Raw genomic sequence first — 72,089 nt, forward strand, 5'->3', positions numbered from 1 at the left:
TCTGTTAAAGCTTTTGTTAGTTGTTCAACTTCTGTTAGTTTTGTTAGAAGGTGTCCAGAAGCTTCTAACCACCTATAAATACCATGTAAATAAGCAGTTGAAGGCATGAATAAAATACGTTACGTTCTTCTTCTTTCTACCAAGTATAACACAATAATTCCTCGAAGAAAAACTCTCAACCTTCACATGATTCAGCACCAAAATCTATGTACCATAATGCGTAAATAAGTTTTTACAAGAGAAACAACGAGTAAGATTTCTTCTTTAGCATTTCTAAAGTTGTTAACTTTTTTACTTTCTTAAAATTCAAGGAAAACCTTTATTGTTGAAATTCTTGAATATGTATTTTATTTTTTCTTAGAAAAATTGATACATCAGACTGTGAATTTTTTATTCATTTATTTATTTTTATAAGCATAAAAAGTTATTTATTTCTATTGTTGAAGTTGTCTTGGTTGAGAAGTCATGTATATTGAGGCTTTAACTTTTGTCTGTGTGATTAGTGCTTCCCCCTATAATTTATTGAGTGATGAAAGTGTATCGACCGATGGTGGATGAGAAACTAAGTTTGGATTCAGACCAAAAGTCATCTAGGATTTTAGTTTTTAGGGGAAGTCAACTATGAAGCCAAAAATCAATTTGTCATATTGATGAGATACGAGACAAAGAGGAAACATTTCAAAACACTATGAACGCCACTATCATAGAGGAACGAATGCCTATGTTCTTTTCCAATTAGTGTGTTATCAATGTTGATGCCTGATATTCTGTTTTTGTAGATACAGTGATGAATTTATTTATTTGTTAAAATTATAGTCCATGAAAAACTATTCTCTAAAGTCGGTATATAGTTTAATAAATTGCTATTTTTGAAAATGTGATCCTTCTAAAGTCTGTATTTTTTTTAACTTAACTTAAATTAAATAATCTATTAATTTGTTAATTAAACAGTGCTTTTTTTAACTAAAAATTTACCAATTTTTAAAAATCTACCGAGGCTTCTTAATTTTTTTACTGTTGTTTTTTTTAAATCGCGCCTGTGTGTTTTGAAACACCAACAACAATGTCCTTTATTGAAATTTTTTCAGTTTTTTAAACAAGAATGATTGCTTTTTTATTTTTCTCTTTTAGTATCTTATAATTTTTATTTCAAACTTTTATGCATGTGTGCGATTTGAGATATTAATGGTAATATACTTGAGTGTAATTTCTTTTGACTTCTTTCTTAAACTTACACTTGAATTAGGTTCTAGTAGCAAAGACAAAAATTTAGTTCTCAAATTAAGTTTTTGTTTTATTTTGCTTTCTTAAATATGAGCCTCTTACATTTTTTCTATCACATGCTTAATTTTTCTTTTCTTTCTGCGGTTTTATGATTCAAGTTGCGAGGAATAGAGATAGAAAACAATATCAAATACTATTTTTTAATTATAAGTGTCATGTAATTTAGTTTGAGTACAATAAAAGAATCATGTATAGAATTTTTATGTCATATAAATTATTATAATTTGTCTTAATTAAAAAATAGGAGGACAAAAATTATATTTTAGACTAAAAAATTTAATGTCTTAATTATTTGTGTATTTTTCTCTTCCAATAAGGTGATGATCAAATAATACAAAACACAAATAATATACTAGGATCTAGCATTTATGACACTCTAATTGGTGAGATATATAAAAGCCCTTGACTAGAAAATATTTTATGACACTGATTTTTTTCTTTCAAATTTTGAATTTGCAATTTTAATTTTGAAAACCTAACTCCCCAATATTCATTACCTTTTTTTGGCATTATTATTATTATGGTTTAAACACCATAATTAGGATCTTAATTTAACTTTTTAATAGGATCTCGATAAATCCTGCAAGCTTTGATCATTTAGATCGATTATAATATGACTATTTGTAAATCATATAGAAGGCCATGTTTCATCTGTCTTTCTCAAAATTAAAAATACTAGCTATTTCAATAACTTTCAAATATTGGATTGTATGTAACAACCATAGTAGAAGCATTACTAATTTATTATTGGATTATACATTCTCATTACTATTTGTTATTAGATTTCAGAACTTAAAACTAAAAGTTGTTTAATAAATATATAAATTACATTCTAAAAATTGAGATGTGAGATTTTTTAACATTTATTACCTTGCACACATTTCCAACTCTGACAAATCTTTAAAAGTTGGATTTAATTAAATACCTTGACTGTGCAATCTAGACCTATATATCAAGATAAATGATACCTAAATGTGTAATCTAGACCTAAATGTGTAAATGATACCTAAAAATGCTCACGTAAGAACACTTTTTATTTTTATTCTTGATAACCCGCGTAAGAACGCTTTTGTAGAACAAAAAGTTTTGGAAAGTAAGTAGAAAGTGTCCTATTTCAAGATCAATGAGGTATGCCATAAGTATTAATAAATAAAAAGTGATAACGTCGTCCGTGAATGTGTTTTTCCAGATCAGTGGATGTTTTTTTTGAATATTTTTTAAAAATAAAAAATAATAATAACATTCATATAAAAATAATTTTTAAGTTATTAATTTCTTAGTAATTAAATATTTTTTTTAGCTTTTAAAAACAGGTACTTACGGAACCGAACAAGCAGAAGTGCTAATAACAAATTTCTTCTAACACTTCTTTATGACACATTCCTTGTTTATTATTTTTAATTATTCAGTTAACAATAAAAAGTATGCGTAATACATATGTATCAAAGAGTAAAAAAAACTTCCATAAAAATTCTATAGGTGTTGTACTTGTATGTGTTATTCTCTAATTAAAATTAAATTTTCATATTGGTAGTACACAAAAAACTATTTGCATTAAAGAATTATGTATACTATTGATGTGAAACACTAATTCTAATTGAACAATAGCTCATAAAACACCTATATGTGTAAGACAAAAATTTTATGTAACCAATTAAACTTTTATATGGAGACAACTAAAATCAATTAAATATTCATTAATATTAAGAAGATTAATTAATAGATATATATGTGAGTTATTGTAAATTTTTTGGATTTTTATCTTTATAAATAAAAAATATTCATTAATAACATGGATGACAAATATCCTTAAAAAAAGAAAAGGAAAAAAATATTCATTAATAACTTAGACGACTTTTAATGAAACACTTACCTACCTAAACCAACCAATTGAACCTTTTTTTGGACCCATATCTAAAAACAACACTTACCATGATATCAACCGTCCTCATGCTGAGATACATGTGAAAAGTTTACTACAAAGACACTATTTACTTAGGTGGAAATCACAAACATTAACATGCATTATCCACTAATATCTATTTATATGGTCTCTTGTGGACAAACGTTTGTTTCATTATTACAATATGGAAGGATCCAAGTTAGAGATCATCAGCGAGGTGAGAGTGGAGGATAATATTGATCATAAGTATGTTCGTATTCCAATCCACAGGTTAAGAGCCAGAAGACTTAACCTTGCGCTAAGGGTTAAGCCAAAGAAAACCTCAAGGTTAGACTACACTTGCATGTACTTCAGCCATTTTTCTTGTACGTACGCTTTAATTTTTTTTATCATTGAAAAAAAAAAGCCATCTTACTCTGGATAAATATTACTAATAACTTTTGTGGCTTTCACATTGTATCTTTTGATTTGCCCTAGCTAGCTATATTTGTCATCATCCACTGATGAAAATTTATTTTATGAATACATTCTTGAGAAAAAAGAACATAGAAGCATCAATAAACAAATTAATCGCTTAAGTAATGAGTATTAAACAATTTAAAAATGCTTTTATTAAGGTTTAAGTTGTGCTATAAGCACTACAGACATTTGTATTCAGGAAAAAAACTAGTCATTTGTAAAACATAAATAAGAATGTCAGCAACATATATATATATATATATATATATCTTTGGATATATTATTATTATTTTTATTGTTGATTGAAATTCATACAAAATCTACTAATTTATCACAAGAATCTGTACGGAATTCATGAAATGAATTGAGTCTTATTATTATATCGTCTCATTTACCTAGAATTTCTCATAAATTCTTACAAATAAAATAATACTACGTTGCATAATATCTTGTTATAGCATTTTTTCAGTTCAGTACTGGAACATCATTATGTCTTTTTAACTATTTTTTGTAGCACATCAACTAAAAAGAAGGACCAAGAGCTGGTTATTGCTGCATTCCCATGGCATGAATTGTTCGTGTTTCTGAATCAACAATTCCTTGGAGCCCTTCAAGTTGAGTATCAAAACAAGACCAAATCGCCCTTCGAGACACACCCAATTCACATGTGGACTTTCCTAACTTCCATATGCTTTTACAGTGTGATCCTTGCATTCAAAATCAACATTAAGGCTTGCAGTAATGACCACTTTGCTTTTATCCTCAAACATGTTCTTCTTGTCTTGGGTTCACTTTCCTCAGCCTCCTTATTGTGTATCTTCCAACCAGGCCAGCATTTTTGGTTTCTCTATGTCATAGGGATATATATGCCACTAATGCTGGCTCATCACTTGCTCCAAAATCAAGTGTTGAAGGTTTTGGGAACTATAATGACTTCAGCTTCCCAACTTCGAGACTATCTAAATATGTTTTGTGGATGCATAGGGCAGTGACGGTACTCGTACTTCCTCAATATTAGAAATGCTCTTTTTGATTGTTGATAAAAAATTTATTAGAATTTAAGAAGTTACATGTGGATGTAGCATGAGAAATTATTAGGTGGTTTTTTTTTTTAATTAGCATTATTAGGTAGTGTTGAGTCACACTACTTGATTCATGATATGGACCAATTTATATATGACATGTAATAAAATGTTATTAATTATTTTACATATAAAAACTTAATCATGTGTCACATACAAATTGATAGGAATCATGAATAGGTGATAACCCAAAATCACCTGTTAGTTTATTGTTATGCGCTGGTCGTGGGGAAGGGAGAAAGGAGAGGGGGACTGAAGCTCTTAAGCTTGTGAAATCCTTGATTCGAGGTCAAGGGCCTCCTCACTAAATTAATAGTTTCTGGAAATATCACTCTGCATTTTATTCATGTATCCTCAAGCTTTTATACAACATGTCTATAACAAGCTAATGATGCTAACGGTCTTAACGGTTTTCTAACTGCCTAACTAACAGTTCAACAAACTCGTAACCGTGCATGCAAGCACGTGCTTATTCTTCATATGCAGTCTTCTAAGTATCGTGGTCGCGTGGTACTTCGTTTGGGCCGTTCATATGACGCAAGTGGTGAAGGTGCTTCGTCCCTGTGCGTGTTGCCGCTGCTAACACTATCCACCCCTGGGAAAACCACCTTGTCCTCAAGGTGGTGGGCGCTTCGAATATCGTCCCATTGTTCCCAAGTTGAATCTTCTGGAGGTACTCCCTGCCATTGCACCAACACCCATCGTGTGGGAGGGTCTGTGGATGAATCTTCGCGAGAGTCCAGGATGGTAAGAGGTTCCAAGATGGGTCTGTTGTGTGACGCGTCGGGGGGAAGAAGGGCTTGTGGTAAATCCAAGGGGCCATGGTGTGGGCGAAGTTGGAGGAGGCTTACCATAGATCACCTCGTATGGAGTGAGCCCAGTACCGGCGTGTTGAGAGGTATTGTATGACCACTCTACGAGGGCGAGGAACTTGAACCAAGATGCAGGTTGGTGATGCACGAACGAACGCAAATATTGTTCCAGTGTTCGATTCATTACTTCTGTCTGACCATCCGTTTGAGGATGGTAGGCAGTACTCATTCTCAATGAGGTACCACTCATCTTAAAGAGCTCCTTCCAAAAATGAGCTGACGAAAATTGGGTCACGGTCAGAGATAATGCTTCGAGGGAATCCATGGAGTTTGCATATGGTATCCATGAACAAAGTGGCTACTCTGAAGGCTGTGAACTGCGTTGGAAGGGCACCGAAGTGGACGCCCTTGGAGAATCTATCGACCACGACCATGATCACCGTGAAGCCGTGGGAGTTGGGGAGGTGAGTTATGAAATCCATAGAAAGATCCTCCCAAACTCCGGCCGAGATGGGAATTGGTTGTAACAAGCCTGCGTTTTTACGCGTGATGTGTTTGATTTGTTGACACACTGCGCATTCACGAACAAATCGTTTGACGTCTGTGCGCATGTTGGGCCATTGGAAATTAGACTGGAGTCGGTGCAAGGTCTTCTTGACTCCGAAGTGACCACCCACAGGTGTTGCGTGATATTCATAGAGTAAGGAGGGAATAAACGGGTTTCGCGAGTCTAACCATATAGCCCCTTTGAAGATGATAAAATCATCTGAAATGGAGAATCCACGGTGAGCTGATGGTTGGGATTGAATGGCATCACGCTGCTTCTGGAATTCCAAGCTTGTGGTGAGGGTTGCTTTTAGTTGAGTGAGGAATTCTGGGTGAGGAATAGAGAGGATCAAATACTGTCCTGAGGATGGTTCATCTCGACGAGATAATGAATCCGCGACAATGTTAGAAGTACCCGCTTTATATTGGATATCATAGTCGTACCCAAGAAGCTTGGCTAAGTAAAATTGCTGCTCCGGCGTTTGAACCACCTGAGACATAAGTTCGCGAAGGCTCCGGTGATCGGTGAAGATGGTGAACCTATGGCCCAGTAAATACTGCCGCCACTTTCGAACCGCGACGACGATGGCATGTAATTCTCTCACGTACGCAGAAGCATGTTGGAGACGTTGGCAGAAGGGCTTGCTAAAGTAGGCTATAGGGTGGCCATGTTGGTGAAGCATAACTCCCATAGCAACGTTTGATGCATCTGTTTCAACGACAAAGGGAAGAGTGAAGTCTGGTAGGGCTAATACCGGTGCAGCTGTCATAACCTTCTTCAAAGTATCGAAGGCGGTTTGAGATTCCGACGTCCAATGAAAGGAATTTTTACAAAGGAGTTTGGTCAACGGTGCAGCAAGAGCAACGTAGCATTTCACGAACTTCCTGTAGAAGCCTGTGAGGCCTAAGAATGCCCTAAGGTCTCTTGCAGATCGCGGGGTATGCTAATCCATGATAGCTTGGATTTTTGCTGGGTCAAGTTTGACACCATTGCCGGAGACAACGTGACCGAGGTAGTCCAGTTGGCGTTGGCCAAATGAGCATTTAGATTGCTTGAGGAAGTAACGAGCCTGCAATAGTGAGTTGAAGACACAGTCTAGGTGTTGAAGATGGTCATCGAGAATGGCGCTATATATCAAAATGTCTTCGAAGAAGACTGCGGCAAATTTCCTCAGAAAGGGGCTGAGTAGGGTATTCATGGCGGATTGAAAGGTAGATGGCGCGTTGCAAAGACCAAAGGGCATCACCCGATATTCATAGTGACCGCGGTGAGTCCTGAAGGCAGTTTTCTCGATGTCCTCTTCTGCCATGAGGTTTTGATGAAAGCCCTGCCATAGATCAAGCTTTGAGAACCATGAGGCATGCCCTAATTCGTCAAGTAACTCATCGATAGTTGGAAGGGGAAAGTGGTCACGAATCGTTATCGCGTTTAAGGCCCTATAATCAATACACATTCGGTAGGTACCATCTTTCTTCTTCATCAGAAGTACCGGAGAAGAAAATGGGTTGCGGCTTGGGCGTATGAGACCTAAATCTAATAGTGCTGAGACTTGTCGCTCAATTTCCGTTTTCTGGAAATGAGGATACCTATATGGGCGCACGTTAATGGGGGTGGCCGTGGGAAGAATGTTGATGTGATGATCGTGGTATCGGGATGGGGGAAGAGATGTAGGTTGCTGGAAGAGTGTCTGATATTTTTGTAAAATGGTGTTAATGGTGGGAATGGTATGGGGAGTGTGTGGGGGTTGATCTGTTTGAGAAGTTGGCAGAAGGGCAAGGTGGAAAAGGCCCAAAGTGGAACTGGTAGACAACATTTGTCTAACCTGGGTGGTCGAGGCGAGGGGAGAGTCTGACTTGACATCAGCGTGAAGGGTGATAGGTGTGCCCTCGTGGGAAAATTGCATGGTGAAGGAAGTGCAGTTGGTGATGATGGGACCCAAGGTGCGAAGCCATTCGACACCAAGTACTACCTCAGCTCCACTCACCGGAAGTACCCGCAAGGTGACTGTGAATTCGTGCTCCTGGACCATAAGCATGGTATCAGCACACAACTGCCGACAATCCATCACTGATCCGTTCCCTACCATTACTCGCAGAGGCATCGTATCTTCCAGGGGGAGGTTCAAAAATCTTGCAAGTCACGGTTGAATGAAATTATGTGTGCTCCCGCTGTCTATCAAGATGGTGACGCGTGTGTTATTAGTGGAGCCATAAAGACGAAAGGTGTCTGTGGTAGGAACTCTTGCCATAGCATGGAGGCTGATGTGAGGTTGAAGTGGGGTTGGGTCGAAATGTGGGTGGGGTTCAAGTGTGTCTGGTTGGGCCTCGTGAGGGGTAGTGGTGGTGTGTTCATCAAAGGATGATATTTCCGGGGAAGTCTCGCCAGAATCTGCTATAAGCAGTAGGATGCGTCCTTTGCACCTGTGTGATGAGTTCCATTTCTCATCACAGTTATAACATAGAACCTTCTCGCGTCTGTAGGCCATGTCCTCTTGTGATCTTTGAATGAAATGGGTTTTAGGCTTAGTGTGGGGGTTACTGGTTGGGTAGGTTGAGGGTGGTTGAGATGGTGGGAATGAGGATGAAGGAGAGGGCCGGGAGTAATGTTTCTTGTGGTCGTTGATTTTGTCTTCCTGAAGATGAGCTAATGAGGTGGCTTGCGGTAGTGAGATAGGCTGGAAAGCTTGTACTTCGCGTCTGATCTCTGGACTTAACCTAGAGACAAAGCAACTAAGCAACACTGAAGGAGAAAGTCTGGTGATTCGATTGGCTAACCTCTCAAATTCATTGAGGTACTCCGTGACTGAACTTCTCTGAGTCAACTTGAACAAGGTTCCTCGCGGGTCATCGTAGAACGACGGAGCGAATCGTGCTTCGATTGCCTGGAGTAGTGCCGGCCAAGAGGTGATGAATCCGTTCTGGAACATCCATTGGAACCAGCTGAGGGCTGGACCATCGAGGTAGAAGGAGGCTACTGTAATGTGTTCTTCCTCTGGGGTTCCTTGGTACTAAAAAAACTACGAGATTTTGAAGATCCAACCCAGTGGGTCGTGACCGTCAAACTTGGGAACATCGAGCTTGATGGGAGGTCTGGAGGAGAAAGAAGGATGAGTGGATGGTGGAGTGGGGTGGGAAAGGTGCGAGAGACGTTCGCACATGGCTTCAACTTTGTTGGCAAGGTCGGAATGTCTCTCAGAGAGGGCGATAATGGCCTCTTCTAGGCGGTCTGTGGTCGTCCGGCGAGTCCCGTGCTCCGCCATGGGTGGCAGGTCGGATCAGTTGTTATGCGCTGGTCGTGGGGAAGGGAGAAAGGAGAGGGGGACTGAAGCTCTTAAGCTTGTGAAATCCTTGATTCGAGGTCAAGGGCCTCTTCACTAAACTAATAGTTTCTGGAAATATCACTCTACATTTTATTCATGTATCCTCAAGCTTTTATACAACATGTCTATAACAAGCTAATGATGCTAACGGTCTTAACGGTCTTCTAACTGCCTAACTAACAGTTCAACGAACTCGTAACTGTGCATGCAAGCACGTGCTTATTCTTCATATGCAGTCTTCTAAGTATCGTGGTCGCGTGGTACTTCGTTTGGGCCGTTCATATGACGCAGGTGGTGAAGGTGCTTCGTCCCTGTGCGTGTTGCTGCTGCTAACATTTATCCTGATTGATGTCTTTGACACAAAATATAACCATTGTAGTAAAAAAGAACCAAGTGTTAAAGAAGTATTTGCCAAGGGTGTGTTTAAATTACGATTGGATATTTCGAAGCAACAAACAGAGGAAAACTCTTTTGTTGGATGGGAGAAAAGGCAACTTACATTCTTTGAATATCATGTTAATTATATTAGTATATAGTATTTATTGACTTTATCAATTAATTAAAGAATTTGACTGATTGTACTCTTTCAATTATATTTTTTGTAATATTTAAGATTCTAATTAAGAATTTATTTAAAGAAATCAAATCAAGTATTACTTGAATCAATTACTTGTTAGTTTACTTAATTAATTTATGTGTGCATGTATGCTCTCAATGAAATACGGTTTCGACGTGGTTATGAGCTATTGGCTCCATCAGGTATAAGTGAGAAGTGACAACTGCCTTCAAGATTTTGTTCGTAATACTATATTATTGCTCTATCACCTATATATGTTCGTCCTCTTTTGGGTCAAATATTAAAATAATGATATTAAGGGATTCAAAAAAGGAGTATGACACATTGGCTCCCACCAATTTGTATAGCCACAGCACACTATTTGTCCAATAAAAGTATATATATGCGGGATATGTAACTAATATTTGACGAGAATACAAAGCTACGCTAATCCATATATGATGAGATCATTATAAGTTATAATCTAGCAGTAGTGCTTGACATAATCAAATGGACTAATGCATCATTTCCTAAAAGCAAATGAACTAACTGAAAATTATGACTTCAGATATTATTTTAATCAAATCTAGCAACACTATATGCCATCAAAAGGCTTACTCCTAAATCGAATTCTATTATATATAAACAAATCAAAGAGAGCATGTGACCGCATAAAATTGTTTTAATTCTTTATATTTAAAAAGAGACCTCAGTGTGACTACAGATAATGGGTTGAAAAATTTGAAGGAAAAATTGAACTAAAAACGAGCCATACATAAAGTTTGGACCAAATCACTTACCCAAACCTGTAGGTTAAAAGCAAGTAAACAAAATAATCAGTTTCATTAATTACAGCAGAAAACACAAAGTTGATCATTGGGCTGGGATTGCCAACAATGTTCTTTTGGACAAAATTAATGATAGGGATTCAGTCTATTATTATCACCAGCTAAGAAAATGCCAACACTTTCAATTTCAAACAAGTAGGATTTCTCCATATATTTTTGCAACCGATTATGGAACCAAGTTTAACTAGACCTGGTTAAATATGTGCTAGAACTATTAAGGTCCTATTCAACTCATCCTCTTTCGAAATATTTAAAGAAATATAGGGTGGGAAGGTCAGAATTTTTTCTTTTTTATAGCTAGTAAGGTCTGAAATTTTTGCAACATATTTTTTGCCCCATTATTAATGAAGTTGTCTCCAACTATATGCGTGTTTGATTTGTTACTGAATCTATGAAAAAATGATTGGCATCTGGGAAAGGAAAATTTCTGTCATTAGGTGGAAGAATTTGTTCTTATAAATGTTGTCCTCTCAAGTTTACCATTAAACTTGTCATTTTTCAAATTAAGCCCCAAAGAAAGTTATAAATACTTTGATATAGGAATCCAAAGATATCCTTCTTAAGTTCTTATGGTCTGTTGGCAAAGATGCAAAATAGATCGCTTGGGTGGGGTTGGCTATTAAAAATATAGAGCTTTTTAATTTAAGTCTTCTTGCAAAGTGCAAGTGGTGATTCCTAGTTGATAGACAAGTTGTATGGTATAAATTGCTGCAACATAAATATGGCTCTTTTGATCTAATGACTTTTATTGGAAGAAGGGATTGGAATTCATGTATCAGCTTGACTCATGCATGGTACGGTAATGTTAATATCAAGGATTATTTAGGTTCTATCAGCTTTCCTTAGATAATTAAAAATGCTATGATAGCACATATGATGGAGTGGTGAAATGAAAGTTTGGACTTGGAGGAGGAGATTGTACGTGTGGGAAGAGGAACTCTTAATTAAGTCTTAACTTATAAACTGTCCAATTTGTAATGGTTTTCTTCAACTTAAAAGAAGTGGAGCTGGATTAGTGGATTTGGAAGGAAGACAACTCTCTATTTTTCTGTTAAGTCAGCTTATTCCTTCTTGCAGAATCAGGTAGATCTTGGAGACATATACTCATAGTCTAAGCACAACATAGTCTTCACACATATTTGGAAATGTTCCCTGCCTTTGAAGGTTTTGAGTAGGTAAAATGAGCTACAAGGGATTTCTTGCGTATTTACTACATGTGATGAAAACTGATCATTTGTTTTTTCATGTCCTTTGTCTTATTAGCTTTGGTGTGCTGTCTACTCATGGCTTAGATTCTCAATAGTTCTGGCACGCTGTAACTTGGTCAATTTGAAACCAAATTTTATTCCAAAGGGGATGTTTTGATTTGGTTGGTAAACTGGATCTTAAAAAAGTGACATCATGGTCTTGGTTTTTTGGCCAAACCACAAGGACATCACTACACTTTTTCAGATTGGTGTATATGTCCACTTGAATGTTTTAAAAGCTTATCTTGATGCACAAGGGTGTGGAATTAAAGTATTTTTAGGAAAGACTTGTGCACCGGAAGCAGCTGGTATCTCATTACACTAGCTTGCTTGGGGCTTATGTCATGCACTCATGCTATATGTACGGTGGTTAAGCATATATTGTATTGTGCATATTAAAGTAATTTTGTTATTTTACCACTAGTTTCTATGTCTGATTCTGTGAAAATTTTGAATAGCTCTAATAATGAGAATTGGAAGGAACCTCTAGGTTTGTACTTAGCCATTGTCAATATCAAATTAGCTTTGTGGGAAGAAGAGACCCTAGCTTATACAACTGAGATTATTGTTGCTCTTCATTAGAGAAGGGGGCAGTGTCATTAAATCCAACTCAGATTGGCTGGTCTGACTGAAAACCGGATCTATAACTGGTTCGAGTTACTTTTAAGATCAGATATGTAGTGGACTTGATATTGTCCTCATTAAACTAGTAAAGGAATGGGTTAAACTATTATAAACTACATGGCAAAGAAATCCGAACTTGTGGGTACCCACTTGAACTCGTCCTGACTTTGACGGAAAATAATCACTTTTATTGAATTTGGATATGAGTATGGATGAGTAGTACATGATTCTTTTAAAATAGGATGGGTATATAACTAGGGCCGGTCCTGACACTTTTCATGAATGGGTGGATAAATCGGTTAACTGATTTATTCGTTCTCTATTACTGATTTCATTGGTGTAAAAGGAACATGACAGTAAATACTCCAAATATTTTTCATTGTATATGTTTATTCCCGGAATGATGAGGGTAGGAGACAATTTTTGGAATGTGTTTTATTGGAAACTTTAATAGTACTGCCAGATGAATGGAAGGAAAGAGAGGTTCAGAGGAAATAGGGAGAATAAGAGAAATGGTAGAATTTAAAACATTTGAAGAAATCTCAATTGCTTCAATAATAACATACTCCCCATACTAGCAGTAAAGTTAGGAAAAGCTGTTAACTTTTTATATACACACATTTTTGGCATACAAAAGTTTGCTAAATTTCTATCAGGATGAAATGAGTTGCTTTTCCCTTTTGGTTGCTCTAGCATCAGCCATACGTTGTAACACCAAAAGATTATCTAGCCTGTGCAAGACATCCCTCATTGTTGGACGGTTTGCTGGAAAAAATTCTATGCATTGCAATGCCAATAAAGTTATTGAAACACCATCTTCAGCACAGTAACACCAATCTTCCTGCAAAGTTTCATGGACAAGAGAACAATTTGGCTTGTATTCTTTCTTGGCCCAAATATGAACCACACCGTCCAAGTTTATGCTTGCATGTTCTCTCTTCCCAATGACTGAAACTCTTTTGGTTATTAGTTCAAGCAAAACAATGCCAAATGAGAACACTTCACAGCTTCTATCCCATTCACCACCTGCCATTGAGTGAAAAGAGGATTGTGTGATGTGCATTACTGTATTAATTATAAATATAAGCTTAGGCTTCAATCTTTTACATCATAGAACGGATGAATGGTTTTTTTTATTTTTTACCCAAACAATTAGAATCTTTAGAGAACATCAAAGATTTTTCAAAAGGCAGGACTAGAAATATTGGTTTAAGCACTAATGCAGCACATATGCAGACACAGAAAGTCTTTTTGCTTTAATAATAGAAACTACAAAACTTAGAGACAGTTATTTAGTGCTCTTCTGGTACACCAAAAATATCCTATATTGCATAACATTGGAGAATTGGAGATGAAGGATAGTTTATGAACAATTTTGTTTCTTAACCCACTGAAATGATTTTTAAAGACAAAACCTTGAGGCTCATACGAGCATCAAAATGGACAATATATTGGATGCAGTAATTCTAACAATGAAGCAAAATTGAGGTGAAAACATTAGCAGGATCCCACATGAGCATCAAAATTTGGACAATAACTCGAATACAATGATCTTAACAATGCAGATGACTCGAGATCATAATATTAGCGCGAGAAGAAAGGCCTAGGTCACACACGTGGCCTGCAAGGTACTACAAAAAATGTTCCACACTTTATCCAATGAAGTGTATTTTAAAGACAGAACCGTGAGGCTCATACAAGAGACAATACAGGTAATATCCCAGATGTAGTGAGCTTAATAATGGACGTAAGAACAAGGTGTTTTCAATATTATTCTCCCACTGAAATTAGAGTTTCACCTTACTAATTAGCACCAATCTTTACTGAAGTAAAACTCTAATCTCTATTGAAGAACAGTACTGAATATAACTAAAATATTATACCTAAAGTTTATCCTAATAAATTAATACTAACATAATTTAGAGTATTATAGTAGGAAAACAAATTGAAAGAAAGCATTTTCGACGCAGATAAAAAAAATTAATACCCCTTAGAGAAAAATAAGGATTGATGTAGCTAGTTGACATTGTTAGTTGTTCCCTTAGCATTGTCACTTCACTAAGCAACACCAAATCAATAAAATTTGGCTTGTAATCCTGCGCCAGAAATGAGTGTTCATGTTGAGTGACAAAACAGAGAAAGTGCAAATGAAAAAGGAAACATCAATACATAAAATTTTCAGAAGCTGAGAAGAGGATTATTGTCATAATAATGTGCTAACCTTGTCGAGAAGAATATGAGATGCACTGATATTCAACACCATATTTTGCTTTTCCTGGTCATGAATGAATTTCAGGAGCTTTGCAAGTTCATGAATTACATTTATTCTCTGAAGCCAATTCAGGTTATCTGCCTCAGCAAAGAAATCACATCAGAAAACCAAAGTAAATCATTTATCTTTGATTCCTATTATATCTCAAGAATTCAAGGACCAAAAATAATTATTGAAATGACCCCACAACTTGGTTGATGATAAATTCTCAGGTACTAACATAGATTAAGGATTAGTACCCATACATATCATTCAACAACAATGAAAGGACAACAAAACGTTAGAGATTCTTTCATTTCTTCTCCAATTAAAACGAGTTTTGAATTTTTCCCTTAACCGTTGACATTTGAAGGTGATAAACATCAAAGCTTGTAATGAAGTAATTAATAGTTTAATACCTTTCATTATTACGTTATCCAAAGTATCAAGTGGATTGAGATCATAAACAAGTCCCTTTGCATCTCTCTCCCAAGTATAACCAATCAACTTCACCAAATTGGGGTAACCTCTTAATGTTGGATTAGTCCAAAATTTTACTTCCTCCTGCAAAACAGAATCATTGAGCTTCCAAAATCCGTGACAGATAAAATTAAATTTGGAAAAAATATAAGAAAAAAGGTTATACAAAAGTGCAAGAGATGGGGAGGGAACTTGCTTTGATAATCAAATTCTCATCATCATATTTGGAACTTAACTGTTCCATTCTTTCACCATCCCATATCTTCACTACTACATGTTGACCTTCAAGGATGCCTCTATACAATCTACCAAACTTTGTCAAGCCAATGAGATTGCTCTGACTGAAATTGTTGGTACATGCTTCCAAATTCTGAGATGAAAACTCAACAAGGTTTGTTGTTGGGTCCATTGTACCAAAGTCATAACAAAATGATATATGGGACCACTTTATATCTTGGAACTGGTGTCACGTACTCACGTTGTCAATGTCAACCTTTCTGCTCTAATAAATTTTCAAATCTTTGACTTTGTCAAGGGAATTGATATTTAAGCTTTAATTTTGTTCCGTACATAGTGGCCACCTATTCTATCCATGTCATAACCAATAAGGTCCAACATAATTGACAGATAACTGAATTCTTTAAATATATTAGGAGTTCGATTACTGATCATGTGCATACAGAAGATTTTGAGAAAGACAAAACTCACTTTAGTGATATCTATGTTTCGAAAGAAATTAATTTTCGACTACCCATTAGAAGATATCTTTGGTACAAACAAAAAAGAAGAAAAAAATTCTATCAATATCATAGATATTATACTCAAATTATAAGACTCATATATTCCACCATTCATCCACTTGCTTTTGTGATGCCCCTTGAAAAAGAGATTGGTTGCAATCTCTTATGTTGTTCTGATTCCTACTCGGAAGACGTCATGTGCTCCTCACGAGACTAAGAAAAGGTCATGAAGATAAAGGATCTATACTCTAAATTGCTAACCAATGTTGTGGTTGGTAAATTCTGTTCTTATATAATGTTAGATATTTCTGAAGAGTCATGGTTCAGAATCGGGGATCCATCACATGCCCCTATGCTAATAGGTTATATACAATGCTTTTCGTTGAGGATGCTTACAATATTTTACGTAAGAGCACAATTAAAATAAAAAAAGTAATTGTTAGAAGATGCATAGTTAAAGTATGAGGACAGACAACATGGATAAATACTCCTTCTGTGTCCGCACAAATGCAGAGCATCGAATATAGAACCTCGGTTGATATGACTAATGTATGTAGAACACATACTAAGTAATAATAGATTAGTCTAAGTTTGATGGATTTTTTTTTTATTCATAGGAAATAAAAATAGTGTCAGGAGATTTATAATATAATAGTTGATGTATTCTACTTAACCATTTAAATTAGATCTCTTGACAAGTTACAATAGTTAAGAGAACAAAACTCTCCTCATGTTTTTTTATTTTTTTATTTACATACAAGATTCGGACAAGACAACTTAAAGAAAAAGCCTTGGAATGGACATAAGAGAACTGTTTTTTATATTATTATTATTTCCTTTCTAATTCACAAAGAACCCAGTATGTTGACCATATCACCCTGAAATGAAATTTAAATACCCTAACCAATAATTACTAAAATAACCTTGAAATGGCTAAATTGCTAGCTACTCTTTTATATGTAACTGAGGTGTTACTTCATCAAAAGGATATATATTGAGATCACTCACTAATTACTAGTACATTGTAACATTGTAACACTATGGATGTGTTTGAATAAGTATTTTTCATCTAGTTTCACTTGACAATGGGAACAGCAGCATTGAGTTGTATTGATTGGATGAGATCAGAGTCTAGCAAGTTGAGTGGTGGCAAAGAGAAAGGGCTCTCTGTGGAACTACCTTTTCTGATTTCTTGCATTGTAAGCAAAGCCGCAACTGTGTTTCTGAAAATCCCTTCTCCTGCCACAGTTATTGCATCTTTTGCTTCCTTTGCTCTCTCAGCTTCTTCCTCTGCCGGGAACACTGCATCGATTATGCTCTCACACTCCTTCACCAGCTTTGAGATCAAATCTGTTGTGAAAAATGGCTGCTCCAACACTTTCTGGATGAATGGCAAACGCAGAAGCCCCCCTGTCCTCTTGTCGTATTTCTTCAGAATTTTTGCCAACCCTGCAAAATTCAGTGTTGTCACTTGTTCAAGGTAGCATCAAATTCTGTAGAGAAAGCTGCATCAAAGTCTATGGCAATGCATTTCCTAGCCTTTTTATCAATAGCAAACCATGTTTTAACATTGGAGTTTAATTTTCATGCACTATAATGAGTTTTTTAAGGGTGAAACACCAGAAATTATTAGATGATTTAAGACTGTTATATTCATGGTCCCCATTAGTTTCTACATTATATATATATATATTGTTTTTTCTGAAAACTCAATTATGTCTCGTGTAAAAATTATTAATTTGAGACTGTAATCTTATATTATGTAATAATTTCACGTCAATCAATTAGAAATTACCTTAAATATAGAGAAATTATTGTTTGATTAGAAAATATAAATAGTTTATAGTCTCAGCAAATCTTCATATGACAGGAAGTTGAATTTTTCAATTACCAAGAAAGTTAATAAGACTCAATTTAATGTCAAGTGGAAATTAAGTAATTAATCATGAACAGTACTAGTTGTCAACAATACAATATATTTTACTAGATAAAACTTTTAAATTAAATATTATAAAAATGAATTATTTTGTAATCTGTTTGTGTGATTAGAGTATAAACAGTGGATAGCTTAAGCATGTGAAAAAAAAAAAAAAACCTGTGTAATTGATGTTGCTGTAGTTGACTAAGAGAACCATTTCACCGTGGAAATCAACAATAGCTTTTCTGATTTTAGCCATCTCCTCTCTATAATCTTCTTCTGAAGGTTGACTTCCACTTGGTCCCCACACGTCAACTACTCTCTTGATTCTCTGTTGTACTTCCTGCACTAAACATCTAATTATAAAAATTTCATACTCACCATTTATTTCAAACATTAATTATGTCGAGTGGACGTGCTTCCATTCCTTGAAATCCCTATGCACACGTAGTTCAATAATAATAAAAATGATTTGCTACAACTACATTGAAACATGTTAAAAGAAACAGAAAACTGTTGCACTAATATAGAATTTGTGCACCTAACTTGGGGTAACAAATTAATGGGAAGTGTGGGACAAAACGTGCTTGTAAGGGACCCAAAAGTAATGCTCCTCCCTTGAATTGTTTGAACAATTGAAGTGCATTTTTAATGCATGATGTTTCCATTTTTCAAAATTGATAGGGAAATTCGAGAAATTTAAGGCTAAAACAAACACATGGTGACGGTGTTCCACATGAAAAACCATCATAGTCCCCTACTATTTTCTTCCTTCTGACCCATATACATATGTGTATTGTGTAGGATCCTCCTGTGGATGAGGGAAAACCACGATTCCCTTAAAACTTTTTTTTTTATTAAAATTAAAAAGAGTAAATATTTAAAATTCACTAATTAAGTTATATTAGTCCCTATAAGTAAAACGCATTATTTTTTTAAAAGGACTAATATGAGCTTCATTCACTAAAATAAAATTTAATATATTTTTAAAGATTGACATGCTCACCTTTTTTTACTGGATTGACGTGCTCACCTTAAAACGATTAAGGCATTGAATTGAATATTATCTTTCTTGAAAACTTTGTTTATTTAGTTTTCTTTCTTTTACGTTAGTCCCTCTTATGTATATATATATAAAAAACTATCTATAATATAAAATCTTTGTTCAAGTTCTATCAGTTTTTTTCTTTTTGTTGAATCAAGTTCTGTCAGTTATCCCACGTAAAATTGTGTTTAATTTTCTAAAACATCAAATGAAACTTATAACTAATGAAACCTCAAAATTAACGATACAAATTAAAATTTCAAAGCTCTTGCATACAAAACCCATTGCTTTTGGTAATTCAAAATATCCGATATTGACCTACTTATATAAATATGATTATTGTTAACCAGTGTCCTTGTGGTATTGATTAAAGAACTACAAGAGAAAAAATATTTATTGTAAAAATTATAAAAAAATATAAACAATACAATTTTACACATTTCAATAAAAATATTTCTTTTTTTAATTTTTTAACTAATATCTTAAGAACACCTATTAACATTTTTCTATAAATAATTTTGTACAAATAACAGTATCTTATTTGTCTTTACGTTTTCGCAGCTGGCCAACACTATCCTCACTCTAATCATAATTTCCAATGTAGTGCATAACTTTCAATCTTTTACACTTAACCTTTCAAAAGAATATTCGTAAGGAATAAACGACGTGATTATGAATTTATGATGAAGGATCGATGAAATGAATTTCTACACACAAAAATTCTAGTCCCTGTAATCCCCTCTAATAAAAAGAATAATTTTTTGTCTACTAAATTATGACATGAAATTACGTTATCGTTTAAAATAAGAATAAAGGTTAATGTACACCTTATATTATCTGACGCCATAAGAAAGAAAAAGAGAGAAGGGTTAGTGTAATAAATAATATAGTATGATAAAAAAAACAAAATAGATACAAAAATGGAAAATGTTAAATAAACATTTGTGATATACAAGCATCTACATCTTATTACTATTCACACATGAAATAACTTACACAAAATCAGCATTTTCAAATATTATTTAAATGTTACATACATTATTTTACACCACAAGATCCACCTTTACAATTATAATGTTCGAATCATCTCAATTTTTTAAACTATATATATATATATATATATATATATATATATATATATATATATATAAAACAAGGCTCTAAATCAGTATATATGGAGTTCTTGCAGTCAGTGACTACAAGACCCTACAATTACTTTCATGACCAAGACTTTGAGTGTAAAACTAAAAGTCAGACAAGATATGCAATAATAGTGAACTCTGAACTCTATTACTGTATCTTATCCTATAGTTTAAAAGTCTCTTTGTTCACTTTGGCTTGTATGCAAATCTTACTTCAAGTTTTATAACACCTTTCTAAAAAATACATAAAATTTTTAGACTCTTAATTTCTAAGCAATTAAATTTATTGAAACAAAAAATTTATTACAACAAAATAAAAATAAAATCATTGTTAATAAATATATTAAAAGAATGCAAAGATTTCCTTCGTAAGTGTAAGAAGTTTTAGTAACATGATCAAATTTAAAAGATAGAACAACATATATATAACAATTTCTAAAGTAAAAATGATTAGTGTGTCACTAAGAACATTACCATATGTCGAATAATGAAGTCCTCCTCTTTCTCCATGAAGAACCCATTGAACTTGTCTATTTCATTATTCAACAAATACACAAACTCAGTCTCCGTCTTGCCATATTCCAACGATCCATTCAACAACGTTGGCGGCGCCGCCGATATGAGCCGTACGAGCTTCTTCAATTCCTTGTACGACAAATACTTGTCCCTCCACTCCGGCAACGACTCCTGAATTTGTTGCTTGAGTCTCTTCCCAAACTTCATAACATCAAAAACAACCAAAATTTGGGGAAGAAAATAATAATAATATGATAGTGTGTATATGTCTATGAAGAAGATCAAATGCAAATTAAAATGGGTTGGTGTGATATGAAATATATGATGATGATGATGAAGGTACAAAAAAAAAAGGGGTTAAGAAGGGAATTTAGTAGCGAAGGTTTGCTAGAATATTAGAAGGCATATGCTTGCCGTGATGAAGTGGCGGTTAGAAAAGGGTATAAAAAGGGTCGTTGGAGGGAGCATGAGAATTCTTGGAAGCATATTCGGTTACTATATTACTTCATGGTCGTAATTAAGACCAAGACTTTGAAAAATAAAAACTTGCTTCTCTCTAATTTCCTTGGTGGTGGCAAAATGTGGTTGAGTTTAGTAACCAGGGAACAATAGGGAGTGGGGTTTGTCAAGTGGGTCTTGTAATTTTCATACCATTATTTTATGTAATATATGTAAATGAGCTGTTTCAATAAAGTTATCACATCACATTTTTTTTTCATAAAAAAAAATCACTTTTTGATTCATTTAAGCTACCTCTGTTTTATTTTATTTTTTGGGCTTTTATTTCTTCATATATAGTTTTTATTTTTTTCAATAACTTATAAAATATAAAAAAATTAAATTACATAGAATTTATAACAGATTAAAATTATATATTAATCTTAAACAGAATAAATGAAGATATAAGCAAGTAAAATATCCTTAAAATACTATCATTTTGCCTATTTATAAAGTCTATTAGGCTTTTACATAAAAAATATCTTTAACTTATTTTAATTTATTTTTATATTTCATCTACAATGTAAGTATTTTATTTATATTAATAATATTAACTAATGATACATGCTTTACAAAAAAAAAAAACTAATGGTACATGAAAGTTTTTAACAAAGTTTTTTAAATGTTTTTTTTTTAATAATATAGTATTTAAGTTTAAAATTCAAACTAAGATTTACTAAGATTATAATAATCATAAATTTTCATTTATCTAAAAAAATATCTTTGATTTAATATAAAGTCTCAATATTTAATTTTTAAATTAGAAATCAAATTGAAATAATTTAAATAATTATAATATTTTAAAAAATAACAAATAAAGTTACATAGTAAATACAAGAAAAGTCACATGGTTTAAAAAGGAGAAAATATCCCTAAAAATATTGCTATTTAAAAATTAATATTCAAGATTTGTGATATAAAGATATATATTTCACATGCCCGTGTTAATATGGGTGAAAATATTAGTAAGTTAAGAGAAAGAATATTGTCAGTTAAAGAAGAAAAAATATAAAATAACGTAAGATGGACAGAAAAAAAAAAGAAAAAAAAAAAAGTTGGATCCGTGATTGAGAAGGAAGAGATTGGCTTGCATATTTGTCAAGAATGAAAAGGTTGAAGTAGTAGAAAAAGTTGTCATGTGGGATGTGGGGGGATAGGATGATTCCTCGAAATCTACTAAGAATCGTCCATGGAATAGAAAAAGTGTGCATTCGTGAGTATTAATTAAAGTAGAAATATATGTTACTTTGGCAATTGTGGAAGTAAACAAATGAAGAATATCTTTTGAGCCACAAGGCATTTGAAACAAATGCTTTATTTATATTTCATGAAGTGGGTCATGACCATAAGAGACCACCCAAGTTCTTTGGGTCATGATGGTAGGTTTGTGTTTTGGGCTTGAGTGGCAAAATTATTATAAGACTTGGGCAATTCCTTCATGCACCTAGTATATTTTTGTATACACAACAAATTTTTGTAAATTCTGAAAATATCCTTGTTAATAAATATAAGGATTCATAATTCATAAGAATAAGCTTACGGATTTGTAATTTGTAATCCGTATATGGATTACAGATTTTTTTTTTAAATGTTTTACAAATTAATGGCACATGTAGGATTCAAACTTGTGGTTTTTGCATTATTAGCATGACACTCTAACCAACTGAAATAATAAGTCAATTATGTTATAAAATATTAATGTTGTTATATATAATACTAAAATTTCTAATGTATATTTAATGCTCATATAAATTTACATAATAAATTTTGTGAAAATTAATTTTAATCTAATAATTAATTTGTTTACATATATAAAATTTTATGAAACCTATGATTTTTTATTTAAAATTTATATATGCAAAAAAAATACATTATTAGATCAAAATTAATTGTAATAAGGACAAAAATAAAAATCTACTAATGTATTTTTTGGCCTTATTACAATTAATTTTGACCTAATAATGTATTTTTTTACATATATAAATTTTAAATAAAAATCATAGGTTTCATAAAAATTTATATATGTAAACAACAAATTAATTATTAGATCAAAATTAATTGTCATATAATTTATTATGTAAATTTACATGTGCATTAAATATATTTTAGAAATTTTAGTGTTATATATAGTAACATTAATTATTTTACAACATAATTGATTTATTAGCTCAGTTGATTAGAACGTCATACTAATAATGCAAAAGTTACATGTTCGAATCTTGCATGGGTCATTAATTTGTAAAACATTTTAAAAAAAAAACTTATAGATTATGATTCTGTAAGCTTACTCTTAAGGATTACGAATTTGTAATTCTCTTATGAATTACTAATCCGTTTATTTGTAGGGATAATTTTGGAAAAAATGAAAAAGTATTGGATGTAAGAAATATGCTGGGTGTGGGAAGAAATTCTCTAAAACTAGTCCTCTATTTATGGCTTAAGATTTGGCCCTTTTTATCGTATTGGGTTTGGTTTGTTTGGGGTTGGGATGCAATGAACAACATGATGACGCTGCAACACACTGAAATTAGAGCATCATTCGAAACAAGTACGCATGTTATTGGTCATGTTTTTAAGAAAACCTTATACAAGAGGCTTCTGGGAATGGTGTCAAGGTACGTTTTAAATGAAATTTCGGTTGAGTTTGAGCATCAAGGAAGAGATGGATAGAATATATAAAAGATTCGAGGAACTTGATGTTTGCGGGAAAGTTACTTTCAAGAGTAAACTCCGAGAATTCGCGTTTCTCGATGAGACCTCTATGTGTCCTCCTCCAACAAAGGTTAAGACGAAAGGTGCCCCGAAGAAAGTGATGAAAAGAAACGAAAGATCAACAAAGCGTGATCCATCTTATTGGGAGTATGTTGATGCTTATCATTCGGTTCAAAACAGCAACACCTCAGTCAGACCCAGTGCATCATCTTTTGAACCACCGAAGCCAACAAGGATGATCCCGATGTTGGATCAATTTGCGCCATTTATGCATGGTTTCATTGAGGACGTTGTTGATGTGAAAGCGGATGGTAATTGTGGATATCGGTCAGTTTCTGCTTTGTTAGGTATGGGAGAAGAGTGTTAGGCCGTGATGCGTAACGAATTGATTAAAGAACTTGGCAAATGGTTGCAAGACTACATAAAGATCTTTGGTGGCATGGAGAGATATGAACATCTGAGGTTGTCCCTACACGTGGATGGGTTATCCAAGGTATGTGTTTTATGCTTTTTACTTATATAAATAATGTTTACATGAGTGACACATGTATTTTTTTTGTGATTTAGGTTAGTATGGACAAATGGATGGATATAACGGATATGGGATATGTAATTGCATCAAGATATAATGTAATTCTTGTATCGTTATCACGACAACAGAGCTTCACATTTTTCCCTCTCAAAAGTTGACCACCGACCGATTCTTCTACGCACCGCATGATATGCGTCGGTCATGTGTTTGGAAATCATTTTGTTCAGGTCCATTGAAAATTCGTTTACTCAAATAATTTCAATTATTGAATGAGTTGGTTTGTTCGTTTAAATTATTATTGTAATTTCACTTACAACAGGTTTATTTGAAAGATCGTTGTCCCTTACCTCCTATGGCGTTGTTGTGGTCAAGCAATTCGTATCTGGAGGGAAAACAGTGGCCAACTGCATATGTAGGTAGAATGCAGCACTACTTAAGCCTAATGACAATTAATACAACGCACGTAGACCTAAGCAGACACTGAAGTTGTAATATTTATGTATCTATATTTACGATCGGATTTTTGTTCATGTAATTAATCAGTATTGAAATACTAATGAATTGTTGCGTGAACAAATTGACTAGCTTGTCCATTTAAAAGCAATTACGTGACAGAATAATTACTGGCGTGAGTCGACATTGATTGACGTGACACGAAAATTACTGACGTGACACGACAATGCTTTACTTATAAACTTAAAAACGAAAAATGGTCACGGGTTTGTTAAAAGTGAAGCCATGCACCTGCCTGGGCCATGTATATAAATGAGACATGGGCATGTCCATAGGTACTCCGAAGATGTACTGAAACAAAAAATAGAGATGTTTTGTTTTTTTTTTTAAGTTTTTTAGTCACCATAACATTGTATTAGTCTAAAATATAAATCAATTTCATCAGTGACTAATTTTTTTATAAAGGCACATATTTATTACTACTAAAAAAGTAATTTATACTGAAACAACTTAGTTTTATTTATTAAATACTATTTTAATTCTAATATTATAAAAAAACAATATCTGTATAATAATATTAAAGTAATTATAATATTATAAAAAAATAAATTTTAATTCTAATACTACATATCTTTTCCTAAAATAAATACTATAAATAATAAGTTTGTTTTACATATTTTTTTTCTTTAATAAAATTGTGATGTCATCATTTTTATTTTTTCTTTCCATATTTGAATGAATGGAATAACATATTATTTTCAATATGACAAATTTTTTCTTTTCCTAAAACAAATAATATTTATATATTTATATTAAATTACAAGGCAGGAGAAAATCTCCTTGTTAAATTATTTTATCTTCTTTATTTTATATATTCAAATACCATTATAAATGTGACTCATGTGTGTGGTTTATATTTAAATTTCAAAGCATATATTTATAGAGAGACAAACATAAATCATAAATGATGTAAGTAAATGTGTTTTATCACATACATAAACAAATACTAAAATTAATAATTTAAATACAATAAAAATATAAATCCTAATCTATGCGGCGTCTCTGTCGCGGCCTAAGACTTCCATCTGTGGCGTCACCTCTAGCTCTCCTCAGACAACGAGTCATGATGTCATATAAGTCAGTGCCTTCAGTGACCATCCTGAGGTTGATGACCCGCTCCAAATCCTCAGCAATCGCTCCTAAATCCTCAGCCATCCCTTGACATCCTTCGCAGTCAACCTGTCATAGTCAAAATAACAAATTCAGTATCACATTTTTAAAAAATTTAAATTATGAAAAACTACACAAGTTATGCTTACCACTGAATGCGTAGCGAGATCGGACGCGATTGAAACCTCGGGGATGGGTGGCTCGACGAACTCCTCATCATGAGGGGGAGGTGGATGTCTCGGCTCAGCAGTTTCCTCGGTCCGCGTGACGAACGGGTACGAAATCCAAAAAAACCACTCCATGTAGTCTGGCGCCACCTGCCCAGGAACTACACAGAGCTCTCCTGCAGGCACCAAATGGTCTGAAAAATGCAGTTACCGGTCATCTATATCATCACCCGTCAAAGAATCACAAACCGGCAGCGGAGGGACCGTCTGAATGTAGCCAAACTGTCGAAGAACCTGCTCAGGTCGAACGTACACGATAATCTAACCCCATCTGAGCTGGCCGGTGTACGACGATATCAAGTCAAAGCCCCTGACTCCCCGGTGCTCAACATAGGGCATCCAGCACACGTCAGTCACAGTCAGGGCATCCATATGTCTCCGATACGGGGCTCCCTTGATCCCCGTCATATGAGCCTTACCCGTAAGCCACCTGCAGGCCCGTGGGCTCCCCTCATCATAAACATCATGAACAACGCATGTATGCACTGCAGGAAAGTGCTCGTATATCCAGCACTACAAACACATAGTGAACATCAATAAAAAAAAGGGATTCAATACTACTTTAATTTAAATTATCAGTAATAATACGTACCTGAAGAAGTGTAATGTAACCACCCACCTGCCGTGTAGAGGCCTGCGACGCGTCGTTTAGATGCTCGTACATGTGGACCAATGCAGCCGCTCCCTAGGCGAATCCCCCTGCCTAGGCCAGGTCCCTGAAAGCCTCCAGGTGCACGACATGTACATGGGTTGAACTATTGTTGGCAAAAAGAGTACAACCCACCAAGTGGAGCATATACGTGAGGGCTGCTACAACCCATCGTCTGGCCCTGCACTGGCTCTCATACACGTCCCGAAGCCACCCTAACCGGACATGAGGTCCACCAGTCTGTTAGGTCTCAGCTGTAGCCTCCTTATGACTGACCTCAAGAAGCTTCGTCAGTAGACCAATTGCGTCTGAAGTAACCAGCGACTCAAACTTATGCAGCGCGCTAGTGATGGGAACGTGTAGGAGTGACGCCACGTCATCCAGCGTGATCGTCAACTCGCCTACTGGCAGGTGGAACGTGCTAGTCTCGCAATGCCACCTCTCGATGAAGGCGGATATGAGTCCAGGATCAGTGGTGATAACAGAACACCTGATCAGTGGACTCAATCCGGTGGCAGCAGTCATGCCTTCGATCTCAGGCGCTGGTCTCCCAATTTTATCTACTTTTCTACCATGGGAGACCAACTTCAGATCGGGTCATTCCTAAATTGAATAACAATTTATAATAACGTGTATATAAAAAACAATCCAACTACAAATAATTTTTATGTAATTACTCAACATTAAAAAGTACGTACCTGTCCACTCCAGATGTTGTGTGTGACATGCTCAGCAAAACCGGTCAAAACCGATGGGTCGCGTGGCCCACTGGGGAATCCCTCATCTACAGCAGGTGACCCCAAGCTCCCATCAGTAGCCACTCCCTCTGTGTGAACAGCATCGGCGGCGCCTGTCATCTCTAGGGTAGCATCAGACACGTGAGGAACATCCTCATGCAACTGAGGAACATCCTCATGTAACTAAGGCACATCCTCAGGTCTCTCTGTAACGTCCTCACGCACACGAATCCGTTGCCTACGTGCTGAAGCAGTAGGCCTGTGACGCCGAGGAACATCAACCTGATGCGCATCCTCTCTAATGCCTCTACCTCTACCAGCTCCTAACACACGACCTAAACCTCGTGTTCTAACCATGATCTGAAATCATGAAGAACATTTACTTTTTTCGGTCTAATTAATTGGTAACAAAGCTTTGTCTCAAACAACCACATAATACAAACCTTAAAGCCCCTTTCACAACATCTGATTCCTTTCTTAATTTCTTATGCCATTACAATCTTTTACTACAACGCGTCAAATGTTGGCTTTTAAAGAAGGTACAACTTAAATGTTACACGATTGCTGATAACTGCTAAATAATAGTGAATTAATAGTGGAAAATCGGTCTAAAATTAACTTAGAATTAATTATTTAGCAGTTATTTATGCTTTAATTTGGAAAGATTTAATTAATTTTGAATTTTGATTGCAGATGTGGAAAAGGAGGTACAATAAGCAAAAAGGAGCAGAAATAAAGAAAAAGAAGAAGAAAATCAGAAGAAGGCCCAAGCCCAAGTTTGCACCTATAAATAAGAGGGTCAGCCTAGGAAAAAGAACACACTTCCTGGGAGCTCAGTTTTCAGACCTCTGGCACTCAGTTCTCTCCTTTTCCTTTTCTTATATTCCTATTTCTTTCTTTCACCCATCCTCTCATTGTAAAGCCCTCATGACCATGAGTGGCTAATCCCCCTAGTTAGGGCCTGGCAGGCCTAAAAAGCCAATGATGTATGGAGCATTTCAAGAGTTATCAATAAAAAGAGGAATTCCCTCCAGGTTCTTTATTTATTTACCGTTCTTTCTTTTTACATCCTGTATCTCTGAACTTGCTTTCTGATAGGGTTTAGTCCACTCGGGAGAGGGTAAAGCCTAATAAGGGGTAAGGAATGAATACTTGAATCTGTTTTAAGGGTTAGGCCACTCGGGAGAGGGTAACGCTTAAGAGAACACTAAAAGGAGGAAATTATCGGGTTATCTTTTAGAGGGTTTTTCTTCCAGTATCTTTTATCTGCTTTTCTTTCTTGCTTATTCTGCATCTCGGACTTTGTTTTCTGTTAGTCTTTAGGCCACTTGGGAGAGGGTAAAGCCTAATTAGGGGTAAGGAATGAATGCGTGAATCGGTTTTAAGGGTTAGGCCACTCGGGAGAGGGTAACGCTTAATAGAACAATTAAAGAAAGAAATTATTGGGTTAGCATGACTTAATGCCCCAATGCCCATGCTTTAGCAAACATCTAGAATGTAATCCTAATGCATCTTAGTTATTGAGTCTTCGCAAAGGACATTTGGAAGATAGGTAATTAAGGTGGGCTTGTCATCGTGAGGCATCAGGGGCAAGTAAATGGATAGATGTGGGGCAGAATTAGTTCACTGGTATTGATAACAGACAAATCCAGAATCCATATATTTAGGCTAATTAGACTTGTCAGGTTTTAGCGATTTTAATATATAGGTTTTATTTCCTATTTTCATTGTTGGTTTTCCTTAGAAGTAGTTATTCCTTATTTTACCGTTGGGTTTTAGGAGTAAGTATTTAGATTTAGTAGATTTAGATTTTATTTATTTGAATTTCGTAGAAGTAGTTATCTTTATCGCAATTTAATATTCTATCTTCTAATCTTATCTTTAAATCTTTTAGCTTATCTTATCTATTATCTTTATCTTTTATTTTAAATTTTAAATCTTTTATCTTATCTTATCTATTATCTTTATCTTTTATTTTAAATTTTAAATCTTTTATCTTATCTTATCTATTATCTTTATCTTTTATTTTAAATTTCAAATTTCTTTTATCTTATCTATTATCATTATCGTTTATTTTAAATTTTAAATTTCTTATCCCTTTCTAGGTTTAGATTATATTTACTAAATTTACAATTTACAAACTAAAAAGTACTTCACATAAGTGCAACAAAATCCCTGTGGTACGACACTCGGCTTACCGAGAAATTATTACTACGAGCGATTTGGTACACTTGCCAAAGAGCTAACAATTGCATAGAAAATCAATTTAGTCTTTAGATAAATTATTCAAAATTTGCTAAAGGCTAGTGTAATTCTATCTCTGCAGAATATTTACAAGGTTCATACTAAAAGAAAAAGAAAACAGAATAGTGAGATACTTATATGTTAGGTGCAAGCTACATAAAATGAAGATGCCAATAATTTGTTCACGTATGGGGAGGAATAATGCCAACTTTACACTTTATGCAAAGTGAAGTAGCCATTCTCTTCTATTGTTTACTGATGCAAAGCCAACTAATAAAGAATTTTGTGCAACAATTAAGCTTTGCAATCTAATTGTGTTTACTTTCTCTGCTACATTAAGGAGAACTGATTATTGACTGGTACAAACAATAACTAATTACTAATATAGTTATATATTGCCTCATTATTTTCCTTTAATAGATTGTCCAATGGGCAAGAAACTGAACACTTAGACTTGTGAACACCTTGCAATAGTCATGGAAGTTAAATAACATAAGTTGGTGGGGGCAGAGAATGAGGGAGAGAACTTTGTCTTGTAATTAATGTCTCGTCACCATATACTTCATGCAAAAGGTAAGAATATGCTTACAAGAAATTATATTTATCCAATTTCTTTCGCTTTTTTAAGATCATTCGTGATCACACAATCATGGGACCATTGTAGCAAATCCCGCAGAATTAACCTTTCTTTAGAACCTCAGGTTTCTCACTAAACTCACCAATCACCACAAACAAACTCAAACAAAGTTTACATTCTTATTGCTCACACAGTTGTAAGTTACAGCCACTTACAAGTTACTATTAAAAAAAATACACAAACATCCCCCAAGTGAACTAATTAGATCAAGTTTCCATTTACTTTTTTTTTTAAAATGCCAATGTTAACCAAATAGGTGACCTTTGCTTTGGCATACTATACATGCAATAAACGTAAACAAGCCAAGAGCATCACACCCTACTTCACATACAAGCTCTTATTTATATACCTTGCCTCAGAAGGAATCAAATTCCAAGTACCTACAACTCACACAATGGTGTCTTCAACAAAGAGTTGGACTCCTCAAAAACTCACAATAGTGCTGCTTCAAACATATACAAACCTTAAAGCCTCAAACAACCACATAATACATATAAGTCACAGCTTAGGTTCATTAATCTAAAATTTTCCTTATACAATATCTACATCTAATTCATATATCAAAGGCAACAATTTCTCATTTCTCATATACATATACACTTTGTATTAGCAAATAAATAAAAAAATAACTAATAATATCAATAAATTGATGGTTTAGACATAATTTTCTAGAAAAAAAAATCAATATACAGCAAAACATGGTCCGCGGAAGAAGGCTCCGCAGGTTCTTCCACGAGAAGGACAGGTAGCCTGCGGAAGAAGGCTCTGCAGGTTCTTCCGCGAGAAGGATAGGTAGCCTGCGGAAGAAGCCTCCTCAGGTTCTTCCGCAAGAAGGAGAGGTAGCCTGCGGAAGAAGGTTCCGCAGGTTCTTCCGCGAGAAGGCGCGGGCATCCGCGGAAGACAACGTTCTTCCGCAGGATCCCACGAAAGAACCTGTAGAACCTTCTTCCGCTGGATCCCACGGAAGAACCTTTTCACCTTCTTCCGCTGACTCCCGTGGAAGAACACTTTCTTCCGCTCGAATACCAACAGTCCACTTTCACACGCGCGGAAGAAGGTTCTTCTTCGTGGAAGAACCTTCGTCTTCAACCTCAAGCACCACACGTCACTAATGTCGTCTATCCTACAGCCATTTATGCGATTCAAAGAGATACGAGGTTAGAACACTAACCTGGATGGCGGAAGGAAACGAACAAAGAAAGCCAATGGAGGAAGAACCCAATGGAGGATGCCAATAGCCGGGGAGAACGAAAGCTTGTTACATGGAGGAGAAGAAGGGAAGCAAATTTGAAATGGAGAAGCAAATGAAGGACACGGAGGAAGAAGGGAAGAAGAAGAAGGAAGAAGAACGAAAGCTTGCTGGGAGATTGCTGGGTGCACGGGCAACTGATGAAGAAGAAACCAAGCGCAGAAGAAGAAAAACTTTTTTTTTAAATATAATAACTTTTATTTTTTAAATGAAGGGTATTATTGGTACTTCATTGAATTGCTGGGTGCACCAACAATTTTGCTGGGTGCACCTAGCAACACCCTTGGTAGTTTCCTTGAAAGAGCTTACTCTAGCCTTGCGTAGTTATCTTGTGATGCACATACAATCACTACAAAAAATTATGGCTTTTTTACCATACGATTGAGGGAACCAAAGTTCATTCATTGTTTCTTTTAAAATATTGAATGTAAACAAATAGAAAGGAAGGACAATGAGGATGTGGAGAACAAGACAATGTCATCTCACAGTGGTGATTTCAGTGCTACACGAGGTAGCCTATTCTAGGGAATATGTCAAAAGGATATTTCAGTATATTCGGTAGAGGAAAATGGTACTTGCACGTCTTTTGAATTTTTAGCTGACAAAGTTTATCTAATGTAGAACTTTTCAATATGAACTAGCGCGTGCTAATATATTGCTAGCGATGAGGGAAACATGGATCTTATTTGTAGGCATCTAAAATTAGGGATAATCACAAGTTAAGTAATGATGTTGGAGGAAATTTTCAATTAATTGAATTAGAGCATGAACGAGAGACCAAAGTCTTCTAAGATAGTATAAAGAAAACCAAAGTCTTAGGCCATGCTAGGCATAGCTGAAAGGTAAGAGGTGAAAATGAAAGTGTGTTGAAAAAGAATGAAAGGAAAATTGAAAGGGTGTTTGATTGTGGTGAAAGTTGGACTTTTTGAACTAAATGGGGTGATTTTGGAAAATAAATTATCAAAGTAGTGTAGTTTTAAAACTATTTACATGTTAGAGATAAATTTTGACCCATAGGAAACAACACTCCATTTTATGTCAGTTTGCCTAAGACGCCAAATTGCAATTTGACTCGTGGTCAGGTATCCTGTTAGTGAAGCGAGAGTGAAGTAAGCTAGAGTGGCGCCTCCTATAAAGTAATTCTCAGCTTGGTACCTCCTTTGCAAATAAGGAAGCGAAGGTGAAGTCAACCATAGTAGCGCCTTCTATAGGCAATTCTCAGCCTTGTGCCTCCTTCACTGACATTTACCATAGCACAATGCACTACATTTACCATAGCATCTTCATAAAAACATTATGTAGATCAATCTTCAGAAAACTTTCCATCATTCAAATTCAAAGATCACAAGAAAGTACTAAGACCATACAACTAAGCACACAATAGACACAATTCAAATTTGAAATGTACAAGTTATCATAATGATGGGGAAGAGTAGAGTTGAAGGAAGTAGCTCAAGAAGAGTTGCCAAAGATTAGGAGGATAAGTGTTTTGCAGAGCAAGAAGTTGCATGAACATGGATAACTCATGCAACAATTTGAATTTCAAATTTTACCTCCAACGACCATAAACATATAGCTTTAGAGCTATATATATTGATGCAATTCAAAGGAGCAACTTACAAGAAAGAAGTGTCAAATAGATAGGGTAAGGTAAAAAAAATATTTGTCTTGAATACCCTAATAAGAAGAAGCTTCCTTAACCAGAACACTCTAAGTGGATCCAAGTAGAGCCAAGTTCATAAGAGTGTCTATAAACAACTTTCTATGAGGACCCTCGATAGAAGGCATCTCAAAAGGTGTAGTATTCATCCCCTTAGGAGAAATGTGAGTGATGGAAGCAATTCAAGTACAAAGTTGATAATGAGTTGAAATATGTAATTGATGTTGTAATTGATTATAGAAATATTAATTTAATTCAAAGGATTAGGTTCTTCAATGAAATGGATGATTAATAAATTAATTCATTAAGGATTCATATGAAAATGATTACTTTTCATATCAATCAATCACAAACAGATGATCAATGACATGTTCATGATCATAATTAACTGCACAAATCTCGACCTTTTTTATTGATTATGTATCTCAACCCTTGAAAATATTTTATGTTAAATAAAGCATAAAGCATATATAAAATTGAATCGAAAAAAGTACTACATTTTATGCAATTCATTATTGAACTACTGTGGCATCTATAAAATTACACTTCTCTCTTCACTTGTTTGACTGGTACATGTTATTTTTTTTTGTTTTTTTTTTGTTTTTTCATCTTTTTCACAATAATAATATTTATAGACAATGATCATCATCCTAACTCTACGTGTTTTATCAATGAAATATTTTTATTTTTGATTTTTTATATGTGAGTTGTTCTTAAATTATTTTTAAAAATGGAATAAATAGTAATAAGTATTATAACTTTTGAGTTACAAGTCATAATATTAATTATAATTTTTTTTATTTTTAACTGAAGTCATAAAATTATTTATAACTTAAGATTAAATTATTTTTTATTTACAACTTTAAAGTTATTAATAATTTTTTTTATACTCTAAATTTTTTTATAACTTTAAAGTCATAATATTTTTTTACATATTTTAGGTTTTATTAATTACTTGTATTTTATTTTATATATTTTTTATTTTTAAAAAATTATAATAATTTTATTTATTTAATTATTAAATAAATATTTTTAATTTTACTTGTTATTAGATTTATTTAATATTATTTATTGTCTTGTATATTTTTATGGTTATATTTAATATGCTATATATTTTTTAATATTATTTTATTTGAAATATTTTTATTTATTTTTTTAATATTATTTTATGTAATATATTTTGTATTTTTAAAATTTAGATAATCTTTTAATAATTTTATTGAATTTGATTTTTTAAAATGGAATAAAAAACTAACTTAATGATATTTAATATTTGAATATTTGTTTTAGTTTGAATACTTAAATTTTAAAAAATAAAATTTTAAACCAAATATTAAAATATTTTGTTACTAATATTAACTTATAGTTTATGAAATAATATTATTTATTTTGTGTAAAAGAATTTACTATTAACAACATCTAATAATTTAGTAATAAAAGTATTTGTTAAATTAAAAACAACATAATGCATTAATATAAAATGAACAATACAAATTAAAGAAAAACATAAAAAGTAGAAATTGTATTAGTTTTGTTTGTATGTACAGTTATTACGATTGTGTTCTTCACTTCTCCACAATGAACATTTCTTGGGCTTATTTTGAATAGGTTCGTCCATTTCATTATGTATAAAAGTAATGATTGGCCTTCCCGATTTCTTTTGTTGTTTCGAAGGATCATGCATAAAATATGAACCTAAATATTGAGGTTATTTGTCTTCACTTCCAAGGGAATGTAAGTGATGCTGATAAACTTTAAAAATATTTTCCATCTTGTATACAGGGTCAACAAAAGTCATCATAATTTAAATTGTAAAAAGCACACGTTGCAATCGAATGCGAGTAAGGAATTCAAAGTGCTCTAAATTATCCACAATCACACGACCATTCATTCAGTTTGACATTGCATGTCATTGCTCATCGACCAAGCCGCTTATTTGCAATTTCTTGAACTTCAAACTCCTGTGTTTCTCGAACATACATGAAGACATAATGTAAGGTAACAATGTGTTGATTTTCTTGCATCATGACATATACATATTCAGAGTACCTATGTCGTGCATTTATCATATTCATGATTTTCATGCTATTAATAACAAATGAATCATTTATTTTATTGTATTTTTTTATCATCCAAAATTGATTATTGTATATGTTTCTATTTTTGTCATTTTTATGTCTCATTATGAGTGTGTGTCAATCGTTATTGTAAGAGAAAAAATGATTATGAAAATATGAGGAGAAAGATCAAGTATAGTTTGATTGATTCTTAATATAATCACAGTTTCTCCACTAACAAAAAAAAAAATATAATGGTGTAACCGAGTGACCCGCTTGCATGCACAGGTTCAAGGCTAATTTCTGTATCATAAAAAAAGTAATGAACTGTAGCATTAATAAGTAGCATCCTGACTTTGGTCAGTTTGCAGATGGGGTGAGTTAAAACTTCTACTATATTTGCAAAGTTGCAACGTACAAGCATGGTTATCAAACTCTTGAGTTAACTCGTTAACTTTTACGAGTTCACTTATCCTCTGTGAGTTGACTCTTGAGTAAACTCTTTTTTTAGTAGACTCTATAAGTTTTAAGTAAACTCGGTAGACTTTCAAGCTTACTATCGAGTCAACGAGTCAGCAAGTTAAAAAAATTAAACCAAAATGTAAGTCATTTTGGGTTGTTTTTTTATCTGTTTAGTGTTCAACATACCTTCATTATGTATATGAGTAATAGTTGGCCTTCCCGATTTCATTTGCAAAAGGCACACGCTGTAATTGCATGCGTGTAAGGAATTCAAAGTGCTTGAAATTGTCCGCAATCACATAGTCATTCATTCAATTTGACATGTCATACCTTTATCATTCTTAGAATGTGAGATTTTGGCCTAACTCAACCCCAAAAGCTAGCTCAAGGGGTGAGGGTTTTCCCTCACTTATATATTCTAATTTGGCTCTATCTCTAACCAATGTGGGACTTGGGTGTTTCCCAACACACCCCCTCACGCCCAACACTTCTTGGGCTTAGTGTGTGAACAACAATAGTGGGTGACCCTTTGAATGGATCTAGGATAGGCTCTGATACCATCTTAGAATATATGTGGATTTGGGCCTAACTCAACCCCAAAAGCTATCTCATGGGGTGAGGGTTGCCTCTCATTTATATATTCTAATTTGGCTCTATCTCTAGCCAATGTGGGACTTGAGTGTTTCCCAACACACCCCTCACGCCCAGTACTTCTTTGACTTGATGCGTGAACAAAAATGGTGGGTGGCCCTTTGAATGGATCTAGAATAGGCTCTGATACCATTTTGGAAAGTGAGTTTGGGTCTAACTCAACCCCAAAAGCTGGCTCGAGGGGTGAGGGTTGCCCCTCACTTATATATTCTAATTTGGCTCTATCTCTTGCCAATGTTGGACTTGGGTGTTTTCCAACAATCATATTCATGATTTTCATGCCATTAATAACAAATGAATCATTTATTTTATTGTATTTTTTTATCATCCAAAAATGATTATTGTATATGTTTCTATTTTTGTCATATTTATGTCTCATTATGAGTGTGTGTCAATTGTTATTGTAAGAGAAAAAATGATTATGGAAATATGAGGAGAAAGATCAAGTATAGTCTGATTGATTCGTAATCTAATCATAGTTTCTCTACTAAAACAAAAAAAAAATAGTGGAGTGTAACCGAGTGACCCGTTTGCATGCACGGGTTCAAGGCTAGTTTTTGTATAAATAAATAAAAAGTAACAAACTGTATCATTAATAAGTAGCATCCTGACTTTGGTCAATTTGCAGATGGGGTGAGTTAACACTTCACACTCAATGAAATAGTATGAGTATGCATGCACGCGGCATTATATAAATCTACTATATTTGCAAAGTTGCAACGTACAACTATGGTTATCAACTCTTGAGTTAACTCATTAACTCTTACGAGTTTATGAATTCACTTACCCTCTATGAGTTGACTCTTGAGTAAACTTTTTTTGTAGTAGACTCTATAAATTTTAAGTAAACTCAGTAGACTCTCGAATTTACTACCGAGTCAACGAGTCAGCAAGTTAAAAAAATTAGACTAAAATGTAAGTTATTTTGGGTTATTTTCTATCTGTTTAGTGTTCAACATACCTTCATTTAGTGTGTTATTCTCACATACAAAAATTCTCACCTTTAATAACATCAAACCCTTATTCTCTAATAACATCAAATCCTCGGTGAGAATGATTTACCACTGCTATAACATCTGTAAGTTATTATCTAATAATGATGCATTACTAGACTTGGTTATTTAAGTATTGTGAAAATTATGATTTACTATTTTACTTTATTATATTATTGAAATGTTTAATTGGTATGTTATTTATATATATTTTGTTATTATTTTTATATGAAGTAGATTCTTACGAGTCTACGAGTTGAATCCATGAGTCGGGTCTATAGAACTTTCAAGAGTCTATGTAAACTCTCAAGTTTGATAACCTTACGTACAAGTATTTGATTATTAAAAAATGTGTTAGTAACATACTCCATGATTGTTACGAGAAATGTATAAGAAAATGAGAAGAAAATATCTAGGCATTAATAGAGAGAGGAATATAAACAATACATATAGGGAAATGAGGATGTTCATACTTTTAAAAAATAATTTGATATCAAATTATTTTTTAAAGGTGTGTACATTTTCATTTGATTTATTTGTTAGAAAACAAATTTAATTATATCAGATATAAAGACACTAAAATATGAACCTAAATATTGAACCTAAATATTGAGGTTATTTGTCTTCACTTCCAAGGGAATGTAAGTAATGCTGATAAACTTTGAAAATATTTTTCATCTTGTATACAGGGTCAACAAAGTCATCATAATTTAAATTGCAAAAAGCACACGCTGCAATCGAATGCAAGTAAGGAATTCAAAGTGCTCTAAATTATCCACAATCACACGACCATTCATTCAGTTTGACATTGCATGTCATTGCTCATCGACCAAGCCGCTTATTTGCAATTTCTTGAACTTCAAACTCATGTGTTTCTCGAACATACATGAAGACATAATGTAAGGTAACAATGTGTTGATTTTCTTGCATCATGACATATACATATTCAGAGTACCTATGTCGTGCATTTATCATATTCATGATTTTCATGCTATTAATAACAAATGAATCATTTATTTTATTGTATTTTTTTATCATCCAAAATTGATTATTGTATATGTTTTTATTTTTGTCATTTTTATGTCTCATTATGAGTGTGTCTCAATCATTATTGTAAGAGAAAAAATGATTATGAAAATATGAGGAGAAAGATCAAGTATAGTTTGATTGATTCTTAATCTAATCACAATTTCTCCACTAACACACAAAAAAATATAATGGTCTAACCGAGTGACCCGCTTGCATGCACAGGTTCAAGGCTAATTTCTATATGATAAAAAAAGTAATGAACTGTAGCATTAATAAGTAGTATCCTGACTTTGGTCAGTTTGCAGATGGGGTGAGTTAAAACTTTTACTATATTTGCAAAGTTGCAACGTACAAGCATGGTTATTAAACTCTTGAGTTAACTCGTTAACTTTTACGAGTTTACGAGTTCACTTATCCTCTGTGAGTTGACTCTTGAGTAAACTCTTTTTTTTAGTAGACTCTATAAGTTTTAAGTAAACTCGATAGACTCTCAAGCTTACTATCGAGTCAATGAGTCAGCAAGTTAAAAAAATTAGACCAAAATGAAAGTCATTTTGGGTTGTTTTTTATCTGTTTAGTGTTCAACATACCTTCATTATGTATATGAGTAGTGGTTGGCCTTCCCGATTTCATTTGGGAAAGGCACACGTTGTAATTGCATGCATGTAAGGAGTTCAAAGTGCTCGAAATTGTCCGCAATCACACAGCCATTCATTCAATTTGACATGTCATACCTTTATCTTTCTTAGAATGTGAGTTTTTGGCCTAACTCAACCCCAAAAGCTAGCTCAAGGGGTGAGGGTTTCCCCTCACTTATATATTCTAATTTGTCTCTATCTCTAGCCAATGTGGGACTTGGGTGTTTCCCAACACACCCCCTCACGCCCAACACTTCTTGAGCTTAATGTGTGAACAACAATAGTGGGTGACCCTTTGAATGGATCTAGGATGGGCTCTGATACCATCTTAGAATATATGTAGATTTGGGCCTAACTTAACCCCAAAAGCTAGCTCATGGGGTGAGGGTTGCCTCTTATTTATATATTCTGATTTGGCTCTATCTCTAGCCAATGTGGGACTTGGGTGTTTCCCAACACACCCCTCACGCCCAGTACTTCTTGGGCTTGATGCGTGAACACCAATGGTGGGTGGCCCTTTGAATGGATCTAGGATAGGCTCTGATACCATTTTGGAAAGTGAGTTTGGGTCTAACTCAACCCCAAAAGCTGGCTCAAGGGGTTAGGGTTGCCCCTAACTTATATATTCTAATTTGGCTCTATCTCTTGCCAATGTTGGACTTGGGTGTTTCCCAACAATCATATTCATGATTTCCATGCCATTAATAACAAATGAATCATTTATTTTATTGTATTTTTTTATCATCCAAAAATGATTATTGTATATGTTTCTATTTTTGTCATTTTTATGTCTCATTATGAGTGTGTGTCAATTGTTATTGTGAGAAAAAAAATGATTATGAAAATATTAGGAGAAAGATCAAGTATAATCTGATTGATTCTTAATCTAATCACAGTTTCTTTACTAAAAAAACAAAATATAGTGGACTGTAACCGATTGACCCGTTTGCATGCAGAGGTTCAAGGCTAGTTTCTGTATAAATAAATAAAAAGTAATGAACTATAGCATTAATAAGTAGCATCCTGACTTTGGTCAGTTTGCAGATGGGGTGAGTTAAAACTTCACTCTCAATGAAATAATACCCTAATCAGAAGAAGCTTCCTTAACCATAACACTCTAAGTGGATCCAAGTAGAGCCAAGTTCATAAGACTGTCTATAATCAACTTTATATGAGGACCCTTAATAGAAGGTATCTCAAAAGGTGTAGTATTCATGCCCTTGGGAGAAATGTGAGTGATGGAAACAATCCAAGTACAAAGTTGATAATGAGTTCAAATATGTAATTGATGTTGTAATTGATTATAGAAATATTAATTCAGTTCAAAGGATGACAAACAAGGGTGTGTAATCAATTGTGCAAGTTATATGAAAATGATTAATAAATTAATTCATTGAGAATTCATACGATCAATTTAATCGTGCAAGTTATATGAAAATGATTACTTTTCATATCAATCTATCACAAACAAATGATCATTGAGTACCTCTAAAGATAAAGGTTCAAACAAACAAACAGAAATACTAGTTTGTAAGGAATAAATTTAAAACATAAAGGTTCCAACATGACAATAATAATGATTGTTTATTCTAGAATAGAATTTTCTTGTACCAAAGTGAGTACTTATTTTAACCACCATAAATGAGTTATCACACCCTATTTGAGTGAGTGATTTTTGAAAGTGCTAAATAAGAAGGACCATCATGAAACCAAGCTCTTTCTGCTATGTGCTTAAGCTCTTTAGCCCTTTCCCTCATTACACACCCTTCTTTGTCATCCTTATCCATTATCTTCCTTATTGCTTTTGATAACTCCTCCCTTCCAACCATGTTGGTAGATGGTGACACCTCTACTCGAATTGCATTGCCAACTTCCTCCATTAGCATCGCAGCATTCATCATTTGCTCTGCATAAAGAGGCAATCCAATTATTGGCACCCCACATGAAACACTCTCCATTAATGAGTTCCACCCACAATGAGACACAAAACCACCAAAAGATGGGTGCTTCAAAATATCCAATTGTGGTGCCCAATCTGTGATCACAATTCCATTGGTTTGTATGCGGTAGAACTCATCAGGAAAAGAGTTTGATGGTTCATTATTAGACCCAAGGATAGTTCTGGTTTCTCCTTCCTCACCTGCATTGATAATAATTTAAAATTTGTCATATACGATTATTTTAACAATTCAAATTCTGTCACGTTTCAAAAAATTTACTAACGACTAATATGGCTATATCTATGTCAATAAACTTAACTTAAACATATCCAAGAGGTGCACCTACAATTCAACATATAAATTAATAATTATATGATGAAAACTCAAGCACAATATAAAAATTACTACGATGATACTCTAAATCAGTAATTCTATATCATTAAGGGAAAAATGGAACTAATTAATTCTACAATAGAATAATATATGATATAATAATTTTGGTGAATAATTAATTCAATTATTAAAATTTAAAAAATGAATTATCTTCATATATATAATCTCACTCTAGTAAAAATACTTACCTATGTGTGAAAGTGAGATAAACTAATATCAATCACTAGGTCAGTACTTAAAAATTCATGTAATCATCAAATCTAAAAAATAATCACAAAATAAAAGTTAAATCTGTAAAAACATTATCATATTTGATAAAATCTCAATTATCATGTTATTATTTTTTATGATTATCATTAACAAATCATTATTACTATCATAATTATTATTATCATCATAATTATCATAATTTTTGTCATCATAATTATTATTATTAACATAATTTCCATTACACAACCAAGATAAGCAGTGACGATAATAACAAGTATAATCATCAATTAAGTAATCTCACATGTGAACTTAACTTGATGTACTTCTTGACTTATTGTGAATTATGCGATCCGATCCAACTAACTTATTTTATTAAGTAAACGAGATGACCAACTTTTATATATATATATATATATATATATATATATATATATATATATATATATATATATATATATATATATATAGATTGAGAGTTTGAGGTGATTCTGCCTTAATTATAATAAAAAAAATGTCACATTGTACCAACTCACCTGCTGTGAGATAGTTGTCAGTGCCAGATTTGGTGGCAGGTGGGCGCACAGACCAAACAAATTTTTTTCCACTCAGCTCCAACCCCAAAGCCATCTCTTTAATTTCCTCAAATGACATTGTGTATCCACTCCCAAGTGACACATACACCACTGACTCTTCTTCTTGTTTGTCCAGCCACCCAAAAACATCACCTATTTTCCCCTCATTGCTACCATTAGGGCTTCTTTGATCCCTTACAATAGGCCCAACCGGGTACACGGGCACCTTGGTAATAATGTGTCCACTACCAAGTGCTTCAAGTGTCTTTGGCTCCAACTCATGAAACGTGTTCACAAAGATCCCATCAGCAAGTGCTGCCCCTTCACACGCGCCAACATATTCATGGTAGATCCTTTGTGTCCTGTCACGCAACATACCAAACATATCAAGGGGGTGAATGGATTTGCAACCTGGGATTGAGATCGGTTTGCTTTCATTGATATATTCTCCTTCTATTTCTTTATCCAAAGTGGGGGTGTGAAGACCAAGTGCGACGAGCCATGCATTGGTTGGTGCAAAAGCAAATGTGGGTAGGTTTAGGTTTTTGGCTAGAGGTATAACTTGGCTGAAGAAGAAGTCAGTGATGATCATGGTTGGGTTGAGGTTCATGCTGGATATTGTGGACACAAAAAGTAGTGGGATTTCATGCATTATAATTGCTATTTTGGTTTCTAAGGTGTCACGAGGACTAACATGGATGGTGAGATCAATGGGGGGGAGTTGAATTAGATCGAAAAGGTTTTCCTTTATGGCTGATTGGAGAATTTGTGTCTCAGCTTTTGATGGAGTAGAGGTTTTGATTGAACCACAAAAGAAGGTGAGTTTGGAAATGATTTTGTGAGTGACTAAACGCTTGGCAAGTTCTAGGGCAGGGATTATGTGACCCATTCCTGGTGAAGCAAGTAGAAGAGCATGATGATTATTGTTTGAGATGGCCATGAGATGGGAATTATGAAATGAAACTAATGATTGAATGGGAATTATGAAATGAAACTAATGATTGAATGGGAATTATGAAATGAAACTAATGATTGAATGGGAATAGGGTAAGGGAATCAATGTAGGATTGAGCTAGGCAGAGATGCTTATTTGGTGATATTTATATTTGAGATAGTCAGAGAGAAAGTGAAGTCAAACGGTATTTGGAGGAATGGTGTATGTGCATTATGTCCAATAAACAAATTTAGATGATTGTGCCAATGAATAATTTTTTATACATCATACGTAATATTTAATTTGGTAGCAGAAGAAAAGATATATAATAAGAAGAAAAAAAACGTGAGAAATACAATTGGGATTAGGACCACTTCCCACTCCTTGGATTCGAGCTCCCTATAACATAACAAGTTACAGCTCAAGTTGACACTTTGGTAGTGGATCTTGATCTCCTACATTTAACTAAACTTTTTAACTGCACAAATCCCAACCCCTTTTTTTTATTGAATATGTATCTCAACCCTTTAAAATATTTTATGTTAAATAAAGCATAAAGCATAAAATTGAATCGAAAAAAAGTAGTACATTTTATGCAATTCAGTATTGAAGTGTGGCATCTATATTTATATAAAATTATATAAAGGAATACTCCATTAAATTTACACTTCTGTCTTCACTTGTTTGCCTGGTAATTACTTGTATTTTATTTTCTTTTGTTTTCAATATTTTAAAATTATAAATAATTTTATTTATTTAATTATTAAATAAATACTTTTAATTTTAATTTTTATTAGTTTTATTTAATATTATTTAAAGTCTTGTATATTTTTATGGTTATATTTAGTATGTTATATATTTTTTAATATTATTTTATTTAATAAAAACAATGTCACACTGTACCAAATCACCTGCTGTGAGATACTTGCCGGTGCCAGCTTTGGTGACAGGTGGGCGCACAGACCAAACAAATTTTTTTCCACTCAGAATCTCTTTCATTTCCACAAATGATATTGTGTATCCACTCCCGTGTGCATTATGTCCAGTAAACAAATTTAGATGATTCTGCCAATGAATAATTTTTGTTGGTTACAGCTCAAGTTGACACTTTGTAGGGGATCTTGATCTCCTAGGTTTAACTAAACTTCTTAACTGCACAAATCCCAACCCTTTTTTTATTGATTATGGATTTCCCTTTTTTATTGATTATGGATCTCAACCCTTTAAAATATTTTATGTTAAATAAATCATAAAGCATAAAATTGAATCGAAAAAAGGATTTTTGTAACAATAATGGGTAAAAATTTTCCCAATTTTTCAATCGAGGATATATTTTTAAAAAATTATTCAAAACAGGATAAGTCGTAACAGGTGTTTACGACTTTTAACTCAGAACGTAACATCTGTTACGATTTTTTTTTTTATTTTTTTAATTTTTTTAACTGAAGTCGTAAAATTATTTATGACTTCAGCGCAAATGTTATCTTTTTACGACTTTAAAGTTATAAAAAAAAATTTAAACCGAAGTCGTAAAATTGTTTATAAATTTTTTTTTTGTTTTACGACTTTAAAGTCGTAAATTTTTTTTTTTAAATTTTTTAAAGGTTTAAGAAACCTATATTTTTTCTAAAAAAATGTTTTTTTACTATTTATAAACATGTTTTTGTTTTGTTAACCTTTTTTTTCTTTTCGTAAATCTGTTTTTTCTTTTAAATTTAATATTTTTACGGTTTTATTTTTATTTTAAATAAAAAAATTAAAAAATAAATATTGAAATATATAATAAATAATATTAAGTTGACTTACTTATTAGTATATTTTTTGTGATTTTATTTGATATGTTATTATTTTATTTTAATATTTTATTATTTAAAACATGTTATATATATTTTTAATATAGTTTACTTTAAATGTTTTTTAAAGTTTAAATAATCTATCAATAAAAATTAAAAACAACATAATTAATACATTAATATAAAACACACAATAAAAATGAAAGAAAAATATAAAAATTACAAGTTATTTTAGTCATATACTTGTTTGTATGGACATTTAGTCCGATTATGTCCTTCACTTCTACATAATGAGCATTTCTTAGGCCTATTTGGAATTGGTTCATCCATATCATTATGTATTTGAGTAGTGGTCGGCTTGCCTAATGTTTGTCGCCATTTCGAAGGATCAGACATAAAATGCGGACCTAAATATTGAGGTCATGTGTCTTCACTTCCAAGGGAATGAAAATGATGTTGATAAACTTTAAAAATATTTTCCAACTTGTATACAGGGTCAACAAAAGTCATCATAATTTAAATTGCAAAAAGCACACGCTGTAGTTGCATGCGAGCAAGGTAGTCGAAGTGCTTGAAATTATCCATAATCACATGACCATTCATTCAATTTGACAGTGCATGTCATTGCTTGTCAACCAAGTCGCGTATTTGCAATTTCTTGAACCTTAAACTCCCTTGTTTCTCAAACATACATGCGAACATAATGTGAGATAGCAATGTGTTGATTTTCTTACATCATGACATATACGTCTTCGGAGTACCTATGCCCTGCCTTAATCATATTCATGATTTTGATGTCATTAGTAACAAATGAATCATTTATTTTATTAAATGTTTCATTGACTAAGATAGTAATAAGTAATGCTTGGACTCCTTTCAAAATAGAATTCATACATTCAGCAAGGTTGGTAGTCATATGGCCATACCGTTGTGATTTCAATCCTCCTTCATAGCCACAAAGTCACAACTCTCTTTTTACTTCAAAATCTCCAAAAACATGCTCAAGAGGAAAAGATAAAAGTTTCTCTTCAAAACCCATTATTACAAAACCTAATTTGAGTGATTATCAGCACAGATGGACCACGACCTTGGTCAAGTTACCATAGTCATAGTGAAAGTTTGTTGAAATCTAACACTCAACCAAGGTGAGGCAACCATGGCCATGGTCAGATGACCACAACCATGATCAGGTGACCACACGGCCATGGTGGACGTTGTAGAGTTCATATTTCTTTTAGATTGCATGTTTTTTTCTCTTTTCCACTCTAGAGTTCTTGAACATCTGTCTTACACAAACTAACACCAAAACATAAGTTATGTCAATAAAATGAAATAATATGCATTGTCATACCCTAATTTCGTCCAGGGACCATTGTTTGGTGGCATGCAACCTTCGCTTGACCGCTTTGAGGTACTTAACACCCATCGTTAGACAATCCATGAAGTTTCGCGGCATGCCAGAAGTCGAAAGGAAGCAATGTTGCGCAATCCGTAAAGTTCTGCAACATTCAAAAGGTCAAAAAGGGCATTGTTGCGTAATCCGTAAGGTTTCACGACATTCCGGAAAGAAAATAAGTGTCCTTACATAATCCGTAAAGTTTCATAACGTTACGAAAAAGGAATCAGCAAAAAAACACAAAGGGGAGGTGTATTTAGTAAAATGGGGGGGGGGTGCAAATAGCAATTATCAAATCTGGGCTCTTCTAGAGGATTCTGGGCATTTTCTTGCCTAAGGTGGAAGCAACCTAGCTCGCCTGGGCAAGCTGAGCTCACTTGGGCGAGCTGGGCGGCAACCACCTTCCCCGTTTTGTTAAAAAATGGTTTCCGGGACTTCTGTAATACTTCCGTAAAATTCTCATAACCCTAAATAAGCATATTTCACTTAATATGGGTGAGAATGAAGAGAAAAGAATAAATTCAAGTCCTATATGCTTGCGTAAAGCTTACGTAACGTTTCCGTAAAGTACGAAAGAAGAGGGGTGAACTTATCAAGATGGGGGTGCAAATAACAATTTTCAAATTTTTGAATTTGGGCCTTCCTGAACAGTTTCGAAGCAGGGTTGCTTATGGAGGAAGCAAGCCAGCTCGCCTGGGTGAGCTGGACGGCAACCTCCTCCCCCCTTTTCCTATAAATAGGCGAAGGGAGGTTGTTCCAAAGATGCATAACCCCCTTGGCTATGCATTTCAGTTGTTTTGGGTGAAAAAAATTGTTTCCGTGAAGAAAATCCAAGCCGAGGTGCTTTCGAGACGTTTCCGTGAGCAAATCCGTGAAGGTTTTCCGTCGTTCTTCACCGTTCTTCATCCGTTCTTCGTTCTTCAACGGGTAAGTTTTTGAATCCGAGACTTTCAATTCATTTCTTGTTTTTTTAGCTTTCATCTTCATTTCGTTCATTTTCGGTTTTCTTTTCTTCCATTTTTAACGAGCTTTTACCGTTTATTTAAGCCGTTTTCTCACCTAATAAATGATACAATGAATTTCAATCGATCATTTGTGTTGTAATCTCGTTTAATCACTGTTAAAACAAAATCTAACCGATCGTTCACACTGTAACCATGGTTAAACCAAAAAAGGTAAAATAATAATAAAATAATCAAAATATCTTTAAAAATAATAATAAAATAATCAAAATATCTTGAATAAAATAATCAAAAAAATCAATCGGACGTTTTTCTTTGAGAGTTTCCTTGAATGAATTGACTAATAACCAAAGTGAAACTAAAGTTAAAATCAACTCACAAATCAAGCTTTGTCCGCAAAAAATTACTAAAAACCGTTTTAAGGTCCAATGCCTTAAACGGTCCTCTTTGCTTTTATCGGTTAACATGGACCGTTCAAAAGCATAAAATCAACATGTAACTTTACCGCTTTTGCAAGAACTACATAGGTCTGATTTCCTCATCGCAATTGAGGATATGTAGGAGCAAAAGCCCTACTTTTGTCGACCACCCCAAGAGATCGTTAATGGTCCAACGCCTTAACGTTTCTCTACTTTCAAAAACCAAGAGATCGTTAATGGTCAAACGCCTTAACGTTTATCTCCTTTCAAAATCAAAAGATCGTTTAATGGTCCAATGCCTTAAACGACATTTGTTCAGTCAAAATATATCTTGCAAAAAAAGATAAGAACAACTTAACCAACGTTCAGTTCTCAAAGAACTACGTAGGTCTGATTTCCTTATCGCAATTGAGGAATACGTAGGAGCGAGGGAAACACCCTTGTCGACCACAAAAAGATAAAAAATACAAAAGGCATAAAAAGACATAAAAAGGTAAAAAAAAAGGGAAAATAAAACAAATTGAAGTCATATTTGCACACTTGATTAAAGGTTGTCGTCCCTTGTGACGGACGCGTGGGGTGCTAATACCTTCCCCGTGCATAAATACAACTCTCGAACCTTTCACACTTAAAGTTCGTGGACCACACCTTTCCGGTTTTTTCGATGTTTTCCTCGAATAAACGTTGGTGGCGACTCCGCGCATTTTCCTCCCATGGAAGACGCACCCGTGAGCCCCGCGTCGCCCTCCCGTCGAAGGGTGGGTTGTGACAGTTAGCGACTCCACTAGGAACTGTTTTTAGAGAGTTAGGCCTTCTAATCTCGTGCAATATCATGACTTCCTCTTTTGTTGGTTTCCTTTTATTTCTCTTATGTTCTTGTATATAACTCTTTGATGCTTTTAGTGTGTTTTTTGAAATGTATGCCTGAGATAGATATTTATTCATTTGATGCACACAAACACCAACACTATTTGTACACACGGTGAGTTGAAAAAGGGCCCTATACCCGGGTCCATGGGAACATAAGGAGTGGAGGTGAATTTGTGGTCATGCTGGGTATCCGACTTGCTTGATAACAGTGAACCCTCATCTAGAGTTTTTCTCTTTGATAACATATTGTTGCTGGTAGTCCCTACTGCCGCAATATGTTTTTTCGAAGGGGATGATACCTCTAGAAACCATTAAGAGAGATATGACCACCTTGGGAATTATCACTAAAAGCCTTTTAGTTCCTCCCGTTTAGGTCCCTAAAATAGGGCACAAAGCAAACATGTTGCGTGCCTTTTAAACACTGCCATGCATATAACCTAAATGTCATGTATGCCTTTGCTGTATGATTATTTATGGATATTGTCATACTGTGTACATCCCCGTGTTATGCTTTTGCGCGTCTACATCATGTCGTCACCCACGTGTTGTATGTTGGTCTCGTCTTTTGTCATGGGAAGCCGGAAGATCCATATCACCTTTTTAACTACACACATAGGGCACTGCACCCCCAAATGTGCAAGTAAGAAGAGATGATTTTCCAGGCTCTCGTGTCCATAAATGTATTCATATCATGCATCACATAAGCATCTCTTCATGGCATCATAATGAACATATCGTTCCTGCATTTGTCCGTTATCATATTCCAGCATCACATTTTGCATGAGTCATTGCATCATCATGCATATGCGTTCAACATACTTTTTGTTCTACAAACTGCATACCTTTTGTTTTCATGTTTGCTCATGCATGATCCTTGTGTTTTCCTCTGCAAAACAAAAACAAAAAAGGAAGCGTGAAAATTCACACTACATTCTTAGTTGCATGTGTTAGGTACCATGAGCCAACCATGTTGGGATCATAAACCCATTTCTAAAAATAAAACAAAACAAAATGATTGAGCATGGTACCTAATGCATGGTTAACTAAGAAAAAATGTTTCTTTAGGCATCTCAATATCATAATTACATTTTCCATGCATAGCATACGTATTCCCGAGTCTTTCATCTCTATGAAATGTTGTTGAAGTATTGGCGATCAGAATTGCCATTCCTGGGATTATAGGGTTGAACCAAGCTCATGCTTTTGCGAAAAGGTTCATCAAGTCAAGTTGAAGTATAGAAGTAACCATCTTGCAAAAAATTGGGGCAAAAGATGGATCGAGTTACATCGCTGCTTCATCTACTACCAAACACATTTAGGACTGTTGATGTCCTTATTACTTCTAGTTTCACCTTAACAAAGATGTCATGGACCATGTTGAAAATCTAAATTGATTCAACCCCATGTCCTACGTAAAAATTCACAATACTTCAACTGTGCATCATTCGCATACATCCATGCTTTTCATTGGTTGCATTGCTCATTGCATTCTTTCCTTGAAAAAAAAATGAACTTAATCATTGTTATAAAAAAGAAAAGAACACGCTTTACGGTACCCTTACCGAACCCGTGCTAGAGCTAGAGTAATGGGTGAGGTGCAAGAGCAATGAAGGCCGACATGGAGGCCTTGAAAGAGCAAATGGCCACAATGATGAAGGTCATGATGAGCATAAAGGAGATAATGGAAGCCAATGTGGTTGCAGTTGCCGCTGCCAGCGCTGTTGCTAAGGTGAACCCGACACCCCCATTTGGCCTCAAACAAATAAATCATCCAACCTCAAATACGGTAGGTATGGTGGGCAAAGATTTGGAAAGTACGGACGGCCCCATGATGTGCAAATTCAAAACGAGCACGCCTTCCCGCCATATGGCTTGCCTCCCAACTATACACCACCCAATGTGGCGTACACTCCCAATGAGAATGTCAATAACTCCACTCCGATACTCATTGAGAGCCAACAACCTCAATCTAATCATGCACATGTCTCTCAAACCGTGGGAGAGACACATGAAATTCCCCACCACAATCTAGCCGACTTCGAGCCTTGCCTCGGATATGCCACTGAAGGGCAAGCAGTTGGTGATATACCCCTGCAAAACACTTTGGAGGGCCCTCAGTATCACCCACAACCACACCTCTTGCATTCCGCATTGGGTAAAAACCCTCATGCTATGACAGAAATGGGAAAGTTGGATCATCTAGAGGAAAGGCTCAAGGCCATTGAAGGAGGCTGAGATTATGCCTTTACTGTCATAGAAGAGTTGTTCCTAGTACCCGAACATGGTCATTCCCAAGTCCAAGGCACTGGACTTTGACAAGTACAATGGGAGTACTCGCCCCAAGAACCATCTAAGGATGTATTGTCGAAAGATGGGGGCATACGCAAAAGATGAGGAACTATTGATACATTTCTTCCAAGAAAGTCTTACTAGGGTAGCTGCTACCTGGTACACTAACTTGGAACCTTCCCGAGTCCATTCTTGGAAGGACCTAATGGTTGCCTTCGTTAGGCAGTATCAGTACAATTCTGATATGGCTCCGGATAGGATGCAACAACAGAACATGTGCAAAAAGGGGGCACGAATCTTTCAAAGAATACACCCAAAGGTGGAGAGATCTGGCAGCCCAAGTGGCACCCCCAATGATGGAAAGGGAGATGATAATCATGATGGTAGACACATTACCAGTATTATACTATGAAAAGATGGTGGGCTACACACCTTCAAGCTTTGCTGATTTAGTTTTCGCCAGCGAAAGGATCGAAGTGGGTCTAAAAAGAGGTAAATTTAATCATCCTGCTTGGACGAACGAGAAAATTAGGGCAAATGAAGAGGGTGAGAATGAAGGAGAAACCCATGCTGCGACTGCCGTCCCTACATGGAAACTCCCCCACCAGCTCAACAACATCATTACTCAGCCAATATCAGCCCTTCTCATTACCCACCACCTAGTCATCCACAAAGACCATTCATAAATCAACCACAAAGCTTGTCTACCACACTTCCAATCACGAACACCACCTTTAGCACGAACCAAAACACCAATGAAGGAAGGAATTTTGCAGCGAAAAAGCCTATAGAATTCACCCTAATTCCAGTGTCCTATGATGACTTGCTCCCATATCCACTCGATAATTCAATGGTAGCCATAACCCCAACCAAGGATACGACTCGAACGCAATGTGTGCTTGTCATGGAGAAGCCCCGAGGCATTCCATTGAGCACTGTATGACCTCGAAGTGTAAGGTGCAAAGTCTAATTGATGCGGGCTGGCTGAAATTTGAGGAGAATCGCTTGTGAATCCTAACATTGACAAGCGACACCACACATGGGGCAATTTTGAAAGCTGTTGTTAGATGTCTCTAATGACTCATCAGGATTTTCAAGTTTATGCCATTATTGTAAACCACAGTTACAATGCTAAATAATATGGATAAATTTGACACCTTTGTGCCTCATCCTCTCGTAATTACATCTTTGCTTCCACTGGAATGTGGGTGCATGCCATTGGTTTGTTTGCTCAAGCGACCTGCACTCCTGAGTTTGGACTTCCAAGACCGTTCAATCAGAAAATTACTCGTGCTACACATTTGGTAAGGATGCCGTAAACAACGAGTAAAGCAGAAAAGTTCAAAAAGAAAAAGAAAAAAAAAGCATTTGATTGACTGTGTTTTCAAGTAAAAATATAGACATTCATGTGACCTCATTTTATCATTCCTGAAAGTTTGTCTTTTTGAGAGAGAAGTGAATTATCAAGAATAGGAGTCATTTGACTTAATCTGTCAACTGAAAAATCCTTCAACTGTTTCTCGTCCTTGAAAATCCTTTTTGAGAATTAACCGCTTCTTTCATTCTTCCTTGCTACAAGGTTGTGAAAACAAAACAACGATGGATACCTCAGAGCCCTACACTGGGGCAATGAAAGGCACCATGCATAAACCTCAAGCGAACCTAGGGGCAAATTAGAAGTTCTCACCCAATAGGTTCCCTGCTACAAAGTTGTGAAAACAAAACAACGATGATACCTCAAAGCCTTACACTGGGGCAATGAGGGGCATTGTGCATGAGCCTCAAGCGAACCTAGGGGCAGATCAAAAGTTCTCACCCGTCGATGTTTTTAAACAAAAAAAAAGAGGGAGTGACAAACCTTGGGATTTCAATGGATTGATTAAATGGCTCCATTGCCGTCACTCCAAAATGGTCAAGTGTTTAAATCAAACATAACATACACTCTGAGGGAGTTCCCGGAGAGATTTGAAAAAGAGAGGATAAGGTTGCATGAATTATCACCTTTTTCAAAAGGACAGTCAATCTGTGTTTTCCAAAAAAATTAAATCAAAATCATAAAATAGGGAAAGAATGTCATGAACATTGTACAACTTTCCATTACATTGCATTGTTTCATACGAAGTTCGCATTTACTGCATTTTAAGACAAAGGTTGCATGCATCTGCATCCCTAAAAATCATGTTGACTGCATAGATTTCCTCATCTAATGTCTAATCTTTTGAATTTGGGATGACCGGCCCTCTCAATGAGTCAATCTCATGCTTTCTCATAAGGGTGGACCCTTGGGTACTAGTACCCTCACCTTCAGAGGACTACACATCCTCACCTTTAGAGGACTACAAGTCCTCGCCTTCAAAGGGCTACACGCCCTTACCTTCAGAGGACTACAGGTCCTCGCCATCAGAGGACTGCACGTCCTCACCTTCAGAGGACTACAGGTCCTCGCCTTCAGAGGACTACAGGTCCTCGCCTTCAGAGGACTGCACGTCCTTGCCATCAGAGGGCTACATGTCCTCACTTTCATAGGGCTACACGCCCTCACCTTTAGAGGGCTACACATCCTCCCCTTCATAAGACTATACGTCCTCGCCATCAGAGGGCTGCACGTCCTCGTCTTTAGAGGGCTGCTCGCCCTCGCCTTCAGAGGACTACACGTCCTCGCCATCAGAGGGCTGCACGCCCTGGTCTTCAAAGGACTACACGTCCTCGCCTTCAGAGGACTGCACGTCTTCACCTTCAGAGGACTGCACGTCCTCGCCTTCAGAGGACTGCACGTCCTCGCCTTCAGAGGACTGCACGTCCTCGCCATCAGAGGATTGCACGTCCTTGTCTTTAGAGGGCTGCTCGCCTTTGCCTTCAAAGGACTACACGTCCTCGCCATCGGAGGGCTACACGCCCTCACCTTCAGAGGACTACACGTCCTCGCCATCAGAGGGCTGCACGCCCTCACCTTCAAAGGACTGCACGTCCTCGTCTTCAGAGGGATGTTCGCCCTTGCCTTCAAAGGACTACACGTCCTCACTATCAGAGGACTACACGTCCTCGCCTTCAGAGGACTGCACGTGTTCATCTTCAGAGGGCTGTTCGCCCTCGCCTTCAAAGGACTACACATCCTCGCCATCAGAGGGTTGCACGCCCTCACCTTCAGAGGACTGCACGTCCTCACCTTCAGAGGACTGCAGATCCTCACCTTCAGAGGACTGCACGTCCTCGTCTTTAGAGGGCTGCTCGCCCTCACCTTCAAAGGACTACAAGTCCTCTCCATCAGAGGGCTACACGCCCTCACCATCAGAGGACTACACGTCCTCGCCTTCAGAGGACTGCACGTCCTCGTCTTCAGAGGGCTGCTCGCCCTCGCCTTCAAAGGACTACACGTCCTCGCCATCAGAGGGCTGCACGCCCTCACCTTCAAAGGATTACACGTCCTCGCCATCAGAGGGATGCACGCTCTCACTTTCAGAGGACTACACGTCCTCGCCATCAGTGGGCTGGACGCCCTCACCTTCAGAGAACTACACGTCCTCACCTTCAGAGGACTATAAGTCCTCGCGTTTAGAGGACTACACGTCCTCACCTTCAGAGGGTTGCACGCCCTCACCTTTAGAGGACTACACGTCCTCACCTTCAGAGGGCTGCACGCGCTCGCCTTCATAGGGCTACACGCCCTCACCTTCAGAGGACTACATGTCCTCTCCTTTAGAGGGCTACATGCCCTCGCCTTTAGAGGACTACGCATCCTCGCCTTCAGATGGGCTATACGCCCTCTCCTTCAGAGGGCTGCAAGCCCTCGCCTTCAAAGGGCGACACGTCCTCGACTTCAGAGGGCTGCACACCCTCACCTTTAGAGGGCTACGCATCCTCACTTTCAGAGGGCTACACATCTGCGCCTTTAGAGAAATTAAGGCCCTCTGCCCTTAATGCTTAACTGAGACTTGCGCTCCCGGTTAAGGGGCTAGTAGTTTCCTTTTATCAGTTCTTGGGCCACCCCCTGATCTCGGAGGAGGGCCAACTGTGCGAGCACAACCAGAGGGAGGCTATCGCGCAGCTATTGTGCATACCGGGGCAAGATTTCACCCGTGCCGCTGCAAAGAGACGAGTGCGGATCATGCGCACCAACATGACTACTCTTGCACAGATATGGATGACGTTGCTACTTAGCAACATTCTGCCCAGTGACCATAATGCCGATCTCCCCCTACGGAAGTATCAGTTGGTCTGTGCCGTCATGACATAGGTAAGTATGCACGTGGCTCAATTGATTTCTGATACCATCCACTATTTGCAGGGATCGCTCCCACAAGACACCTAGTGGACCCGGAGGAGCCCAACAGGGCCCTGGGGTTTCCAGCTCTGGTTACGGGCCTCTGTCATTCCTACAGGGTGCCCGTCCCCCCCAGCAAGGTCATGCCATTGTGACATAGGTAAGTATGCGCTTCTCTCAATTGATTTCTGATGTCATCTATTGTTTGCAGAGATCGCGCCCGCAAGACACCTAGTGGACCCGGAGAAGTCCAATAGGGTCCTAGGGATTCCAACTCTGATTACGAGCCTTTGTCAGTTTTACAGAGTGCCTGTCACCTCCAGTAAGGTAATCTAACCGCCGATCACCCGAGCCTTCATCGAGAAGTACTGCACCACCTCGGTAGGCCGATCCAGCAGGGCCACTGGGCGTGGAGCATTATCTACAGCATTTGGTTCGCCAGCAGGCGGCCAACCACCGTGGACAGGTGCAGATACATGAGTGTCTCTACCGGTTCAGCCTCAGTCACTAGGGGCAGGGTTCCGCCTCTTTTGTATGCCCTACCCTGGAGCAGTTTGGGGCTGAGGTCGCATGCCCTGGAGACTGGCCCGATGCCCAGGCAAGGGAGGAGTCTGCAGGATCCCCCGATGAGGCGGATGAATTCCATATGGATGAAGATATGACTGACCTACTCGGTTTCTTGGGAGGGAGCGGAGCCACGTGACCAAGGTCGCCACACTTTTTGTTATTAACATTATTGCTTTCAGTTATTGTTTGTGTTGTTATTAACATTACTGCTTTCAGTTATTGTTTATGTTTCTGCTAGAATTTGGCGTTATGGCTCTTAGTTATTTCGTCACCGTTTTTATTACGACTTACCATTGCATGTTTTTTCGTTTACCTTGTGGTTTGACGTGAGTAGGTGGTGTGCGCCCTCATCCGCACGACCTTTTCGGAAAAAAAAAAGAAATAAACAAATGATAATAACTTAATAGAAAAAGAAAAAAAAGAGAAAAAGAAAAATAAATTGTCTAGCTGAAAAGCCAACATGCTTTTGAAGAGAAATAACTTCCAGCTTTTCTTTGAAAAAGATTCACTGATCATAACCAGTTTTTGAAAAAAAAAATGTGTATACACCTGAAGGGTGAATGCTGTGAAAATATTCCTGAACGCCCAAAATAGACTCGGATGAATGCATGAATTGATAAAAGAACATGTTTTGGAAACACTGGGTTGACTTAAACAGGGAAAATGAAACCTGAGCCCTAGTGTCACATGACCATAAAAACTTGATGCTTGAGTGTCCACATGGGTGCATGCATGACCAGTTTTGCATAAAATTTCCTAATCATCATTGTTGCATGTGTGTCATGGAAATAATGTGGGACATCTCCTTTATCCCTGAACCGCTGGCCAAACCAACACTCTGACATATATCATGTCCAGCCGTTCTACAAGCCTTGAGCCAATGATGGAAGCTTGCTTGTGGGGCTTCTATGGAGGCTGGATCTTTGAGCTTCAATGAGGTCCTTTAATGGTGATTTTCCACCATGGAGATGCAGCGGAAGACAAAGGAAAAGAGGTGAGAGGAGGCGCCATCCATTAAGGAATAAGCCATGGAAGAAGGAGCTTCACCACCAAGATGAGCCTTGGATAAGAAGCTTGGAGAGGATGCTTCAATGGAGGAAAAGAAAGAGGGAGAGAAAGAGAGAGGGGGGAGCACGAAATTGAAGGAATAAAAGAGGGAGAGAAGTGGAACTTTGAAGTATGTCTCACAAGACTCTCATTCATCAAAGTTACAACAAGTGTTACACATGCTTCTATTTATACACTAGGTAGCTTCCTTGAGAAGCTTTCTTGAGAAAACTTCCTTGAGAAGCTTCTTTGAGAAAACTTCCTTGAGAAGCTAGAGCTTAGCTACACACACCCCTCTCATAACTAAGCTCACCTCCTTGAGAAGCTTCCTTAAGAAGATTCCTAAAGAAGCTAGAGCTTAGCTACACACACCTCTCTAATAGCTAAGCTCACCCCCATGAAAAAAAACATGAAAATACAAAAAAAAAAGTCCTTACTACAAAGACTACTCAAAATGCCCCAAAATACAAGGCTAAAACCCTATACTACTAGAATGGCCAAAATACAAGGCCCAGACGAAGGAAAAACCTATTCTAATATTTACAAAGATAAGCGGGCTCATACTTAGCCCATGGGCTCGAAATCTACCCTAAGGCTCATGAGAACCCTAGGGCCTTCCCTTGGATCTCTAGCCCAATCTACTTTGAGTCTTCTACCCAATGCCCTTGCGGGGAAGGATTGCATCAGCCAAAATCCCAACTCACCATAAATCTTCACCTAGGTTAAGAATGCCCATCCTTGCCCTCAGAAGAAAAGAGAGTTCCCGATCAAAGACCGGAAGAAAGCAAAAAGAAATTTCCGATCAAAGATTGGAAGAAAGCAAAAAGAAAAAAGAAAGAAAATCCCCGATCAAAGATCGGAAGAAAATAAATATACAGAAAGGTCTTTGGGCCAGACAATATCTGAACAATACAGAATTATCACCACCAAATAAGGAAAGAAAGGAAACCACGACCTAAAGTGGTCCTCTCCCTTTGATTGCCAACCAAAATCCTGTGCGTCGGTGACTTGTTCGCCTCACACTAAACAAAACAGAAAAGGAAAAGGCCAAAAGACTCAGAGCAAAAATCCCCTCCAAAAAACACTATTCCCGAAAAAGTCCTATTGATCCATGATCACGCATGTAATCTTTGATTTGATAGGAAATGATTTGCAAAATCAAGTCATGACATATATATGGTTCGGAATTAGGATAAAACACTTACCTGTGTGAGATTGATACACTTTGAGTGATTTTCTTCTATTTTGTTGGACCCAGTGTTTCCTCTAAATGGTCGTTTAGAAACGAAACGCAAACACCCGAAATCTCATTTATGGTTATGAGAAAATTTCACCAGCATATTCTCCTTCCCTAATAGACACATTGTTTTTCATCAAAAAATTATATGTTACTCTGATCAGTTGGGAGTTTTGTTTCTTTACTAAAGCATGTTCGCATTTTAGTTAAAGAACACCGAGACTATTTTTAGTCTCACACAGTTAGCAAGAACTACGTAGGTCTGAGTTCCTCATCATGAATTGAGGATACGTAGGAGCAAAAGCCCTGCTTTTGTCGACCACCCTACCTTTTGCTACCGTGACCCAAGAGTCCGGTGGCATGTGGAGACACCCGACGGTAACCCGCACACAACCTTTGCTATCCAGCGACCCGAGAGTCCAGTAACATGCGGAGACACCTTACGGTTATCCGCACCTCGTCATTCGGAGACCCCAAGTCGGATTGACAAGCAGAGACCAATGTGGTCATCTGCACCCTTTCCGGAGATGCCAGCATCTTCCGGTAGAGACTATTTCAGTCTCACACTTCTTTAGCAAGAACTACGTACGTCTGAGTTCCTCATCACAAATTGAGGATACGTAGGAGCAAAAGCCCTGCTTTTGTCGACCGCCCCACACTTTCTGTCATACTGACTCGTGAAGTCAGGTGACGTGCAGAGATACACAAGTAATTTCTCCGCACAGACAATTTCTGTCAATACTAACCCGTGAAGTTAGGGGGCAGGCGAAGATACACAAGTAATTCTCCGTATAAACACTCTTTCGCTATCCGTAAGACTCAAAGCATGATAGCATGCAGAGACTAACGTCGTCTTCTGCACCCTTTGTCAATCGCAACCAACGAGCCCGTTGACACGCGGAGATTTACGTTGTCTTCCGCGCTGTCTGTCATACTGACCCGTGAAGTCAGGTGACGTGCGGAGATACACAAGTAATTTCTCCGCACAGACAATGTCTGTCATATTGACCCGTGAAGTCAGGTGACGTGCGGAGATACACAAGTAATTTCTCCGCACAGACAATTTCTGTCATACTGACCCGTGAAGTCAGGTGACGTGCGAAGATACACAAGTAATTTCTCTGCACAGACAATTTCTGTAATACTGACTCGTGAAGTCAGGTGACGTGCGGAGATACACAAGTAATTTCTCCGCACAGACAATTTCTGTCAATACTAACCCGTGAAGTTAGGCGGCAGGCAGAAATATCCAAGTGGTTATCCGTATAAACATTCTTTCGCTATCCATAAGACTCAAAGCACGATAGCGCACAGAGACTAACATCGTCTCCTGCACCTTCTGTCGTCCTGACCCGTGAAGTCAGTTGACATGCGGGGTTACCTTGTGGTTACCCGCACTTTTCTTCAACCAGGGGCAAACGAGTCCGTTGACGCGCAGAGACTAACATTGTCTCCTACACATTCTGTTGTCCTGACCCGTGAAGTCAGGTGACATGCGGGGTTACCTTATGGTTACCCGCACCTTTCGTCAACTAGGGACAAACGAGTCCGTTGACGCGCAGAGACTAACATCGTCTCCTGCACATTCTGTCGTCCTGACCCGTGAAGTAAGGTGACATGCGGGGTTACCTTATGGTTACCCGCACCTTTCGTCAACCAGGGGCAAACGAGCCCGTTGACACGCAGAGACTAATATCGTCTCCTGCACCTTTTGTCGTCCTAACCCGTGAAGTCAGGTGACATGCGGGATTACCATATTGTTACCCCCACCTTTCGTCAACCAGGGGCAAGCGAGCCCGTTGACACGCTGAGACTAACCAAGTCTTCTGCACCTTTTTTCGTCCTGACCCGTGAAGTCAGGTAGCAGGCGGAGATACCTTATGGTCATCCGTACCTTTCGTCAACCGAGGGGAACGAATTCGACGGTATCAGGATGATGTTAGTCGTTCGATTCTGATTATTTTCAAAAATTTTGCAGGTTTTACTCTCGTCATCCGAAAACATTCAAGTCCGACGACGCGTGAGATTCTTCTCTGCTGGGCAGGGACGATCGAGTGCAATGGCGTAGGGAAGTGTCGTGGTTGTCCAACTTTGCCGCTTCCAAGACACTGAAGTTTGTTGACGCTTCTGATCCCTTTTCTTTTCTTTCTGAATGACAGGTTTCGCTGGTGGGGATATTGACCGGCCGAATGATGTTCCGCTCGAACGAAATTAGTGTCTTATCTTTACTTCGCTTTTATCTCCAATAAAAGACAAGTAAAGAGGGGCAACTATCATACCCTAATTTCGTCTGGGGACCACTGTTTGGTGGCATGCAACCTTCGCTTGACCACTTCGAGGTACTTAACATCCATCGTTAGGCAATCCGTGAAGTTTCGCGGCAAGCCAGAAGTCAAAAGGAAGCATTGTTGCGCAATCCGTAAAGTTCCGCAACATTCCAAAGGTCAAAAAGGGCATTGTTGCGTAATCCGTAAGGTTTCGCGATATTCCGGAAAGAAAATAAGTGTCGTTATGTAATCCGTAAAGTTCCGTAACGTTACGGAAAAGGAATCAGCAAAAAAACACAAAGGGGAGGTGTATTTAGTAAAATATGGGGTGCAAATAGCAATTATCAAATCTGGGCCCTTCTAGAGGATTCTGGGCATTTTCTTGCTTAAGGTGAAAGCAACCTAGCTCACCTGGCGAGCTGGGCGGCAACCACCTCCCACATTTTGTTAAAAAAATGGCTTCCGTGGCTTTCGGGACTTTCGTAATGCTTTCGTAAAATTCTCATAACCTTAAATAAGCATATTTCACTTAATATGGGTGAGAATGAAGAGAAAAAAAGAAGAAAGTCAAGTCCTATATGATTCCGTAAGGCTTCCATAACTTTTCCGTAAATTACGAAAGAAGGGAGGGTGAACTTATCAAGTTGGGGGTGCAAATAACAATTTTCAAATTTTTGAATTTGGGCCTTCCAAAATAGTTTCGTAGCAGGGTTGCTTATGGAGGAAGCATCCCAACTCGCCTGGGCGAGTTGGGTGGCAACCTCCTCCCCCCTTTTCCTATAAATCGGCGAAGGGAGGCTATTCCAAAGATCCCTAACCCCCCATGCTATGCATTTCAGCTGTTTTGGGTGAAAAAAATTTGTTTCCGTGAAGAAAATCCAAGTCGAGGTTCTTCCGTAACGCTTCCGAGACATTTCCGTGAGCAAATTCGTGAAGGTTTTCCGTCGTTCTTCACCGTTCTTCATCCGTTCTTCGTTCGTTCTTCGTTCTTCAACGGGTAAGTTTTCGAATCCGAGACTTTCAATTCATTTCTTGTTTTTTTAGCTTTCATCTTCATTTCGTTCATTTTTGGTTTTCTTTTCTTCCGTTTTTAACGAGCTTTTACCGTTTATTTAAACCGTTTTCTCACCTAGTAAATGATAAAATGAATTTCAACCGATCATTTGTGTTGTAATCTCGTTTAATCACTGTTAAAACAAAATCTAACCGATCGTTCACACTGTAACCACGGTTAAACCAAAAAAGGCAAAATAATAATAAAATAATCAAAATATCTTAAAAAATAATAATAAAATAATCAAAATATCTTGAATAAAATAATCAAAAAAATCAATCCAACGTTTTTCTTTGGGAGTTTCCTTGAATGAATTGACTAATAACTAAAGTGAAACTAAAGCTAAAATCAACATACAAATCAAGCTTTGTCCGCAAAAAATCACTAAAAACCTTTTTAAGGTCCAATGCCTTAAACGGTCCTCTTTGCTTTTATCGGTTAACATGGACCGTTCAAAAGCATAAAATCAACATGTAACTTTACCGCTTTTGCAAAAACTATGTAGGTCTGATTTCCTCATCGCAATTGAGGATACGCAGGAGCAAAAGCCCTGCTTTTGTCGACCACCCCAAGAGATCGTTAATGGTCCAATGCCTTAACGTTTCTCTACTTTCAAAAACCAAGAGATCGTTAATGGTCCAACGCCTTAATGTTTCTCTTCTTTCAAAATCAAAAGATCATTTAATGGTCCAATGCCTTAAACGACATTTGTTCAGTCAAAATATATCTTGCAAAAAAAGATAAGAACAACTTAACCAACGTTCAGTTCTCAAAGAACTACGTAGGTCTGATTTCCTTGTCGCAATTGAGGAATACGTAGGAGCGAGGGAAACACCCTTGTCAACCACAAAAAGATAAAAAATACAAAAGGCATAAAAAGACATAAAAACGTAAAAAAAATGGGAAAATAAAACAAATTGAAGTCATATTTGCACACTTGATTAAAGGCTGTCGTCCCTTGTGACGGACGCGTGGGGTGCTAATACCTTCCCCGTGCGTAAATACAACTCTCGAACCTTTCACACTTAAAGTTCGTGGACCACACCTTTCCGGTTTTTTCAACGTTTTCCTCGAATAAACGTTGGTGGCGACTCCGCGCATTTTCCTCCCATGGAATACGCACCCGTGAGCCCCGCGTCACCCTCCCGCCGAAGGGTAGGTTATGTCATCATGAATATAACCTAAAAATTCACATGAAAGTACGGTAAAAAAAACCTAATTATCACCTTCAACCCTTAAATTTTCTTTCCCAACTACCAAGTCGACCTTATAACTCTTTTATTTTATTAATTACAAACACAATTAATCTTACAATATTTGACCATTTAAATATTAAATAGAAATTAGCATTAATTTAAAACAACCAACAAATTAAATTGTTAATTTTCATCATGAGTACCACTAAACAAACAAATAAAAATACTAGTTTGTAAGGAATAAATTTAAATCATAAAAGTTCAAATAAAGCAGTAATAATGATTGTTTATTCTAGAATAGAATTTCCTTTTACCAAAGTGAGTACTTATTTTAACCACCACAAATGAGTTATCACATCCCATTTGAGTGAGTGATTTTTGAAAGTGCTAAATAAGAAGGACCATCATGAGACCAAGCTCTTTCTGCTAATTGCTTAAGCTCTTTAGCCCTTTCCCTCATTACACACCCTTCTTTGTCATCCTTATCCATTATCTTCCTTATTGCTTTTGATAACTCCTCCCTTCCAACCATATTGGTAGATGGTGACACCTATACTCGAATTGCATTGCCAACTTCCTCCATTAGCATCGTAGCATTCATCATTTGCTCTGCAAAAAGAGGCAATCCAATTATTGGCACCCCACATGAAACACTCTCTATTAATGAGTTCCACCCACAATGAGACACAAAACCACCAATAGATGGGTGCTTCAAAATATCCAATTGTGGTGCCCAATCTGTGATCACAATTCCATTGGTTTGTATGCGGTAGAACTCATCAGGAAAAGAATTTGATGGTTCATTATTAGACCCAAGGGTAGTTCCGGTTTCTCCAAGAGGTGCACCTACAATTCAACATATAAATTAATAATTATATGATGAAAACTCAAGCACAATATAAAAATTACTACGATGGTACTCTAAAACATCAATTCTATATCATTAAGGGAAAAAGGGAACTAATTAATTCTACAATAGAATAATATATGATATAATAGTTCTGATGATAATTAATTTCAAAAGTCTCACTCTAGTGAAAATACTTGCGTACGTGTGAAAGTGAGAAAAACTAATATCAATCATAAATAAGGTCAATACTTAAAAATTCATGTAATCATCAAATCTAAAAAATATCACAAAAGAAAAATTAAATCTGTAAAAGTATTATCATATTTAATAAAATCTCAATTATCATGTTATTATTTTTTAAAATTATCATTAATCAATTATTATCATCATCATAATTATTATTGTCACCATCATCGTAATTATCATAATTTTTGTCAACATAATTATTACTATCAACATAATTACCATCATACGACCAAGATAAGCAGTGATAATAATAACAACTATAATCATCAATTAATCTCACATGTCAACTTAACTTGATCCACTTCTTGACTTATTGAATTATGCAATCCAACTGACTTATTTTATTAAGTAAACGAAACCATCTAGTATCCATATATATATATATATATATATATATATATATATATATATTGATTGAGAGTTTGAGACTCCCAACAAGTCTGAAAAAACACAGGCACAATTAGGTGATTCTGCCTTAATTATAATAAATAAATAAATAAAATGTCACACTGTACCAACTCACCTGCTGTGAGATAGTTGCCAGTGCCAGCTTTGGTGACAGGTGGGCGCACAGACCAAACAAATTTATTTCCACTCAGCTCCAACCCCAAAGCCATCTCTTTCATTTCCACAAATGACATTGTGTATCCACTCCCAAGTGACACATACACCACAAACTCTTCTTCTTGTTTGTCCAGCCACTCAAAAACATCACCTATTTTCCCCTCATTGTTAGGTGTATAATTAGCCATATAATTAGCCCTTAATTATAACTAATCAATTTGTATTTGATAGAATATATTATCAGAATATATGATAAGATATTCTATCAGTATTCTTAGCCTAGTTAATCAATTTGTATTTGATAGAATATATTATCAGAATATATGATAAGATATTCTATAAGTATTCTTAGCCTAACTTTACGCTTGTAATTTTGTATATAAGCTAATGATGCTTAATGAATTATTCGAGGAAACAATTTCTTTCATTAACAAAATATATTCCCATATATCTTAACAGGAAGCAATCCAAGTACAAAGTTGATAATGAGTTCAAATATGTAATTGATTATAAAAATATTAATTTAGTTCAAAGGATTAGGGTCTTAAATGAAATGAATGATTAATAAATTAATTCATTGAGGATTCATACAATCAATTTGATCGTGCAAATTATATGAAAATGATTACTTTTCATATCAATCTATCACAAACAGATGATCATTGAGTACCACTAAACATAAAGGTTCAAACAAACAAACAGAAATACTAGTTTGTAAGGAATAAATTTAAAAGATAAAGGTTCAAATAAAACACTAATAATAATTGTTTATTCTAGAATAAAATTTCCTTGTACCAAAGTGAGTACTTATTTTAACCACCACAAATAAGTTATCACACCCCATTTGAGTGAGTGATTTTTGAAAGTGCTAAATAAGAAGGACTATCATGAAACCAAGCTCTTTCTGCTAATTGCTTAAGCTCTTTAGCCCTTTCCCTCATTACACATCCTTCTTTGTCATCAGTATCCATTATCTTCCTTATTGCTTTTGATAACTCCTCCCTCATGTTGGTAGATGGTGACACCTCTACTCGAATTGCATTGCCAACTTCCTCCATTAGCATTGTAGCATTCATCATTTGCTCTGCAAAAAGAGGCAATCCAATTATTGGCACCCCACATGAAACACTCTCTATTAGTGAGTTCCACCCACAATGAGACACAAAACCACCAATAGATGGGTGCTTCAAAATATCCAATTGTGGTGCCCAATCTGTGATCACAATTCCATTGGTTTGTATGCGGTAGAACTCATCAGGAAAAGATGGTTCATTATTAGACTCAAGAGTAGTTCCGATTCCCCCTTCCTCACCTGCATTGGTAATAATTTAAAAATTGTCATATACGATTATTTTAATAATTCAAATTCTTTCACGTTTTAGAAAATTTCCTGTCGACTAATATGGCTATATCTATGTCAAGAAACTTAACTTAAACATATCCAAGAGGTGCACCTATAATTCCACATATAAATTAATAATTATATGATGAAAACTCAAGCACAATATAAAAATTACTACGATGGTACTCTAAAACAGCAATTCTATATAATTAAGGGGAAAATGGAACTAATTAATTCTACAATAGAATAATATATGATATAATACTTCTGATGAATAAATAATTCAATTATTAAAATTTAAAAAATGAATTATCTTCATATATATAGTCTCACTCTAGTGAAAATACTTGCCTACTTGTGAAAGTGATAAAAATTAATATCAATCATTAGGTCAATACTTAAAAATTCATGTAATCATCAAATCTAAAAAAATATCACAAAATAAAAATTAAATCTTTAAAAATATTACCATATTTAATAAAATCTCAATTATCATGTTTTTATTTTTTAAAATTATTATTAACTAATCATTATCACCATCATCGTAATTATCATAATTTTTGTCACCATAATTATTATAATCAAAATAATTACCTTCATCCGATCAAGATAAGCTGTGATAATAACAACTATAATCATCAATTAAATAATCTCACATGTCAACTTAACTTGATCCACTTCTTGACTTGTTAAATTATACTATCCAACTGACTTATTTTATTAAGTAAACGTTATGACCAGCATTTATTTTGTCATCTCTGTCTAGATCAAGATGCATTATATATATATATTGATGGAGAGTTTGAGACTTCCAATAAGTCTGAAAAAACAGTCACAATTAGGTGATTCTGTCTTAATTATAATAAGTAAATAAAAAATGTCACACTGTACCAACCCACCTGCTGTGAAATAGTTGCCGGTGCCAGCTTTGGTGACAGGTGAGCGCACAGACCAAACAAATTTATTTCCACTCAGCTCCAACCCTAAAGCCATCTCTTTCATTTCCTCAAATGACATTGTGTATCCACTCCCAAGTGACACATATACCACAGACTCTTCTTCTTGTTTGTCCAGCCACTCAAAAACATCACCTATTTTCCCCTCATTGCTACCATTAGGGCCTCTTTGATCCCTTACTAGAGGCCCAACCGGGTACACGGGCACCTTGGTAATAATGTGTCCACTACCAAGTGCTTCAAGTGTCTTTGGCTCCAACTCATGAAACGTGTTCACAAATATCCCATCAGCCAGTGCTGCCCCTTCACACACGCCAACAAATTCATGGTAGACCCTTTGTGTCCTGTCACGCAACATAGGAATCAAATCAAGGGGGTGAACGGATTTGCAACCTGGGATTGAGATCGGTTTGCTTTCAATGCTATATTCTCCTTCTATTTCTTTATCCAAAGTGGGGCATTGAAGACTAAGTGCAATGACCCATGCATTGGTTGGTGCAAAAGCAAATATGGGTAGGTTTAGGTTTTTGGCTAGAGGTATAACTTGGCTGAAGAAGAAGTCAGTGATGATCATGGTTGGGTTTAGGTTCATGGTGGATATTGTAGACATAAAAAGTAGTGGGATTTCATGCATTATAATTGCTAGTTTGGTTTCTAAGGTGTCATGAGGACTAACATGGATGGAGAGATCAATAGGGGGGAGTTGAATTAGATCGAAAAGGTTTTCCTTTATGGCTGATTGGAGAATTTGTGTCTCAGCTTTTGATGGAGTAGAGGTTTTGATTGAACCATAAAAGAAGGTGAGTTTGGAAATGATTTTGTGAGTGACTAAACGCTTGGCAAGTTCTAGGGCAGGGATTATGTGACCTATTCCTGGTGAAACAAGGAGAAGAGCATGATGATTATTGTTTGAGATGGCCATGAGATGGGAATTGCTTGAATGGGAATTGGGAAAGGGAATCAATGGAGGATTGAGCTAGGCAGAGATGCTTATTTGGTAATATTTATTTTTGAGATAGTCAGAGAGAAAACGAAGGCAAACGATATTGGAGGAATGGTGTGCATTATTGGAGGAATGATGCTTATTTGCTCGTGTTATTTATTTTTTGGTTTTTTTTATCTTTTCAGCTTTTTCACAATAATTTGTAGACATTGATCGTGACTTCACGTATATTTTTGTAGCAAGAAGTCAGATGGGGATGATGAGGGGTCTAAAAGGTGGCAAGACATGAATGTGATGTGTCAGAGGTCGGAGTGGGGATGATGGATCAATAATCGCTTAGATGCAGAGTGTGTGTTAAGAGAAAGCAAAGGCGTGAGCTTTATCAAATGGGGTATTTTTATTTTTGATTTTTTTATATGTGAGTTGTTTTTAAATTATTTTTAAAAATGAAATAAATAATAATAAGTATTATGACTTTTGAATTACAAGTTATATTTAACTTAACTTATAAAATTATTTATGACTTAAGTTTAAAATTATTTTTTATTTACAACTTTAAAGTTATAAATAATTTTTTTATTTTATACTTTAAATGGTAAATTTTTTTATAACTTTAAAATTGTAATATTTTTTTTACATGTTTTAGGTTTTACTAATTACCTTTATTTTATTGTATTTTGTTTTCAATTTTAAAAAATTATAAATAATTTTATTTATTTAATTATTAAATAAATATTTTTAATTTTATTTTTTATTATTTTTATTTAATATCTTGTATATTTTTTATGGTTATGTTTAATATGTCATATATTTTTTAATATTATTTTATTTTAAATATTTTATTTATTTTTCTAATATTATTTTATTTAATATATTTTATATATTTAAAATTTAGATAATCTTTTAATAATGTTATTGAATTTGATTTTTTTAAAATGGAATAAAAAAACTAACTTAATGATATTTAATATATTTTTTTTGAATATTTTTTTTTATTTTAAATACTTAAATTTTAAAAACTAAAATTTTAAACCAAATATTAAAATATTTCATTACTAATATTAACTTATAATTTATGAAATAATATTATTTATTTTTTGTAAAAGAATTTACTATTAACAACGTCTAATAATTTAGTAATAAAAATACTTGTTAAATTAAAAACAATATAATACATTAATATAAAATGAACAATACAAATTAAAGAAAAATGAAAAAAAAGTAGAAATTGTATTAGGTTTGTTTCCATGAACAGTTATTACGATTATGTCATTCACTTCCCCATAATGAGCATTTTTTAGGCTTATTTGGAATTGGTCTGTCCATATCATTATGTATATGAGTAGTGGTTGGCCTTCTTGATTTCTTTTGTTGTTTTGAAAGATCATGCATAAAATATGAACCTAAATATTTAGGTCATTTGTCTTCACTTCCAAGGGAATGAAAGTGATGCTGATAAACTTTGAAAATATTTTTCAACTTGTATACAGGGTTAACAAAATCATCATAATTAAAATTGCAAAAAGTACACGCTGTAATTGCATGCAAGTAAAGAATTCAAAGTCTTGAAATTGTCCATAATCACAGGGTCATTCATTCAATTTGATAGTGCATGTCATTGCTAGTTGACCAAGTCGCGTATTTGCAATTTCGTGAACTTCAAACTCTCGTGTTTCTCGAACATACATGAAGACATAAAGCAAGGTAGCAATGTGTTGATTTTCTTACATCATGACATATACATCTTCAGTGTACCTATGTCGTTCCTTTATCATATTCGTGATTTTAATGTCATTAATAACAAATGACTCATTTATTTTATTGTATTTTTTTATCATCCAAAAATGATTATTGTATATGTTTTTATTTTTGTCATTTTTATGTCTCATTATGAGTGTGTGTCAATTGTTATTGTAAGAGAAAAAATGATTATGAAAATATGAGGAGAAAGATCAAGTATAGTCTGATTGATTCTTAATCTAACCACAGTTTCTCTACTAAAAAAAACAAAATGCAGTGGAATGTAACCGAGTGACCTGTTTGCATGCACAGGTTCAAGGCTAGTTTCTGTATAAATGAATAAAAAGTAATGAACTGTAGCATTAATAAGTAGCATCCTGGCTTTGGACAGTTTGCAGATGGGGTGAGTTAAAACTTCACACTCAATGAAATAGTACGAGTATGCATGCTAATCAGAAGAAGCTTCCTTAAACAGAACACTCAATGTATACCCTTATCAGAAGAAGCTTCCTTAACTAGAAAACTCTAAGTGGATCCTGTAAATGAAACAGGCACTGATCTAAACATGTAAATTAATTTAAATAGCATATTCAGATCAAACAGCGGAAACTAAATATTATGAGCGTACCTCCAGCCATTGCAAATCAAACGCAAAGCGGTGCATACACGAATCTGAAGGCAGTTTTGTTCTTCCAGACCCTTACTACTCTGAATAGATGGTGTATTTTTTCTGAATAGAGAAGCGGGTTTGGTGATACAAAACTGAGAGCACTCCATCCTATTTATAGAGTCTGTCCATCACAGAGCTCAACCAACTTGTTATCAGAACATGAGATAGAAGTTATCAATACATGAGATAAAGGATGGGTACATGATTTGTTGTTGAAGGTGGTTGCAAATATATTGCAAAGATATGGGTTGAATGTGGATGGAAAATGGACCAGATTCAGAAAAAACAAAATTTTCCAAAAATAATAAAATAAAAATAGAAGCACGTGGAACATGGGGAACGTGGGCTTCCAACATTCTCCCACTTGGTCCATTTAACTCAGCATCAACCGTAACAAGAAACGTAATATATGAGTCATGGCGATAGGTCCTCTGATGATGAGTAGAATCTTCCATGTACCACAATATATCAAGTCTCTCAACACTAGCTCTCAACTTAATGAATAAACCATATTTTTATTCTATATCTAAACCGAATGATTTTTCTCGAAATAAATAAATATGTGCACAAAATCATATGAGAAAATATCTAACTGAATAAGAGTTTCATTGAAAATAACAAATGTACGTACAATGAAATTACATCATGGAACCAAGTCCCATTCGTACTACATGATCCTTAAAATTCTTTGGTCGCATGCCTTTAGTTAAAGGATCAGCAATCATCAACTCAGTGTTGACGTGTTCAATGACCACTTTCTTTTCTTTAACACGTTCTCTTATGGCTAAGTACTTGATGTCGATGTGCTTACTTCGACTTCCACTTTTATTGTTTTTAGCCATAAACACTGCAGCAAAGTTGTCACAATACAACTTTAATGGCCTAGAAATAGAGTCCACAACTCTAAGGCCAGACATGAAACTCTTCAACCATACACCATGTGAGGTAGCCTCAAAACAGGAAACGAACTCAGCCTCCATAGTGGAAGTAGCAGTTAAGGTTTGCTTGGCACTTCTCCAAGATACAACTTCATCGGCTAACATAAAAATATAACCAGATGTTGATCTTCATGAATCAACGCAACCAGCAAAGTCTGAGTCGGAGTAGCCAATCACTTCCAGACAATCAGTTTGTCTGTACATGAGCATGTAATCCTTTGTTCCTTGAAGATATCTCATCACTTTCTTTGTAGCTTTCCAGTGGTCAGTACCTGGATTACTTTGATATCTTCCCAAGACTCCAACAGCGAACGCAATATCAGGTCTAGTGCAAACCTGAGCATACATAAGGCTTCCAACTGCTGAAGCATATGAAATATTTTTCATGTGTTCCCGCTCAAAATCATTTTTGGGGCACTAACTCAAAGCAAGTTTGTCACCCTTCACAATGGGAGCTACACTTGGTGAACAATCTTTCATGTTAAATCTCTGTAAAACTTTGTTGATATAGGTTTCTTGAGACAAGCCTAAAATGCCTCGAGATCTTTCTCTATGGATCTTTATGCCTATGACATAAGATGTCTCTCCCATATCCTTCATATCAAAGTTCTTTGAGAGAAATTGTTTCACCTCATATAGCATACCCTTATCATTAGTCACAAGCAGAATATCATCTACGTATAATACAAGGAAACAAATCTTACTCCCACTGACCTTCTGGTATATACAGTGATCCATGACATTCTCTTCAAAGCTAAATGAAGAGATGACCTCATGAAATTTTAAATACCACTGGCGGGAGGCTTGTTTCAATACATAGATGGACTTATTAAGCTTGCAGACTAAGTGCTCACCAACACTAGATAAGAATCCCTCATGTTGTTTCATGTAAACCTCTTCTTCTAGATCACCATTCAGGAACGTCGTTTTCACATCTATTTGATGCAACTCAAGATCAAAATGAGCTACTAATGCCAAAATTACTCGAAGAGAGTCTTTCTTAGATATAGGGGAAAAGGTCTCTCTGTAATCGACTCCTTCTCTTTGAGTGAATCCTTTAGCA

The 72,089-nt window shown here is 35.7% G+C and overlaps 6 protein-coding genes and 1 pseudogene across 6 annotated transcripts; all 7 read right to left on the bottom strand.

The window, feature by feature from the left end:
* Positions 1 to 13,176: 13,176 nt before the first annotated feature.
* On the bottom strand, positions 13,177 to 15,856 carry LOC114405932 (putative cysteine-rich receptor-like protein kinase 35). The gene is made up of 5 exons (XM_028368459.1): positions 15,609 to 15,856; positions 15,352 to 15,496; positions 14,903 to 15,030; positions 14,669 to 14,777; positions 13,177 to 13,707 (listed from the first exon to the last, which is right to left on the bottom strand). The coding sequence occupies exons 1-5, from the start codon at positions 15,819 to 15,821 to the stop codon at positions 13,334 to 13,336; spliced, it is 969 nt and encodes a 322-aa protein (XP_028224260.1). The 5' UTR covers positions 15,822 to 15,856; the 3' UTR covers positions 13,177 to 13,333.
* A 1,093-nt stretch (positions 15,857 to 16,949) lies between these two features.
* LOC114405934 (SPX domain-containing protein 3-like) lies at positions 16,950 to 21,182 on the bottom strand. The gene is made up of 3 exons (XM_028368460.1): positions 20,732 to 21,182; positions 18,248 to 18,413; positions 16,950 to 17,601 (listed from the first exon to the last, which is right to left on the bottom strand). The coding sequence occupies exons 1-3, from the start codon at positions 20,978 to 20,980 to the stop codon at positions 17,228 to 17,230; spliced, it is 789 nt and encodes a 262-aa protein (XP_028224261.1). The 5' UTR covers positions 20,981 to 21,182; the 3' UTR covers positions 16,950 to 17,227.
* A 4,830-nt stretch (positions 21,183 to 26,012) lies between these two features.
* Positions 26,013 to 27,029, bottom strand: LOC114405643. The gene is made up of 4 exons (XM_028368086.1): positions 26,958 to 27,029; positions 26,632 to 26,878; positions 26,288 to 26,481; positions 26,013 to 26,207 (listed from the first exon to the last, which is right to left on the bottom strand). The coding sequence occupies exons 1-4, from the start codon at positions 27,027 to 27,029 to the stop codon at positions 26,013 to 26,015; spliced, it is 708 nt and encodes a 235-aa protein (XP_028223887.1).
* A 228-nt stretch (positions 27,030 to 27,257) lies between these two features.
* Positions 27,258 to 27,871, bottom strand: LOC114405644 (protein MAIN-LIKE 1-like). The gene is made up of 2 exons (XM_028368087.1): positions 27,713 to 27,871; positions 27,258 to 27,599 (listed from the first exon to the last, which is right to left on the bottom strand). Exons 1-2 carry the CDS (start codon positions 27,869 to 27,871, stop codon positions 27,258 to 27,260), a joined length of 501 nt encoding a protein of 166 aa, XP_028223888.1.
* Positions 27,872 to 40,879: 13,008 nt separating this feature from the next.
* Positions 40,880 to 43,568, bottom strand: LOC114405935 (UDP-glycosyltransferase 72D1-like). Its single transcript, XM_028368461.1, has 2 exons — positions 42,447 to 43,568; positions 40,880 to 41,510 (listed from the first exon to the last, which is right to left on the bottom strand). Exons 1-2 carry the CDS (start codon positions 43,423 to 43,425, stop codon positions 41,020 to 41,022), a joined length of 1,470 nt encoding a protein of 489 aa, XP_028224262.1. The 5' UTR covers positions 43,426 to 43,568; the 3' UTR covers positions 40,880 to 41,019.
* Positions 43,569 to 63,004: 19,436 nt separating this feature from the next.
* Positions 63,005 to 64,625, bottom strand: LOC114405645 (annotated as a pseudogene).
* Positions 64,626 to 65,145: 520 nt separating this feature from the next.
* On the bottom strand, positions 65,146 to 67,707 carry LOC114405936 (anthocyanidin 3-O-glucosyltransferase 5-like). Its single transcript, XM_028368462.1, has 2 exons — positions 66,679 to 67,707; positions 65,146 to 65,749 (listed from the first exon to the last, which is right to left on the bottom strand). Exons 1-2 carry the CDS (start codon positions 67,655 to 67,657, stop codon positions 65,271 to 65,273), a joined length of 1,458 nt encoding a protein of 485 aa, XP_028224263.1. The 5' UTR covers positions 67,658 to 67,707; the 3' UTR covers positions 65,146 to 65,270.
* Positions 67,708 to 72,089: the final 4,382 nt, after the last annotated feature.

This window comes from Glycine soja, chromosome 3 (assembly GCF_004193775.1).
Source record: "Glycine soja cultivar W05 chromosome 3, ASM419377v2, whole genome shotgun sequence".
NCBI classification, from domain to species: domain Eukaryota; kingdom Viridiplantae; phylum Streptophyta; class Magnoliopsida; order Fabales; family Fabaceae; genus Glycine; species Glycine soja.

Coding starts and splice junctions, on each gene's coding strand:
- LOC114405932 (XM_028368459.1), bottom strand. CDS start 15,821: ATGGACCCAACAACAAACCTTGTTGAGTTTTCATCTCAGAATTTGGAA. Junction 15,031..15,351: donor GGATAACGTAATAATGAAAG/GTATTAAACTAT, acceptor TTGCTGAGGCAG/ATAACCTGAATTGGCTTCAG. Junction 13,708..14,668: donor TCCTTATTTTTCTCTAAGGG/GTATTAATTTTT, acceptor ACTCAATGGCAG/GTGGTGAATGGGATAGAAGC.
- LOC114405934 (XM_028368460.1), bottom strand. CDS start 20,980: ATGAAGTTTGGGAAGAGACTCAAGCAACAAATTCAGGAGTCGTTGCCG. Junction 18,414..20,731: donor ACTTCATTATTCGACATATG/GTAATGTTCTTA, acceptor TGTTTAGTGCAG/GAAGTACAACAGAGAATCAA. Junction 17,602..18,247: donor CAGCAACATCAATTACACAG/GTTTTTTTTTTT, acceptor TGAATTTTGCAG/GGTTGGCAAAAATTCTGAAG.
- LOC114405643 (XM_028368086.1), bottom strand. CDS start 27,029: ATGTACGAGCATCTAAACGACGCGTCGCAGGCCTCTACACGGCAGGTG. Junction 26,482..26,631: donor CACCGGCCAGCTCAGATGGG/GTTAGATTATCG, acceptor TGGTGCCTGCAG/GAGAGCTCTGTGTAGTTCCT. Junction 26,208..26,287: donor ATCTCGCTACGCATTCAGTG/GTAAGCATAACT, acceptor TGACTATGACAG/GTTGACTGCGAAGGATGTCA.
- LOC114405644 (XM_028368087.1), bottom strand. CDS start 27,871: ATGACAGGCGCCGCCGATGCTGTTCACACAGAGGGAGTGGCTACTGAT. Junction 27,600..27,712: donor ACAACATCTGGAGTGGACAG/GTACGTACTTTT, acceptor CCCGATCTGAAG/TTGGTCTCCCATGGTAGAAA.
- LOC114405935 (XM_028368461.1), bottom strand. CDS start 43,425: ATGGCCATCTCAAACAATAATCATCATGCTCTTCTACTTGCTTCACCA. Junction 41,511..42,446: donor TGACAACTATCTCACAGCAG/GTGAGTTGGTAC, acceptor TTATCAATGCAG/GTGAGGAAGGAGAAACCAGA.
- LOC114405936 (XM_028368462.1), bottom strand. CDS start 67,657: ATGGCCATCTCAAACAATAATCATCATGCTCTTCTCCTTGTTTCACCA. Junction 65,750..66,678: donor CGGCAACTATTTCACAGCAG/GTGGGTTGGTAC, acceptor TTACCAATGCAG/GTGAGGAAGGGGGAATCGGA.